The sequence below is a fragment of the Camelus dromedarius genome, chromosome 33, assembly GCF_036321535.1.
Source record: "Camelus dromedarius isolate mCamDro1 chromosome 33, mCamDro1.pat, whole genome shotgun sequence".
Lineage (NCBI taxonomy): Eukaryota > Metazoa > Chordata > Mammalia > Artiodactyla > Camelidae > Camelus > Camelus dromedarius.
The window spans coordinates 2,358,646-2,430,734 of NC_087468.1; positions in this window are offsets into that span (position 1 = coordinate 2,358,646).

A 72,089-nucleotide genomic window follows, 5' to 3' on the forward strand; every position below is an offset into this window, starting at 1 on the left:
CGGCACTAGGAAACAGACTGAGAAAGCAGAGAAAAAGTGTCTCCTGCAACCCGTTCCTTTGGTGCTAGATGAACGAACGTCTCTCCACTTGCTCAGTTCTGAGAGATAAGTGTGTGTGAAAGCCGTCCTTCACCTAGCTTGTTGGGAACACAAAGTTTCTTTTCAGTTGCAAACTCCATTCCATACATATATATGGGGAGGTACTAGCTCCAACTAGGTTTTACAGTGAAAACTGCAGGAACTTCAAACCGGCACTAGGAAACAGACTGAGAAAGCAGAGAAAAAGTGTCTCCTGCAACCCGTTCCCTTGGTGCTAGATGAACGAACGTCTCTCCACTTGCTCAGTTCTGAGAGATAAGTGTGTGTGAAAGGAGTCCTTCACCTAGCTTGTTGGGAACACAAAGTTCCTTTTCAGTTTCAAACTCCATTCCATACATATATATGGGGAGGTACTAACTCCAATTCGGTTGTACATTGAAAACTGCAGGAACTTCAAAACGGCACTAGTAAACAGACTGAGAAAGCAGAGAAAAAGTGTCTCCTGCATCCCGTTTCCTTGTTGCTAGATGAACGAACGTCTCTCCACTTGCTCAGTTTTGAGAGATAACTGTGTGTGAAAGCCATCCTTCAATTAGCTTGTTGGGAACACAAAGTTTCTTTTCAGTAGCAAACTCCACTCCACGCATATATATGGGGATGTACTAGCTCCAACTCGGCTTTACAGTGAAAACTGCAGGAACTTCAAACCGGCAATAGGAAACAGACTGAGAAAGCAGAGAAAAAGTGTCTCCTGCATCCCGTTCCCTTGTTGCTAGATGAACGAACGTCTCTCCACTTGCTCAGTTCTGACAGATAAGTTTGTGTGAAAGCCGTCCTTCAATTAGCTTGTTGGGAACACAAAGTTTCTTCTCAGTTGCAAACTCCATTCCATACATATATATGGGGAGGTACTAGCTCCAACTCGGTTTTACAGTGAAAACTGCAGGAACATCAAACCGGCACTAGGATAATGTCTGAGAAAGCAGAGAAAAAGTGTCTCCTGCAACCTGTTCCCTTGGTGCTAGATGAACGAACGTCTCTCCACTTGCTCAGTTCTGAGAGATAAGTGTGTGTGAAAGCCGTCCTTCACCTAGCTTCTTGGGAACACAAATTTCCTTTTCAGTTGCAATCTCCATTCTATACATATATATGGGGTGGTACTAACTGCAATTATGTTGTACATTGAAAACTGCAGGAACTTCAAACCGGCACTAGGAAACAGAATGAGAAAGCAGAGAAAAAGTGTTTCCTGCAACCCGTTCCCTTGGTTCTAGATGAACGAACGTCTCTCCACTTGCTCAGTTTTGAGAGATAAGTGTGTGTGAAAGCCGTTCTTCAATTAGCTTGTTGGGAACACAAAGTTTCTTTTCAGTAGCAAACTTCACTCCATGCATATATATGGGGATGTACTAGCTCCAACTCGGCTTTACAGTGAAAACTGCAGGAACTTCCAACCGGCACTAGGAAACAGACTGAGAAAGCAGAGAAAAAGAGTCCCCTGCAACCCGTTCCCTTGGTGCTAGGTGAATGAACGTCTCTCCACTTGCTCAGTTCTGAGAGATAAGTGTGTGTGAAAGCCGTCCTTCACCTAGCTTGTTGGGAACACAAAGTTTCTTTTCAGTTGCAAACTCCATTCCATACTTATATATGGGGAGGTACAAGCTCCAACTCGGTTTTAGAGTGAAAACTGCAGGAACTTCAAACCGGCACTAGAAAACACACTGAGAAAGCAGAGAAAAAGTGTCTCCTGCATCCCGTTCCCTTGGTGCTAGATGAACGAACGTCTCCCCACTTGCTCAGTTCTGAGAGATAAATGTGTGTGAAAGCCGTCCTTCACCTAGCTTGTTGGGAACACAAAGTTTCTTTTCAGTTGCAAACTCCATTCCATACATATATATGGGTATGTACAAGCTCCAACTCGGTTGTACAGTGAAAACTGCAGGAACTTCAAACCGGCACTAGGAAACAGACTGAGAAAGCAGAGAAAAAGTGTCTCCTGCAACCCGTTCCCTTGGGGCTAGATGAACGAACTTCTCTCCACTTGCTCAGTTCTGAGAGATAAGTGTGTGTGAAAGCCGTCCTTCACCTAGCTTGTTGGGAACACAAAGTTCCTTTTCAGTTGCAATCTCCATTCTATACATATATATGGGGTGGTACTAACTGCAATTATGTTGTACATTGAAAACTGCAGGAACTTCAAACCGGCACTAGGAAACAGAATGAGAAAGCAGAGAAAAAGTGTTTCCTGCAACCCGTTCCCTTGGTTCTAGATGAACGAACGTCTCTCCACTTGCTCAGTTTTGAGAGATAAGTGTGTGTGAAAGCCGTTCTTCAATTAGCTTGTTGGGAACACAAAGTTTCTTTTCAGTAGCAAACTTCACTCCATGCATATATATGGGGATGTACTAGCTCCAACTCGGCTTTACAGTGAAAACTGCAGGAACTTCCAACCGGCACTAGGAAACAGACTGAGAAAGCAGAGAAAAAGAGTCCCCTGCAACCCGTTCCCTTGGTGCTAGGTGAATGAACGTCTCTCCACTTGCTCAGTTCTGAGAGATAAGTGTGTGTGAAAGCCGTCCTTCACCTAGCTTGTTGGGAACACAAAGTTTCTTTTCAGTTGCAAACTCCATTCCATACTTATATATGGGGAGGTACAAGCTCCAACTCGGTTTTAGAGTGAAAACTGCAGGAACTTCAAACCGGCACTAGAAAACACACTGAGAAAGCAGAGAAAAAGTGTCTCCTGCATCCCGTTCCCTTGGTGCTAGATGAACGAACGTCTCCCCACTTGCTCAGTTCTGAGAGATAAATGTGTGTGAAAGCCGTCCTTCACCTAGCTTGTTGGGAACACAAAGTTTCTTTTCAGTTGCAAACTCCATTCCATACATATATATGGGTATGTACAAGCTCCAACTCGGTTGTACAGTGAAAACTGCAGGAACTTCAAACCGGCACTAGGAAACAGACTGAGAAAGCAGAGAAAAAGTGTCTCCTGCAACCCGTTCCCTTGGGGCTAGATGAACGAACTTCTCTCCACTTGCTCAGTTCTGAGAGATAAGTGTGTGTGAAAGCCGTCCTTAACTTAGCTTGTTGGGAACCCAAATTTTCTTTTCAGTTGAAAACTCCATTCCATACATATATATGGGTAGGTACTAGCCCCAAATCGGTTTTACAGTGAAAACTGCAGTAACTTCAAACCGGCACTAGGAAACAGACTGAGAAAGCAGAGAAAAAGTGTCTCCTGCAACCCGTTCCCTTGGTGCTAGATGAACGAACGTCTCTGCACTTGCTCAGTTCTGAGAGATAAGTGTGTGTGAAAGCCGTCCTTCACCTAGCTTGTTGGGAACACAAAGTTTCTTTTCAGTTGCAAACTCCATTCCATACATATATATGGGTAGGTACTAACACCAATTCGTTTGTACATTGAAAACTGCTGGAACATCAAACCGGCACTAGGAAACAGACTGAGAAAGCAGAGAAAAAGTGTCTCCTGCAACCCGTTCCCTTGGTGCTAGATGAACGAAAGTCTCTCCACTTGCTCATTTCTGAGAGATAAGTGTGTGTGAAAGCCGACCTTCAATTAGATTGTTGGGAACACAAAGTTTCTTTTCAGTAGCAAACTCCACTCCATGCATATATATGGGAATGTACTAGCTCCAACTCGGCTTTACAGTGAAAACTGCAGGAACTTCCAACCGGCACTAGGAAAAAGACTGAGAAAGCAGAGAAAAAGTGTCTCCTGCAACCTGTTCCCTTGGTGCTAGATGAACGAACGTCTCTCCACTTGCTCAGTTCTGAGAGATAAGTGTGTGTGAAAGCCGTCCTTCACCTAGCTTGTTGGGAACACAAAGTTTCTTTTCAGTTGCAAACTCCATTCCATACATATATATGGGGAGGTACAAGCTCCAACTCGGTTTTACAGTGAAAACTGCAGGAACTTCAAACCGGCACTAGGAAACAGACTGAGAAAGCAGAGAATAGGTGTCTCCTGCAACCCGTTCCCTTGGTGCTAGATGAACGAACGTCTCTCCACTTGCTCTGTTCTGAGAGATATGTGTGTGTGAAAGCCGTCCTTCACCTAGCTTCTTGGGAACACAAAGTTCCTTTTCAGTTGCAATCTCCATTCTATACATATATATGGGGTGGTACTAACTGAAATTATGTTGTACATTGAAAACTGCAGGAACTTCAAACAGGCACTAGGAAACAGAATGAGAAAGCAGAGAAAAAGTGTTTCCTGCAACCCGTTCCCTTGGTTCTAGATGAACGAACGTCTCTCCACTTGCTCAGTTTTGAGAGATAAGTGTGTGTGAAAGCCGTTCTTCAATTAGCTTGTTGGGAACACAAAGTTTCTTTTCAGTAGCAAACTTCACTCCATGCATATATATGGGGATGTACTAGCTCCAACTCGGCTTTACAGTGAAAACTGCAGGAACTTCCAACCGGCACTAGGAAACAGACTGAGAAAGCAGAGAAAAAGAGTCCCCTGCAACCCGTTCCCTTGGTGCTAGGTGAATGAACGTCTCTCCACTTGCTCAGTTCTGAGAGATAAGTTTGTGTGAAAGCCGTCCTTCAATTAGCTTGTTGGGAACACAAAGTTTCTTAACAGTAGCAAACTCCACTCCTTGCATATATAAGTGGTGGTACTAGCTCCAACTCGGTTTTACAGTGAAAACTGCAGGAACTTCAAACCGGCTCTAGGAAACAGACTGAGAAAGCAGAGAAAAAGTGTCTACTGCAACCCGTTCCCTTGGTGCTAGATGAACGAACGTCTCTCCACTTGCTCAGTTCTGAGAGATAAGAGTGTGTGAAAGCCGTCCTTCACCTAGCTTGTTGGGAACACAAAGTTTATTTTCAGTTGCAATCTCCATTCTATACATATATATGGGGAGGTACTAACTGCAATTCGGTTGTACATTGAAAACTGCAGGAACTTCAAACCGGCACTAGGAAACAGACTGAGAAAGCAGAGGAAAAGTGTCTCCTGCAACCCGTTCCCTTGGTGCTAGATGAACGAACGTCTCTCCACTTGCTCAGTTCTGAGAGATAAGTGTGTGTGAAAGCCGTCCTTCACCTAGCTTGTTGGGAACACAAAGTTTCTTTTCAGTAGCAAACTCCATTCCATACTTATATATGGGGAGGTACAAGCTCCAACTCGGTTTTAGAGTGAAAACTGCAGGAACTTCAAACCGGCACTAGAAAACACACTGAGAAAGCAGAGAAAAATTGTCTCCTGCATCCCGTTCCCTTGGTGCTAGATGAACGAACGTCTCCCCACTTGCTCAGTTCTGAGAGATAAATGTGTGTGAAAGCCGTCCTTCACCTAGCTTGTTGGGAACACAAAGTTTCTTGTCAGTTGCAAACTCCATTCCATACATATATATGGGTATGTACAAGCTCCAACTCGGTTGTACAGTGAAAACTGCAGGAACTTCAAACCGGCACTAGGAAACAGACTGAGAAAGCAGAGAAAAAGTGTCTCCTGCAACCCGTTCCCTTGGTGCTAGATGAACGAACTTCTCTCCACTTGCTCAGTTCTGAGAGATAAGTGTGTGTGAAAGCCGTCCTTAACTTAGCTTGTTGGGAACCCAAATTTTCTTTTCAGTTGAAAACTCCATTCCATACATATATATGGGTAGGTACTAGCCCCAAATCGGTTTTACAGTGAAAACTGCAGTAACTTCAAACCGGCACTAGGAAACAGACTGAGAAAGCAGAGAAAAAGTGTCTCCTGCAACCCGTTCCCTTGGTGCTAGATGAACGAACTTCTCTCCACTTGCTCAGTTCTGAGAGATAAGTGTGTGTGAAAGCCGTCCTTAACTTAGCTTGTTGGGAACCCAAATTTTCTTTTCAGTTGAAAACTCCATTCCATACATATATATGGGTAGGTACTAGCCCCAAATCGGTTTTACAGTGAAAACTGCAGTAACTTCAAACCGGCACTAGGAAACAGACTGAGAAAGCAGAGAAAAAGTGTCTCCTGCAACCCGTTCCTTTGGTGCTAGATGAACGAACGTCTCTCCACTTGCTCAGTTCTGAGAGATAAGTGTGTGTGAAAGCCGTCCTTCACCTAGCTTGTTGGGAACACAAAGTTTCTTTTCAGTTGCAAACTCCATTCCATACATATATATGGGGAGGTACTAGCTCCAACTAGGTTTTACAGTGAAAACTGCAGGAACTTCAAACCGGCACTAGGAAACAGACTGAGAAAGCAGAGAAAAAGTGTCTCCTGCAACCCGTTCCCTTGGTGCTAGATGAACGAACGTCTCTCCACTTGCTCTGTTCTGAGAGATAAGTGTGTGTGAAAGCCGTCCTTCACCTAGCTTGTTGGGAACACAAAGTTCCTTTTCAGTTTCAAACTCCATTCCATACATATATATGGGGAGGTACTAACTCCAATTCGGTTGTACATTGAAAACTGCAGGAACTTCAAAACGGCACTAGTAAACAGACTGAGAAAGCTGAGAAAAAGTGTCTCCTGCATCCCGTTTCCTTGTTGCTAGATGAACGAACGTCTCTCCACTTGCTCAGTTTTGAGAGATAACTGTGTGTGAAAGCCATCCTTCAATTAGCTTGTTGGGAACACAAAGTTTCTTTTCAGTAGCAAACTCCACTCCACGCATATATATGGGGATGTACTAGCTCCAACTCGGCTTTACAGTGAAAACTGCAGGAACTTCAAACCGGCAATAGGAAACAGACTGAGAAAGCAGAGAAAAAGTGTCTCCTGCATCCCGTTCCCTTGTTGCTAGATGAACGAACGTCTCTCCACTTGCTCAGTTCTGACAGATAAGTTTGTGTGAAAGCCGTCCTTCAATTAGCTTGTTGGGAACACAAAGTTTCTTCTCAGTTGCAAACTCCATTCCATACATATATATGGGGAGGTACTAGCTCCAATTCGGTTTTACAGTGAAAACTGCAGGAACATCAAACCGGCACTAGGAAAATGTCTGAGAAAGCAGAGAAAAAGTGTCTCCTGCAACCTGTTCCCTTGGTGCTAGATGAACGAACGTCTCTCCACTTGCTCAGTTCTGAGAGATAAGTGTGTGTGAAAGCCGTCCTTCACCTAGCTTCTTGGGAACACAAAGTTCCTTTTCAGTTGCAATCTCCATTCTATACATATATATGGGGTGGTACTAACTGCAATTATGTTGTACATTGAAAACTGCAGGAACTTCAAACCGGCACTAGGAAACAGAATGAGAAAGCAGAGAAAAAGTGTTTCCTGCAACCCGTTCCCTTGGTTCTAGATGAACGAACGTCTCTCCACTTGCTCAGTTTTGAGAGATAAGTGTGTGTGAAAGCCGTTCTTCAATTAGCTTGTTGGGAACACAAAGTTTCTTTTCAGTAGCAAACTTCACTCCATGCATATATATGGGGATGTACTAGCTCCAACTCGGCTTTACAGTGAAAACTGCAGGAACTTCCAACCGGCACTAGGAAACAGACTGAGAAAGCAGAGAAAAAGAGTCCCCTGCAACCCGTTCCCTTGGTGCTAGGTGAATGAACGTCTCTCCACTTGCTCAGTTCTGAGAGATAAGTGTGTGTGAAAGCCGTCCTTCACCTAGCTTGTTGGGAACACAAAGTTTCTTTTCAGTTGCAAACTCCATTCCATACTTATATATGGGGAGGTACAAGCTCCAACTCGGTTTTAGAGTGAAAACTGCAGGAACTTCAAACCGGCACTAGAAAACACACTGAGAAAGCAGAGAAAAAGTGTCTCCTGCATCCCGTTCCCTTGGTGCTAGATGAACGAACGTCTCCCCACTTGCTCAGTTCTGAGAGATAAATGTGTGTGAAAGCCGTCCTTCACCTAGCTTGTTGGGAACACAAAGTTTCTTTTCAGTTGCAAACTCCATTCCATACATATATATGGGTATGTACAAGCTCCAACTCGGTTGTACAGTGAAAACTGCAGGAACTTCAAACCGGCACTAGGAAACAGACTGAGAAAGCAGAGAAAAAGTGTCTCCTGCAACCCGTTCCCTTGGGGCTAGATGAACGAACTTCTCTCCACTTGCTCAGTTCTGAGAGATAAGTGTGTGTGAAAGCCGTCCTTAACTTAGCTTGTTGGGAACCCAAATTTTCTTTTCAGTTGAAAACTCCATTCCATACATATATATGGGTAGGTACTAGCCCCAAATCGGTTTTACAGTGAAAACTGCAGTAACTTCAAACCGGCACTAGGAAACAGACTGAGAAAGCAGAGAAAAAGTGTCTCCTGCAACCCGTTCCTTTGGTGCTAGATGAACGAACGTCTCTCCACTTGCTCAGTTCTGAGAGATAAGTGTGTGTGAAAGCCGTCCTTCACCTAGCTTGTTGGGAACACAAAGTTTCTTTTCAGTTGCAAACTCCATTCCATACATATATATGGGGAGGTACTAGCTCCAACTAGGTTTTACAGTGAAAACTGCAGGAACTTCAAACCGGCACTAGGAAACAGACTGAGAAAGCAGAGAAAAAGTGTCTCCTGCAATCCGTTCCCTTGGTGCTAGATGAACGAACGTCTCTCCACTTGCTCTGTTCTGAGAGATAAGTGTGTGTGAAAGGAGTCCTTCACCTAGCTTGTTGGGAACACAAAGTTCCTTTTCAGTTTCAAACTCCATTCCATACATATATATGGGGAGGTACTAACTCCAATTCGGTTGTACATTGAAAACTGCAGGAACTTCAAAACGGCACTAGTAAACAGACTGAGAAAGCAGAGAAAAAGTGTCTCCTGCATCCCGTTTCCTTGTTGCTAGATGAACGAACGTCTCTCCACTTGCTCAGTTTTGAGAGATAACTGTGTGTGAAAGCCATCCTTCAATTAGCTTGTTGGGAACACAAAGTTTCTTTTCAGTAGCAAACTCCACTCCACGCATATATATGGGGATGTACTAGCTCCAACTCGGCTTTACAGTGAAAACTGAAGGAACTTCAAACCGGCAATAGGAAACAGACTGAGAAAGCAGAGAAAAAGTGTCTCCTGCATCCCGTTCCCTTGTTGCTAGATGAACGAACGTCTCTCCACTTGCTCAGTTCTGACAGATAAGTTTGTGTGAAAGCCGTCCTTCAATTAGCTTGTTGGGAACACAAAGTTTCTTCTCAGTTGCAAACTCCATTCCATACATATATATGGGGAGGTACTAGCTCCAACTCGGTTTTACAGTGAAAACTGCAGGAACATCAAACCGGCACTAGGAAAATGTCTGAGAAAGCAGAGAAAAAGTGTCTCCTGCAACCTGTTCCCTTGGTGCTAGATGAACGAACGTCTCTCCACTTGCTCAGTTCTGAGAGATAAGTGTGTGTGAAAGCCGTCCTTCACCTAGCTTCTTGGGAACACAAAGTTCCTTTTCAGTTGCAATCTCCATTCTATACATATATATGGGGTGGTACTAACTGCAATTATGTTGTACATTGAAAACTGCAGGAACTTCAAACCGGCACTAGGAAACAGAATGAGAAAGCAGAGGAAAAGTGTTTCCTGCAACCCGTTCCCTTGGTTCTAGATGAACGAACGTCTCTCCACTTGCTCAGTTTTGAGAGATAAGTGTGTGTGAAAGCCGTTCTTCAATTAGCTTGTTGGGAACACAAAGTTTCTTTTCAGTAGCAAACTTCACTCCATGCATATATATGGGGATGTACTAGCTCCAACTCGGCTTTACAGTGAAAACTGCAGGAACTTCCAACCGGCACTAGGAAACAGACTGAGAAAGCAGAGAAAAAGTGTCCCCTGCAACCCGTTCCCTTGGTGCTAGGTGAATGAACGTCTCTCCACTTGCTCAGTTCTGAGAGATAAGTGTGTGTGAAAGCCGTCCTTCACCTAGCTTGTTGGGAACACAAAGTTTCTTTTCAGTTGCAAACTCCATTCCATACTTATATATGGGGAGGTACAAGCTCCAACTCGGTTTTAGAGTGAAAACTGCAGGAACTTCAAACCGGCACTAGAAAACACACTGAGAAAGCAGAGAAAAAGTGTCTCCTGCATCCCGTTCCCTTGGTGCTAGATGAACGAACGTCTCCCCACTTGCTCAGTTCTGAGAGATAAATGTGTGTGAAAGCCGTCCTTCACCTAGCTTGTTGGGAACACAAAGTTTCTTTTCAGTTGCAAACTCCATTCCATACATATATATGGGTATGTACAAGCTCCAACTCGGTTGTACAGTGAAAACTGCAGGAACTTCAAACCGGCACTAGGAAACAGACTGAGAAAGCAGAGAAAAAGTGTCTCCTGCAACCCGTTCCCTTGGGGCTAGATGAACGAACTTCTCTCCACTTGCTCAGTTCTGAGAGATAAGTGTGTGTGAAAGCCGTCCTTAACTTAGCTTGTTGGGAACCCAAATTTTCTTTTCAGTTGAAAACTCCATTCCATACATATATATGGGTAGGTACTAGCCCCAAATCGGTTTTACAGTGAAAACTGCAGTAACTTCAAACCGGCACTAGGAAACAGACTGAGAAAGCAGAGAAAAAGTGTCTCCTGCAACCCGTTCCTTTGGTGCTAGATGAACGAACGTCTCTGCACTTGCTCAGTTCTGAGAGATAAGTGTGTGTGAAAGCCGTCCTTCACCTAGCTTGTTGGGAACACAAAGTTTCTTTTCAGTTGCAAACTCCATTCCATACATATATATGGGGAGGTACTAGCTCCAACTAGGTTTTACAGTGAAAACTGCAGGAACTTCAAACCGGCACTAGGAAACAGACTGAGAAAGCAGAGAAAAAGTGTCTCCTGCAACCCGTTCCCTTGGTGCTAGATGAACGAACGTCTCTCCACTTGCTCTGTTCTGAGAGATAAGTGTGTGTGAAAGGAGTCCTTCACCTAGCTTGTTGGGAACACAAAGTTCCTTTTCAGTTTCAAACTCCATTCCATACATATATATGGGGAGGTACTAACTCCAATTCGGTTGTACATTGAAAACTGCAGGAACTTCAAAACGGCACTAGTAAACAGACTGAGAAAGCAGAGAAAAAGTGTCTCCTGCATCCCGTTTCCTTGTTGCTAGATGAACGAACGTCTCTCCACTTGCTCAGTTTTGAGAGATAACTGTGTGTGAAAGCCATCCTTCAATTAGCTTGTTGGGAACACAAAGTTTCTTTTCAGTAGCAAACTCCACTCCACGCATATATATGGGGATGTACTAGCTCCAACACGGCTTTACAGTGAAAACTGCAGGAACTTCAAACCGGCAATAGGAAACAGACTGAGAAAGCAGAGAAAAAGTGTCTCCTGCATCCCGTTCCCTTGTTGCTAGATGAACGAACGTCTCTCCACTTGCTCAGTTCTGACAGATAAGTTTGTGTGAAAGCCGTCCTTCAATTAGCTTGTTGGGAACACAAAGTTTCTTTTCAGTTGCAAACTCCATTCCATACATATATATGGGTATGTACAAGCTCCAACTCGGTTGTACAGTGAAAACTGCAGGAACTTCAAACCGGCACTAGGAAACAGACTGAGAAAGCAGAGAAAAAGTGTCTCCTGCAACCCGTTCCCTTGGGGCTAGATGAACGAACTTCTCTCCACTTGCTCAGTTCTGAGAGATAAGTGTGTGTGAAAGCCGTCCTTAACTTAGCTTGTTGGGAACCCAAATTTTCTTTTCAGTTGAAAACTCCATTCCATACATATATATGGGTAGGTACTAGCCCCAAATCGGTTTTACAGTGAAAACTGCAGTAACTTCAAACCGGCACTAGGAAACAGACTGAGAAAGCAGAGAAAAAGTGTCTCCTGCAACCCGTTCCTTTGGTGCTAGATGAACGAACGTCTCTGCACTTGCTCAGTTCTGAGAGATAAGTGTGTGTGAAAGCCGTCCTTCACCTAGCTTGTTGGGAACACAAAGTTTCTTTTCAGTTGCAAACTCCATTCCATACATATATATGGGGAGGTACTAGCTCCAACTAGGTTTTACAGTGAAAACTGCAGGAACTTCAAACCGGCACTAGGAAACAGACTGAGAAAGCAGAGAAAAAGTGTCTCCTGCAACCCGTTCCCTTGGTGCTAGATGAACGAACGTCTCTCCACTTGCTCTGTTCTGAGAGATAAGTGTGTGTGAAAGGAGTCCTTCACCTAGCTTGTTGGGAACACAAAGTTCCTTTTCAGTTTCAAACTCCATTCCATACATATATATGGGGAGGTACTAACTCCAATTCGGTTGTACATTGAAAACTGCAGGAACTTCAAAACGGCACTAGTAAACAGACTGAGAAAGCAGAGAAAAAGTGTCTCCTGCATCCCGTTTCCTTGTTGCTAGATGAACGAACGTCTCTCCACTTGCTCAGTTTTGAGAGATAACTGTGTGTGAAAGCCATCCTTCAATTAGCTTGTTGGGAACACAAAGTTTCTTTTCAGTAGCAAACTCCACTCCACGCATATATATGGGGATGTACTAGCTCCAACACGGCTTTACAGTGAAAACTGCAGGAACTTCAAACCGGCAATAGGAAACAGACTGAGAAAGCAGAGAAAAAGTGTCTCCTGCATCCCGTTCCCTTGTTGCTAGATGAACGAACGTCTCTCCACTTGCTCAGTTCTGACAGATAAGTTTGTGTGAAAGCCGTCCTTCAATTAGCTTGTTGGGAACACAAAGTTTCTTTTCAGTTGCAAACTCCATTCCATACATATATATGGGTATGTACAAGCTCCAACTCGGTTGTACAGTGAAAACTGCAGGAACTTCAAACCGGCACTAGGAAACAGACTGAGAAAGCAGAGAAAAAGTGTCTCCTGCAACCCGTTCCCTTGGGGCTGGATGAACGAACTTCTCTCCACTTGCTCAGTTCTGAGAGATAAGTGTGTGTGAAAGCCGTCCTTAACTTAGCTTGTTGGGAACCCAAATTTTCTTTTCAGTTGAAAACTCCATTCCATACATATATATGGGTAGGTACTAGCCCCAAATCGGTTTTACAGTGAAAACTGCAGTAACTTCAAACCGGCACTAGGAAACAGACTGAGAAAGCAGAGAAAAAGTGTCTCCTGCAACCCGTTCCTTTGGTGCTAGATGAACGAACGTCTCTGCACTTGCTCAGTTCTGAGAGATAAGTGTGTGTGAAAGCCGTCCTTCACCTAGCTTGTTGGGAACACAAAGTTTCTTTTCAGTTGCAAACTCCATTCCATACATATATATGGGGAGGTACTAGCTCCAACTAGGTTTTACAGTGAAAACTGCAGGAACTTCAAACCGGCACTAGGAAACAGACTGAGAAAGCAGAGAAAAAGTGTCTCCTGCAACCCGTTCCCTTGGTGCTAGATGAACGAACGTCTCTCCACTTGCTCTGTTCTGAGAGATAAGTGTGTGTGAAAGGAGTCCTTCACCTAGCTTGTTGGGAACACAAAGTTCCTTTTCAGTTTCAAACTCCATTCCATACATATATATGGGGAGGTACTAACTCCAATTCGGTTGTACATTGAAAACTGCAGGAACTTCAAAACGGCACTAGTAAACAGACTGAGAAAGCAGAGAAAAAGTGTCTCCTGCATCCCGTTTCCTTGTTGCTAGATGAACGAACGTCTCTCCACTTGCTCAGTTTTGAGAGATAACTGTGTGTGAAAGCCATCCTTCAATTAGCTTGTTGGGAACACAAAGTTTCTTTTCAGTAGCAAACTCCACTCCACGCATATATATGGGGATGTACTAGCTCCAACACGGCTTTACAGTGAAAACTGCAGGAACTTCAAACCGGCAATAGGAAACAGACTGAGAAAGCAGAGAAAAAGTGTCTCCTGCATCCCGTTCCCTTGTTGCTAGATGAACGAACGTCTCTCCACTTGCTCAGTTCTGACAGATAAGTTTGTGTGAAAGCCGTCCTTCAATTAGCTTGTTGGGAACACAAAGTTTCTTCTCAGTTGCAAACTCCATTCCATACATATATATGGGGAGGTACTAGCTCCAACTCGGTTTTACAGTGAAAACTGCAGGAACATCAAACCGGCACTAGGAAAATGTCTGAGAAAGCAGAGAAAAAGTGTCTCCTGCAACCTGTTCCCTTGGTGCTAGATGAACGAACGTCTCTCCACTTGCTCAGTTCTGAGAGATAAGTGTGTGTGAAAGCCGTCCTTCACCTAGCTTCTTGGGAACACAAAGTTCCTTTTCAGTTGCAATCTCCATTCTATACATATATATGGGGTGATACTAACTGCAATTATGTTGTACATTGAAAACTGCAGGAAATTCAAACCGGCACTAGGAAACAGAATGAGAAAGCAGAGAAAAAGTGTTTCCTGCAACCCGTTCCCTTGGTTCTAGATGAACGAACGTCTCTCCACTTGCTCAGTTTTGAGAGATAAGTGTGTGTGAAAGCCGTTCTTCAATTAGCTTGTTGGGAACACAAAGTTTCTTTTCAGTAGCAAACTTCACTCCATGCATATATATGGGGATGTACTAGCTCCAACTCGGCTTTACAGTGAAAACTGCAGGAACTTCCAACCGGCACTAGGAAACAGACTGAGAAAGCAGAGAAAAAGAGTCCCCTGCAACCCGTTCCCTTGGTGCTAGGTGAATGAACGTCTCTCCACTTGCTCAGTTCTGAGAGATAAGTGTGTGTGAAAGCCGTCCTTCACCTAGCTTGTTGGGAACACAAAGTTTCTTTTCAGTTGCAAACTCCATTCCATACTTATATATGGGGAGGTACAAGCTCCAACTCGGTTTTAGAGTGAAAACTGCAGGAACTTCAAACCGGCACTAGAAAACACACTGAGAAAGCAGAGAAAAAGTGTCTCCTGCATCCCGTTCCCTTGGTGCTAGATGAACGAACGTCTCCCCACTTGCTCAGTTCTGAGAGATAAATGTGTGTGAAAGCCGTCCTTCACCTAGCTTGTTGGGAACACAAAGTTTCTTTTCAGTTGCAAACTCCATTCCATACATATATATGGGTATGTACAAGCTCCAACTCGGTTGTACAGTGAAAACTGCAGGAACTTCAAACCGGCACTAGGAAACAGACTGAGAAAGCAGAGAAAAAGTGTCTCCTGCAACCCGTTCCCTTGGGGCTAGATGAACGAACTTCTCTCCACTTGCTCAGTTCTGAGAGATAAGTGTGTGTGAAAGCCGTCCTTAACTTAGCTTGTTGGGAACCCAAATTTTCTTTTCAGTTGAAAACTCCATTCCATACATATATATGGGTAGGTACTAGCCCCAAATCGGTTTTACAGTGAAAACTGCAGTAACTTCAAACCGGCACTAGGAAACAGACTGAGAAAGCAGAGAAAAAGTGTCTCCTGCAACCCGTTCCCTTGGTGCTAGATGAACGAACGTCTCTCCACTTGCTCAGTTCTGAGAGATAAGTGTGTGTGAAAGCCGTCCTTCACCTAGCTTGTTGGGAACACAAAGTTTCTTTTCAGTTGCAAACTCCATTCCATACATATATATGGGGAGGTACTAACACCAATTCGTTTGTACATTGAAAACTGCTGGAACATCAAACCGGCACTAGGAAACAGACTGAGAAAGCAGAGAAAAAGTGTCTCCTGCAACCCGTTCCCTTGGTGCTAGATGAACGAAAGTCTCTCCACTTGCTCATTTCTGAGAGATAAGTGTGTGTGAAAGCCGACCTTCAATTAGATTGTTGGGAACACAAAGTTTCTTTTCAGTAGCAAACTCCACTCCATGCATATATATGGGGAGGTACAAGCTCCAACTCGGTTTTACAGTGAAAACTGCAGGAACTTCAAACCGGCACTAGGAAACAGACAGAGAAAGCAGAGAATAAGTGTCTCCTGCAACCCGTTCCCTTGGTGCTAGATGAACGAACGTCTCTCCACTTGCTCAGTTCTGAGAGATAAGTGTGTGTGAAAGCCGTCCTTCACCTAGCTTCTTGGGAACACAAAGTTCCTTTTCAGTTGCAATCTCCATTCTATACATATATATGGGGTGGTACTAACTGAAATTATGTTGTACATTGAAAACTGCAGGAACTTCAAACCGGCACTAGGAAACAGAATGAGAAAGCAGAGAAAAAGTGTTTCCTGCAACCCGTTCCCTTGGTTCTAGATGAACGAACGTCTCTCCACTTGCTCAGTTTTGAGAGATAAGTGTGTGTGAAAGCCGTTCTTCAATTAGCTTGTTGGGAACACAAAGTTTCTTTTCAGTAGCAAACTTCACTCCATGCATATATATGGGGATGTACTAGCTCCAACTCGGCTTTACAGTGAAAACTGCAGGAACTTCCAACCGGCACTAGGAAACAGACTGAGAAAGCAGAGAAAAAGAGTCCCCTGCAACCCGTTCCCTTGGTGCTAGGTGAATGAACGTCTCTCCACTTGCTCAGTTCTGAGAGATAAGTTTGTGTGAAAGCCGTCCTTCAATTAGCTTGTTGGGAACACAAAGTTTCTTAACAGTAGCAAACTCCACTCCTTGCATATATATGTGGTGGTACTAGCTCCAACTCGGTTTTACAGTGAAAACTGCAGGAACTTCAAACCGGCTCTAGGAAACAGACTGAGAAAGCAGAGAAAAAGTGTCTACTGCAACCCGTTCCCTTGGTGCAAGATGAACGAACGTCTCTCCACTTGCTCAGTTCTGAGAGATAAGAGTGTGTGAAAGCCGTCCTTCACCTAGCTTGTTGGGAACACAAAGTTTATTTTCAGTTGCAATCTCCATTCTATACATATATATGGGGAGGTACTAACTGCAATTCGGTTGTACATTGAAAACTGCAGGAACTTCAAACCGGCACTAGGAAACAGACTGAGAAAGCAGAGGAAAAGTGTCTCCTGCAACCCGTTCCCTTGGTGCTAGATGAACGAACGTCTCTCCACTTGCTCAGTTCTGAGAGATAAGTGTGTGTGAAAGCCGTCCTTCACCTAGCTTGTTGGGAACACAAAGTTTCTTTTCAGTTGCAAACTCCATTCCATACTTATATATGGGGAGGTACAAGCTCCAACTCGGTTTTAGAGTGAAAACTGCAGGAACTTCAAACCGGCACTAGAAAACACACTGAGAAAGCAGAGAAAAAGTGTCTCCTGCATCCCGTTCCCTTGGTGCTAGATGAACGAACGTCTCCCCACTTGCTCAGTTCTGAGAGATAAATGTGTGTGAAAGCCGTCCTTCACTTAGCTTGTTGGGAACACAAAGTTTCTTTTCAGTTGCAAACTCCATTCCATACATATATATGGGTATGTACAAGCACCAACTCGGTTGTACAGTGAAAACTGCAGGAACTTCAAACCGGCACTAGGAAACAGACTGAGAAAGCAGAGAAAAAGTGTCTCCTGCAACCCGTTCCCTTGGGGCTAGATGAACGAACTTCTCTCCACTTGCTCAGTTCTGAGAGATAAGTGTGTGTGAAAGCCGTCCTTAACTTAGCTTGTTGGGAACCCAAATTTTCTTTTCAGTTGAAAACTCCATTCCATACATATATATGGGTAGGTACTAGCCCCAAATCGGTTTTACAGTGAAAACTGCAGTAACTTCAAACCGGCACTAGGAAACAGACTGAGAAAGCAGAGAAAAAGTGTCTCCTGCAACCCGTTCCCTTGGTGCTAGATGAACGAACGTCTCTCCACTTGCTCAGTTCTGAGAGATAAGTGTGTGTGAAAGCCGTACTTCACCTAGCTTGTTGGGAACACAAAGTTTCTTTTCAGTTGCAAACTCCATTCCATACATATATATGGGGAGGTACTAACACCAATTCGTTTGTACATTGAAAACTGCTGGAACATCAAACCGGCACTAGGAAACAGACTGAGAAAGCAGAGAAAAAGTGTCTCCTGCAACCCGTTCCCTTGGTGCTAGATGAACGAAAGTCTCTCCACTTGCTCATTTCTGAGAGATAAGTGTGTGTGAAAGCCGACCTTCAATTAGCTTGTTGGGAACACAAAGTTTCTTTTCAGTAGCAAACTCCACTCCATGCATATATATGGGAATGTACTAGCTCCAACTCGGCTTTACAGTGAAAACTGCAGGAACTTCCAACCGGCACTAGGAAAAAGACTGAGAAAGCAGAGAAAAAGTGTCTCCTGCAACCTGTTCCCTTGGTGCTAGATGAACGAACGTCTCTCCACTTGCTCAGTTCTGAGAGATAAGTGTGTGTGAAAGCCGTCCTTCACCTAGCTTGTTGGGAACACAAAGTTTCTTTTCAGTTGCAAACTCCATTCCATACATATATATGGGGAGGTACAAGCTCCAACTCGGTTTTACAGTGAAAACTGCAGGAACTTCAAACCGGCACTAGGAAACAGACTGAGAAAGCAGAGAATAAGTGTCTCCTGCAACCCGTTCCCTTGGTGCTAGATGAACGAACGTCTCTCCACTTGCTCAGTTCTGAGAGACAAGTGTGTGTGAAAGCCGTCCTTCAATTAGCTTGTTGGGAACACAAAGTTTCTTTTCAGTTGCAAACTCCATTCCATACTTATATATGGGGAGGTACAAGCTCCAACTCGGTTTTAGAGTGAAAACTGCAGGAACTTCAAACCGGCACTAGAAAACAAACTGAGAAAGCAGAGAAAAAATGTCTCCTGCATCGTGTTCCCTTGGTGCTAGATGAACGAACGTCTCCCCACTTGCTCAGTTCTGAGAGATAAATGTGTGTGAAAGCCGTCCTTCACCTAGCTTGTTGGGAATACAAAGTTTCTTTTCAGTTGCAAACCCCATTCCATACATATATATGGGTATGTACAAGCTCCAACTCTGTTTTAGAGTGAAAACTGCAGGAACTTCAAACCGGCACTAGGAAACAGACTGAGAAAGCAGAGAATAAGTGTCTACTGCAACCCGTTCCCTTGGTGCTAGATGAACGAACGTCTCTCCACTTGCTCAGTTCTGAGTGATAAGAGTGTGTGAAAGCCGCCCTTCACCTAGCTTGTTGGGAAAACAAAGTTTCTTTTCAGTTGCAAACTCCATTCCATACTTATATATGGGGAGGTACAAGCTCCAACTCTGTTTTAGAGTGAAAACTGCAGGAACTTCAAACCGGCACTAGAAAACAAACTGAGAAAGCAGAGAAAAAATGTCTCCTGCATCGTGTTCCCTTGGTGCTAGATGAACGAACGTCTCCCCACTTCCTCAGTTCTGAGAGATAAATGTGTGTGAAAGCCGTCCTTCACCTAGCTTGTTGGGAATACAAAGTTTCTTTTCAGTTGCAAACCCCATTCCATACATATATATGGGTATGTACAAGCTCCAACTCGGTTGTACAGTGAAAACTGCAGGAACTTCAAACCGGCACTAGGAAACAGACTGAGAAAGCAGAGAAACAGTGTCTCCTGCAACCCGTTCCCTTGAGGCTAGATGAACGAACGTCTCTCCACTTGCTCAGTTCTGAGAGATAAGTGTGTGTGAAAGCCGTCCTTCACCTAGCTTGTTGGGTACACAATGTTTCTTTTCAGTTGCAAACTCCATTCCATACATATATATGGGGAGGTACTAACTCCAATTCTGTTGTACATTGAAAACTGCAGGAACTTCAAACCGGCACTAGGAAACAGACAGAGAAAGCAGAGAAAAAGTGTCTCCTGCAACCCGTTCCCTTGGTGCTAGATGAACGAACGTCTCTCCACTTGCTCAGTTCTGAGAGATAAGTGTGTGTGAAAGGAGTCCTTCACCTAGCTTTTTGGGAACACAAAGTTCCTTTTCAGTTTCAAACTCCATTCCATACATATATATGGGGAGGTACTAACTCCAATTCGGTTGTACATTGAAAACTGCAGGAACTTCAAACCGGCACTAGTAAACAGTCTGAGAAAGCAGAGAAAAAGTGTCTCCTGCAACCCGTTTCCTTGGTGCTAGATGAACGAACGTCTCTCCACTTGCTCAGTAGTGAGAGATAACTGTGTGTGAAAGCCATCCTTCAATTAGCTTGTTGGGAACACAAAGTTTCTTTTCAGTAGCAAACTCCACTCCACGCATATATATGGGGATGTACTAGCTCCAACTCGGCTTTACAGTGAAAACTGCAGGAACTTTAAACCGGCAATAGGAAACAGACTGAGAAAGCAGAGAAAAAGTGTTTCCTGCATCCCGTTCCCTTGGTGCTAGATGAACGAACGTCTCTCCACTTGCTCAGTTCTGAGAGATAAGTTTGTGTGAAAGCCGTCCTTCAATTAGCTTGTTGGGAACACAAAGTTTCTTTTCAGTTGCAAACTCCATTCCATACATATATATGGGGAGGTACTAGCTCCAACTCGGTTTTACAGTGAAAACTGCAGGATCATCAAACCGGCACTAGGAAAATGTCTGAGAAAGCAGAGAAAAAGTGTCTCCTGCTACCTGTTCCCTTGGTGCTAGATGAACGAACGTCTCTCCACTTGCTCAGTTCTGAGAGATAAGTGTGTGTGAAAGCCGTCCTTCACCTAGCTTCTTGGGAACACAAAGTTCCTTTTCAGTTGCAATCTCCATTCTATACATATATATGGGGTGGTACTAACTGCAATTATGTTGTATATTGAAAACTGCAGGAAGTTCAAACCGGCACTAGGAAACAGAATGAGAAAGCAGAGAAAAAGTGTCTCCTGCAACCCGTTCCCTTGGTGCAGGATGAACGAACGTCTCTCCACTTGCTCAGTTCTGAGAGATAAGTGTGTGTGAAAGCCGTCCTTCAATTAGCTTGTTGGGAACACAAAGTTTCTTTTCAGTAGCAAACTCCACTCCATGCATATATATGGGGAGGTACTAGCTCCAACTCGGTTTTACAGTGAAAACTGCAGGAACTTCCAACCGGCACTAGGAAAAAGACTGAGAAAGCAGAGAAAAAGTGTCTCCTGCAACCTGTTCCCTTGGTGCTAGATGAACGAACGTCTCTCCCCTTGCTCAGTTCTGAGAGATAAGTGTGTGTTAAAGCCGTCCTTCACCTAGCTTGTTGGGAACACAAAGTTTCTTTTCAGTTGCAAACTCCATTCCATAAATATATATGGGGAGGTACTAGCTCCAACTCGGTTTTACAGTGAAAACTGCATTAACTTAAAACAGGCACTAGGAAACAAACTGAGAAAGCAGAGAAAATGTGTCCCTGCAACCCGTTCCCTTGGTTCTAGGTGAACGAACGTCTCTCCACTTGCTCAGTTCTGAGAGATAATTGTGTGTGAAAGCCGTACTTAACTTAGCTTGTTGGGAACACAAATTTTCTTTTCAGTTGCAAACTCCATTCCATACATATATATGTGTAGGTACTAGCCCCAAATCCGTTTTACAGTGAAAACTGCAGTAACTTCAAACCGGCACTAGGAAACAGACTGAGAAAGCAGAGAAAAAGTGTCTCCTGCAACCCGTTCCCTTGGTGCTAGATGAACGAACGTCTCTCCACTTGCTCAGTTCTGAGAGATAAGTGTGTGTGAAAGCCGTCCTTCAATTAGCTTGTTGGGAACACACAGTTTCTTTTCAGAAGCAAACTCCACTCCATGCATATATATGGGGAGGTACTAGTTCCAACTCGGTTTTACAGTGAAAACTGCAGGAACTTCTAACCGGCACTAGGAAACAGACTGTGAAAGCAGAGAAAAAGTGTCTCCTGCAACCCGTTCCCTTGGTGCTAGATGAACGAACGTCTCTCCACTTGCTCAGTTCTGAGAGAAAAGTGTGTGTGAAAGCCGTCCTTCACCTAGCTTGTTGGGAACACAAAGTTTCTTTTCAGTTGCAAACTCCATTCCATACATATATATGGGGAGGTACTAGCTCCAACTCGGTGTTACGGTGAAAACTGCAGGAACATCTAAACGGCACTAGGAAACAGACTGAGAAAGCAGAGAAAAAGTGTCTCCTGCAACCCGTTCCCTTGGTGCTAGATGAACGAACGTCTCTCCACTTGCTCAGTTCTGAGAGATAAGTGTGTGTGAAAGCCGTCCTTCACCTAGCTTGTTGGGAACACAAAGTTTCTTTTCAGTTGCAAACTACAATCCATAAATATATATGGGGAGGTACTAGTTCCAACTCGGTTTTACAGTGAAAACTGCAAGAACTTAAAACAGGCACTAGGAAACAGACTGAGAAAGCAGAGAAAAAGTGTCCCTGCAACCCGTTCCCTTGGTGCTAGATGAACGAACGTCTCTCCACTTGCTCAGTTCTGAGATATATGTGTGTGTGAAAGCCGTCCTTCACCTAGCTTGTTGGGAACACAAAGTTTCTTTTCAGTTGCAAACTCCATTCCATACATATATATGGGGAGGTATTAGCTCCAACTCTATTTGACAGTGAAAATTGCAGGAACTTCAAACCGGCTCTGAGAAACAGACTAAGAAAGCAGAGAAAAAGTGTCTCCTGCAACCCGTTCCCTTGGTGCTAGATGAACGAACGTCTCTCCACTTGCTCAGTTCTGAGAGATAAGTGTGTGTGAAAGCCGTCCTTCAGCGAGATTGTTGGGAACACAAAGCTTCTTTTCAGTTGCAAACTCCGTTCCATACATATATATGGGGAGGTACTAACTCCAATTCGGTTGTACATTGAAAACTGAAGGAACTTCAAACCGGCACTAGGAAACAGACTGAGAAAGCAGAGAAAAAGTGTCTCCTGCAACCCGTTCCCTTGGTGCTAGATGAACGAACGTCTCTCCACTTGCTCATTTCTGAGAGATAAGTGTGTGTGAAAGCCGTCCTTCAATTAGCTTGTTGGGAACACAAAGTTTCTTTTCAGTAGTAAACTCCACTCCATGCATATATATGGGAATGTACTAGCTCCAACTCTGCTTTACAGTGAAAACGGCAGGAACTTCCAACCGGCACTAGGAAAAAGACTGAGAAAGCAGAGAAAAAGTGTCTCCTGCAACCTGTTCCCTTGGTGCTAGATGAACGAACGTCTCTCCCCTTGCTCAGTTCTGAGAGATAAGTGTGTGTTAAAGCCGTCCTTCACCTAGCTTGTTGGGAACACAAAGTTTCTTTTCAGTTGCAAACTCCATTCCATAAATATATATGGGGAGGTACTAGCTCCAACTCGGTTTTACAGTGAAAACTGCAGGAACTTAAAACAGGCACTAGGAAACACACTGAGAAAGCAGAGAAAATGTGTCCCTGCAACCCGTTCCCTTGGTTCTAGGTGAACGAACGTCTCTCCACTTGCTCAGTTCTGAGAGATAATTGTGTGTGAAAGCCGTCCTTAACTTAGCTTGTTGGGAACACATATTTTCTTTTCAGTTGCAAACTCCATTCCATACATATATATGTGTAGGTACTAGCCCCAAATCCGTTTTACAGTGAAAACTGCAGTAACTTCAAACCGGCACTAGGAAACAGACTGAGAAAGCAGAGAAAAAGTGTCTCCTGCAACCCGTTCCCTTGGTGCTAGATGAACGAACGTCTCTGCACTTGCTCAGTTCTGAGAGATAAGTGTGTGTGAAAGCCGTCCTTCAATTAGCTTGTTGGGAACACACAGTTTCTTTTCAGAAGCAAACTCCACTCCATGCATATATATGGGGAGGTATTAGCTCCAACTCTATTTGACAGTGAAAATTGCGGGAACTTCAAACCGGCTCTGAGAAACAGACTAAGAAAGCAGAGAAAAAGTGTCTCCTGCAACCCGTTCCTTTGGTGCTAGATGAACGAACGTCTCTCCACTTGCTCAGTTCTGAGAGAAAAGTGTGGGTGGAAGCCGTCCTTCACCTAGCTTGTTGGGAACACAAAGTTTCTTTTCAGTTGCAAACAACATTCCATACATATATATGGGGAGGTACTAGCTCCAACTCGGTGTTATGGTGAAAACTGCAGGAACATCTAAACGGCACTAGGAAACAGACTGAGAAAGCAGAGAAAAAGTGTCTCCTGCAACCCGTTCCCTTGGTGCTAGATGAACGAACGTCTCTCCACTTGCTCAGTTCTGAGAGATAAGTGTGTGTGAAAGCCGTCCTTCACCTAGCTTGTTGGGAACACAAAGTTTCTTTTCAGTTGAAAACTACAATCCATAAATATATATGGGGAGGTACTAGCTCCAACTCGGTTTGACAGTGAAAACTGCAAGAACTTAAAACAGGCACTAGGAAACAGACTGAGAAAGCAGAGAAAAAGTGTCCCTGCAAACCGTTCCCTTGGTTCTAGGTGAACGAACGTCTCTCCACTTGCTCAGTTCTGAGATATATGTGTGTGTGAAAGCCGTCCTTCACCTAGCTTGTTGGGAACACAAAGTTTCTTTTCAGTTGCAAACTCCATTCCATACATATATATGGGGAGGAATTAGCTCCAAATCTATTTGACAGTGAAAATTGCAGGAACTTCAACCGGCTCTGAGAAACAGACTAAGAAAGCAGAGAAAAAGTGTCTCCTGCAACCCGTTCCCTTGGTGCTAGATGAACGAACGTCTCTCCACTTGCTCAGCTCTGAGAGATAAGTGTGTGTGAAAGCCGTCCTTCACCGAGTTTGTTGGGAACACAAAGATTCTTTTCAGTTGCAAACTCCATTCCATAAATATATATGGGGAGGTACTAGCTCCAACTCGGTGTTACGTTGAAAACTGCAGGAACATCAAACCGGCACTAGGGAACAGACTGAGAAAGCAGAGAAAAAGAGTCTCCTGCAACCCGTTCCCTTGGTGCTAGATGAACGACGTCTCTCCACTTGCTCAATTCTGAGAGATAATTGTGTGTGAAAGCCGTCATTCACCTGGCTTGTTGGGAACACAAAGTTTCTTTTCAGTTGCAAACTCCATTCCATACATATATATGGGGAGGTACTAGCTCCAACTCGGTTTTACAGTGAAAACTGCAGGAAATTCAAACCGGCACTAGGAAACAGACTGAGAAATCAGAGAAAATGTGTCTCCTGCAACCCGGTCCCTTGGTGCTAGATGAACGAACGTCTCTCCAGTTGTTCAGTTCTGAGAGAAAAGTGTGGGTGGAAGCCGTCCTTCACCTAGCTTGTTGGGAACACAAAGTTTCTTTTCAGTTGCAAACTACATTCCATACATATATATGGGGAGGTACTAGCTCCAATTCGGTTTTACAGTGAAAACTGCAGGAACTTCAAACCGGCACTAAAAAAAATTCTGAGAAAGCAGAGGAAAAGTGTCTCCTGCAACCCGTTCCCTTGTTGCTAGATGAACGAACGTCTCTCCACTTGCTCAGTTCTGAGAGAAAAGTGTGGGTGGAAGCCGTCCTTCACCTAGCTTGTTGGGAACACAAAGTTTCTTTTCAGTTGCAAACACCATTCCATACATATATATAGGGAGGTACTAGCTCCAACTCGGTGTTACGGTGAAAACTGCAGGAACATCTAAACGGCACTAGGAAACAGACTGAGAAAGCAGAGAGAAAGTGTCTCCTGCAACCCGTTCCCTTGGTGCTAGATGAACGAACGTCTCTCCACTTGCTCAGTTCTGAGAGATAAGTGTGTGTGAAAGCCGTCCTTCACCTAGCTTGTTGGGAACACAAAGTTTCTTTTCAGTTGCAAACTCCATTCCATACATATATATGGGGAGGTACTAGCTCCAACTCGGTTTTACAGTGAGAACTGCAGGAACTTAAAACAGGCACTAGGAAACAGACTGAGAAAGCAGAGAAAAAGTTTCCCTGCAACCGTTCCCTTGGTTCTAGGTGAACGAACGTCTCTCCACTTGCTCAGTTCTGAGAGATAAGTGTGTGTGAAAGCCGTCCTTCACCTAGCTTGTTGGGAACACACAGTTTCTTTTCAGAAGCAAACTCCACTCCATGCATATATATGGGGAGGTACTAGTTCCAACTCGGTTTTACAGTGAAAACTTCAGGAACTTCAAACCGGCACTAGGAAACAGACTGTGAAAGCAGAGAAAAAGTGTCTCCTGCAACCCGTTCCCTTGGTGCTAGATTAACGAACGTCTCTCCACTTGCTCAGTTCTGAGAGATAAGTGTGTGTGAAAGCCGTCCTTCACCTAACTTGTTGGGAACACAAAGTTTCTTTTCAGTTGCAAACTCCATTCCATACATATATATGGGGAGGTACTAGCTCCAACTCGGTGTTACGGTTAAAACTGCAGGAACATCTAAACGGCACTAGGAAACAGACTGAGAAAGCAGGGAAAAAGTGTCTCCTGCAACCCGTTTACTTGGTGCTAGATGAACGAACGTCTCTCCACTTGCTCAGTTCTGAGAGATAAGTGTGTGTGAAAGCCGTCCTTCACCTAGCTTTTTGGGAACACAAAGTTTCTTTTCAGTTGCAAACTACAATCCATAAATATATATGGGGAGGTACAAGCTCCAATTCGGTTTTACAATGAAAACTGCAGGAACTTCAAACCGGCACTAAAAAAATTCTGAGAAAGCAGAGGAAAAGTGTCTCCTGCAACCCGTTCCCTTGTTGCTAGATGAACGAACGTCTCTCCACTTGCTCAGTTCTGAGAGAAAAGTGTGGGTGGATGCCGTCCTTCACCTAGCTTGTTGGGAACACAAAGTTTCTTTTCAGTTGCAAACACCATTCCATACATATATATAGGGAGGTACTAGCTCCAACTCGGTGTTACGGTGAAAACTGCAGGAACATCTAAACGGCACTAGGAAACAGACTGAGAAAGCAGACATAAAGTGTCTCCTGCAACCCGTTCCCTTGGTGCTAGATGAACGAACGTCTCTCCACTTGCTCAGTTCTGAGAGATAAGTGTGTGTGAAAGCCGTCCTTCACCTAGCTTGTTGGGAACACAAAGTTTCTTTTCAGTTGCAAACTCCATTCCATACATATATATGGGGAGGTACTAGCTCCAAATCGGTTTTACATTGAGAACTGCAGGAACTTAAAACAGGCACTAGGAAACAGACTGAGAAAGCAGAGAAAAAGTTTCCCTGCAAAAGTTCCCTTGGTTCTAGGTGAACGAACGTCTCTCCACTTGCTCAGTTCTGAGAGATAAGAGTGTGTGAAAGCCGTCCTTCACCTAGCTTGTTGGGAACACAAAGTTTCTTTTCAGTTGCAAACTCCATTCCATACATATATATGGGGAGGTATTAGCTCCAACTCGGTTTGACAGTGAAAATTGCAGGAACTTCAAACCGGCTCTGAGAAACAGACTGAGAAAGCAGAGAAAAAGTGTCTCCTGCAACCCGTTCCCTTGGTGCTAGTTGAACGAACGTCTCTCCACTTGCTCAGTTCTGAGAGATAAGTGTGTGTGAAAGCCGACCTTCAATTAGCTTGTTGGGAACACAAAGTTTCTTTTCAGTAGCAAACTCCACTCCATGCATATATATGGGGAGGTATTAGTTCCAACTCGGTTTTACAGTGAAAACTGCAGGAACTTCAAACCGGCACTAGAAAACAGACTGTGAAAGCAGAGAAAAAGTGTCTCCTGCAACCCGATCCCTTGGTGCTAGATGAACGAACGTCTCTCCACTTGCTCAGTTCTGAGAGATAAGTGTGTGTGAAAGCCGTCCTTCACCTAGCTTGTTGGGAACACATAGTTTCTTTTCAGTAGCAAACTCCACTCCATGCATATATATGGGGATGTACTAGCTCCAACTCGGCTTTACAGTGAAAACTGCAGGAACTTCCAACCGCCACTAGGAAAAAGACTGAGAAAGCAGAGAAAAAGTGTCTCCTGCAACCTGTTCCCTTGGTGCTAGATGAACGAACGTCTCTCCACTTGCTCAGTTCTGAGAGATAAGTGTGTGTGAAAGCCGTCATTCACCTGGCTTGTTGGGAACACAAAGTTTCTTTTCAGTTGCAAACTCCATTCCATACATATATATGGGGAGGTACTAGCTCCAACTCGGTTTTACAGTGAAAACTGCAGGAACTTCAAACCGGCACTAAGAAACAGACTGAGAAATCAGAGAAAAAGTGTCTCCTGCAACCCGATCCCTTGGTGCTAGATGAACGAACGTCTCTCCAGTTGTTCAGTTCTGAGAGAAAATTGTGGGTGGAAGCCGTCCTTCACCTAGCTTGTTGGGAACACAAAGTTTCTTTTCAGATGCAAACTACATTCCATACATATATATGGGGAGGTACAAGCTCCAATTCGATTTTACAATGAAAACTGCAGGAACTTCAAACCGGCACTAAAAAAATTCTGAGAAAGCAGAGGAAAAGTGTCTCCTGCAACCCGTTCCCTTGGTGCTAGATGAACGAACGTCTCTCCACTTGCTCAGTTCTGAGAGATAAGTGTGTGTGAAAGCCGTCCTTCAGCGAGATTGTTGGGAACACAAAGATTCTTTTCAGTTGCAAACTCCATTCCATAAATATATATGGGGAGGTACTAGCTCCAACTCGGTTTTACAGTGAAAACTGCAGGAACTTCAAACCGGCACTAGGAAACAGACTGAAAAAGCAGAGAAAAGGTGTCTCCTGCAACCCGTTCCCTTGGTGCTAGATGAACGAACGTCTCTCCACTTGCTCAGTTCTGAGAGAAAAGTGTGGGTGGAAGCCGTCCTTCACCTAGCTTGTTGGGAACACAAAGTTTCTTTTCAGTTGCAAACTCCATTCCATACATATATATGGGGAGGTACTAGCTCCAACTCGGTGTTACGGTGAAAACTGCAGGAACATCTAAACGGCACTAGGAAACAGACTGAGAAAGCAGAGAAAAAGTGTCTCCTGCAACCCGTACCCTTGGTGCTAGATGAACGAACGTCTCTCCACTTGCTCAGTTCTGAGAGATAAGTGTGTGTGAAAGCCGTCCTTCACCTACCTTGTTGGGAACACAAAGTTTCTTTTCAGTTGCAAACTACAATCCATAAATATATATGGGGAGGTACTAGCTCCAACTCGGTTTGACAGTGAAAACTGCAAGAACTTAAAACAGGCACTAGGAAACAGACTGAGAAAGCAGAGAAAAAGTGTCCCTGCAAACCGTTCCCTTGGTTCTAGGTGAACGAACGTCTCTCCACTTGCTCAGTTCTGAGATATATGTGTGTGTGAAAGCCGTCCTTCACCTAGCTTGTTGGGAACACAAAGTTTCTTTTCAGTTGCAAACTCCATTCCATACATATATATGGGGAGGTATTAGCTCCAAATCTATTTGACAGTGAAAATTGCAGGAACTTCAACCGGCTCTGAGAAACAGACTAAGAAAGCAGAGAAAAAGTGTCTCCTGCAACCCGTTCCCTTGGTGCCAGATGAACGAACGTCTCTCCACTTGCTCAGCTCTGAGAGATAAGTGTGTGTGAAAGCCGTCCTTCACCGAGATTGTTGGGAACACAAAGATTCTTTTCAGTTGCAAACTCCATTCCATAAATATATATGGGGAGGTACTAGCTCCAACTCGGTGTTACGGTGAAAACTGCAGGAACATCAAACCGGCACTAGGGAACAGACTGAGAAAGCAGAGAAAAAGAGTCTCCTGCAACCCGTTCCCTTGGTGCTAGATGAACGACGTCTCTCCACTTGCTCAATTCTGAGAGATAAGTGTGTGTGAAAGCCGTCATTCACCTGGCTTGTTGGGAACACAAAGTTTATTTTCAGTTGCAAACTCCATTCCATACATATATATGGGGAGGTACTAGCTCCAACTCGGTTTTACAGTGAAAACTGCAGGAAATTCAAACCGGCACTAGGAAACAGACTGAGAAATCAGAGAAAATGTGTCTCCTGCAACCCGATCCCTTGGTGCTAGATGAACGAACGTCTCTCCAGTTGTTCAGTTCTGAGAGAAAAGTGTGGGTGGAAGCCGTCCTTCACCTAGCTTGTTGGGAACACAAAGTTTCTTTTCAGTTGCAAACTACATTCCATACATATATATGGGGAGGTACTAGCTCCAATTCGGTTTTACAGTGAAAACTGCAGGAACTTCAAACCGGCACTAAAAAAAATTCTGAGAAAGCAGAGGAAAAGTGTCTCCTGCAACCCGTTCCCTTGTTGCTAGATGAACGAACGTCTCTCCACTTGCTCAGTTCTGAGAGAAAAGTGTGGGTTGAAGCCGTCCTTCACCTAGCTTGTTGGGAACACAAAGTTTCTTTTCAGTTGCAAACACCATTCCATACATATATATAGGGAGGTACTAGCTCCAACTCGGTGTTACGGTGAAAACTGCAGGAACATCTAAACGGCACTAGGAAACAGACTGAGAAAGCAGAGAGAAAGTGTCTCCTGCAACCCGTTCCCTTGGTGCTAGATGAACGAACGTCTCTCCACTTGCTCAGTTCTGAGAGATAAGTGTGTGTGAAAGCCGTCCTTCACCTAGCTTGTTGGGAACACAAAGTTTCTTTTCAGTTGCAAACTCCATTCCATACATATATATGGGGAGGTACTAGCTCCAACTCGGTTTTACAGTGAGAACTGCAGGAACTTAAAACAGGCACTAGGAAACAGACTGAGAAAGCAGAGAAAAAGTTTCCCTGCAACCGTTCCCTTGGTTCTAGGTGAACGAACGTCTCTCCACTTGCTCAGTTCTGAGAGATAAGTGTGTGTGAAAGCCGTCCTTCACCTAGCTTGTTGGGAACACACAGTTTCTTTTCAGAAGCAAACTCCACTCCATGCATATATATGGGGAGGTACTAGTTCCAACTCGGTTTTACAGTGAAAACTGCAGGAACTTCAAAACGGCACTAGGAAACAGACTGTGAAAGCAGAAAAAAGTGTCTCCTGCAACCCGTTCCCTTGGTGCTAGATGAACGAACGTCTCTCCACTTGCTCAGTTCTGAGAGATAAGTGTGTGTGAAAGCCGTCCTTCACCTAACTTGTTGGGAACACAAAGTTTGTTTTCAGTTGCAAACTCCATTCCTTGCATATATATGGGTAGGTACAAGCTCCAACTCGGTTTTACAGTGAAAATTGCAGGAACTTCAAACCGGCACTAGGAAACAGACTGAGAAAGCAGAGAAAAAGTGTCTCCTGCAACCCGTTCCCTTGGTGCTAGATGAACGAACGTCTCTCCACTTGCTCAGTTCTGAGAGAAAAGTGTGGGTGGAAGCCGTCCTTCACCTAGCTTGTTGGGAACACAAAGTTTCTTTTCAGTTGCAAACTCCATTCCATACATATATATGGGGAGGTATTAGCTCCAACTCTATTTGACAGTGAAAATTGCAGGAACTTCAAACCGGCTCTGAGAAACAGAATAAGAAAGCAGAGAAAAAGTGTCTCCTGCAACCCGTTCCCTTGGTGCTGGATGAACGAACGTCTCTCCACTTGCTCAGTTCTGAGAGATAAGTGTGTGTGAAAGCCGTCCTTCACCGAGATTGTTGGGAACACAAAGATTCTTTTCAGTTGCAAACTCCATTCCATAAATATATATGGGGAGGTACTAGCTCCAACTCGGTGTTACGGTGAAAACTGCAGGAACATCAAACCGGCACTAGGGAACAGACTGAGAAAGCAGAGAAAAAGAGTCTCCTGCAACCCGTTCCCTTGGTGCTAGATGAACGACGTCTCTCCACTTGCTCAATTCTGAGAGATAAGTGTGTGTGAAAGCCGTCATTCACCTGGCTTGTTGGGAACACAAAGTTTCTTTTCAGTTGCAAACTCCATTCCATACATATATATGGGGAGGTACTAGCTCCAACTCGGTTTTACAGTGAAAACTGCAGGAACTTCAAACCGGCACTAGGAAACAGACTGAGAAATCAGGGAAAAAGTGTCTCCTGCAACCCGTTCCCTTGTTGCTAGATGAACGAAGGTCTCTCCACTTGCTCAGTTCTGAGAGAAAAGTGTGGGTGGAAGCCGTCCTTCACCTAGCTTGTTGGGAACACAAAGTTTCTTTTCAGTTGCAAACTACATTCCATACATATATATGGGGAGGTACTAGCTCCAATTCGGTTTTACAGTGAAAACTGCAGGAACATCTAAACGGCACTAGGAAACAGACTGAGAAAGCAGAGAGAAAGTGTCTCCTGCAACCCATTCCCTTGGTGCTAGATGAACGAACGTCTCTCCACTTGCTCAGTTCTGAGAGATAAGTGTGTGTGAAAGCCGTCCTTCACCTAACTTGTTGGGAACACAAAGTTTCTTTTCAGTTGCAAACTCCATTCCATACATATATATGGGGAGGTACTAGCTCCAAATCGGTTTTACATTGAGAACTGCAGGAACTTAAAACAGGCACTAGGAAACAGACTGAGAAAGCAGAGAAAAAGTTTCCCTGCAAAAGTTCCCTTGGTTCTAGGTGAACGAACGTCTCTCCACTTGCTCAGTTCTGAGAGATAAGAGTGTGTGAAAGCCGTCCTTCACCTAGCTTGTTGGGAACACAAAGTTTCTTTTCAGTTGCAAACTCCATTCCATACATATATATGGGGAGGTATTAGCTCCAACTCGGTTTGACAATGAAAATTGCAGGAACTTCAAACCGGCTCTGAGAAACAGACTGAGAAAGCAGAGAAAAAGTGTCTCCTGCAACCCGTTCCCTTGGTGCTAGTTGAACGAACGTCTCTCCACTTGCTCAGTTCTGAGAGATAAGTGTGTGTGAAAGCCGTCCTTCAATTAGCTTGTTGGGAACACAAAGTTTCTTTTCAGTAGCAAACTCCACTCCATGCATATATATGGGGAGGTATTAGTTCCAACTCGGTTTTACAGTGAAAACTGCAGGAACTTCAAACCGGCACTAGAAAACAGACTGTGAAAGCAGAGAAAAAGTGTCTCCTGCAACCCGATCCCTTGGTGCTAGATGAACGAACGTCTCTCCACTTGCTCAGTTCTGAGAGATAAGTGTGTGTGAAAGCCGTCCTTCACCTAGCTTGTTGGGAACACATAGTTTCTTTTCAGTAGCAAACTCCACTCCATCCATATATATGGGGAGGAACTAGTTCCAACTCTGTTTTCCAGTGAAAACTGCAGGAACTTCAAACCGGCACTAGGAAACAGACTGAGAAAGCACAGAAAAAGTGTCTCTTGCAACCCGTTCCCTTGGTGCTAGATGAACGAACGTCTCTCCACTTTCTCAGTTCTGAGAGATAAGTGTGTGTGAAAGCCGTCCTTCACTTAGCTTGTTGGGAACATAAGGTTTCTTTTCAGTTGCAAACTCCATTCCATACATATATATGGGGAGGTACAAGCTCCAAATCGGTTTTACAGTGAAATCTGCAGGAACTTCAAACCGGCACTAGGAAACAGACTGAGAAAGCAGAGAAAAAGTGTCTCCTGCAACCCGTTCCCTTGGTGCTAGATGAACGAACGTCTCTCCACTTGCTCAGTTCTGAGAGATAAGTGTGTGTGAAAGCCGTCCTTCACTTAGCTTGTTGGGAACACAAAGTTTCTTTTCAGTTGCAAACTACAATCCATAAATATATATGGGGAGGTACTAGCTCCAACTCGGTTTGACAGTGAAAACTGCAAGAACTTAAAACAGGCACTAGGAAACAGACTGAGAAAGCAGAGAAAAAGTGTCCCTGCAAACCGTTCCCTTGGTTCTAGGTGAACGAACGTCTCTCCACTTGCTCAGTTCTGAGATATATGTGTGTGTGAAAGCCGTCCTTCACCTAGCTTGTTGGGAACACAAAGTTTCTTTTCAGTTGCAAACTCCATTCCATACATATATATGGGGAGGAATTAGCTCCAAATCTATTTGACAGTGAAAATTGCAGGAACTTCAACCGGCTCTGAGAAACAGACTAAGAAAGCAGAGAAAAAGTGTCTCCTGCAACCCGTTCCCTTGGTGCTAGATGAACGAACGTCTCTCCACTTGCTCAGCTCTGAGAGATAAGTGTGTGTGAAAGCCGTCCTTCACCGAGTTTGTTGGGAACACAAAGATTCTTTTCAGTTGCAAACTCCATTCCATAAATATATATGGGGAGGTACTAGCTCCAACTCGGTGTTACGTTGAAAACTGCAGGAACATCAAACCGGCACTAGGGAACAGACTGAGAAAGCAGAGAAAAAGAGTCTCCTGCAACCCGTTCCCTTGGTGCTAGATGAACGACGTCTCTCCACTTGCTCAATTCTGAGAGATAAGTGTGTGTGAAAGCCGTCATTCACCTGGCTTGTTGGGAACACAAAGTTTCTTTTCAGTTGCAAACTCCATTCCATACATATATATGGGGAGGTACTAGCTCCAACTCGGTTTTACAGTGAAAACTGCAGGAAATTCAAACCGGCACTAGGAAACAGACTGAGAAATCAGAGAAAATGTGTCTCCTGCAACCCGATCCCTTGGTGCTAGATGAACGAACGTCTCTCCAGTTGTTCAGTTCTGAGAGAAAAGTGTGGGTGGAAGCCGTCCTTCACCTAGCTTGTTGGGAACACAAAGTTTCTTTTCAGTTGCAAACTACATTCCATACATATATATGGGGAGGTACTAGCTCCAATTCGGTTTTACAGTGAAAACTGCAGGAACTTCAAACCGGCACTAAAAAAAATTCTGAGAAAGCAGAGGAAAAGTGTCTCCTGCAACCCGTTCCCTTGTTGCTAGATGAACGAACGTCTCTCCACTTGCTCAGTTCTGAGAGAAAAGTGTGGGTGGAAGCCGTCCTTCACCTAGCTTGTTGGGAACACAAAGTTTCTTTTCAGTTGCAAACACCATTCCATACATATATATAGGGAGGTACTAGCTCCAACTCGGTGTTACGGTGAAAACTGCAGGAACATCTAAACGGCACTAGGAAACAGACTGAGAAAGCAGAGAGAAAGTGTCTCCTGCAACCCGTTCCCTTGGTGCTAGATGAACGAACGTCTCTCCACTTGCTCAGTTCTGAGAGATAAGTGTGTGTGAAAGCCGTCCTTCACCTAGCTTGTTGGGAACACAAAGTTTCTTTTCAGTTGCAAACTCCATTCCATACATATATATGGGGAGGTACTAGCTCCAACTCGGTTTTACAGTGAGAACTGCAGGAACTTAAAACAGGCACTAGGAAACAGACTGAGAAAGCAGAGAAAAAGTTTCCCTGCAACCGTTCCCTTGGTTCTAGGTGAACGAACGTCTCTCCACTTGCTCAGTTCTGAGAGATAAGTGTGTGTGAAAGCCGTCCTTCACCTAGCTTGTTGGGAACACACAGTTTCTTTTCAGAAGCAAACTCCACTCCATGCATATATATGGGGAGGTACTAGTTCCAACTCGGTTTTACAGTGAAAACTTCAGGAACTTCAAACCGGCACTAGGAAACAGACTGTGAAAGCAGAGAAAAAGTGTCTCCTGCAACCCGTTCCCTTGGTGCTAGATTAACGAACGTCTCTCCACTTGCTCAGTTCTGAGAGATAAGTGTGTGTGAAAGCCGTCCTTCACCTAACTTGTTGGGAACACAAAGTTTCTTTTCAGTTGCAAACTCCATTCCATACATATATATGGGGAGGTACTAGCTCCAACTCGGTGTTACGGTTAAAACTGCAGGAACATCTAAACGGCACTAGGAAACAGACTGAGAAAGCAGGGAAAAAGTGTCTCCTGCAACCCGTTTACTTGGTGCTAGATGAACGAACGTCTCTCCACTTGCTCACTTCTGAGAGATAAGTGTGTGTGAAAGCCGTCCTTCACCTAGCTTTTTGGGAACACAAAGTTTCTTTTCAGTTGCAAACTCCATTCCATACATATATATGGGGAGGTACTAGCTCCAACTCGGTTTTACAGTGAAAACTGCAGGAACTTCAAACCGGCACTAGGAAACAGACTGAGAAATCAGAGAAAAAGTGTCTCCTGCAACCCGATCCCTTGGTGCTAGATGAACGAACGTCTCTCCAGTTGTTCAGTTCTGAGAGAAAATTGTGGGTGGAAGCCGTCCTTCACCTAGCTTGTTGGGAACACAAAGTTTCTTTTCAGATGCAAACTACATTCCATACATATATATGGGGAGGTACAAGCTCCAATTCGATTTTACAATGAAAACTGCAGGAACTTCAAACCGGCACTAAAAAAATTCTGAGAAAGCAGAGGAAAAGTGTCTCCTGCAACCCGTTCCCTTGTTGCTAGATGAACGAACGTCTCTCCACTTGCTCAGTTCTGAGAGAAAAGTGTGGGTGGAAGCTGTCCTTCACCTAGCTTGTTGGGAACACAAAGTTTCTTTTCAGTTGCAAACACCATTCCATACATATATATAGGGAGGTACTAGCTCCAACTCGGTGTTACGGTGAAAACTGCAGGAACATCTAAACGGCACTAGGAAACAGACTGAGAAAGCAGAGAGAAAGTGTCCCTGCAACCCGTTCCCTTGGTGCTAGATGAACGAACGTCTCTCCACTTGCTCAGTTCTGAGAGATAAGTGTGTGTGAAAGCCGTCCTTCACCTAGCTTGTTGGGAACACAAAGTTTCTTTTCAGTTGCAAACTCCATTCCATACATATATATGGGGAGGTACTAGCTCCAAATCGGTTTTACATTGAGAACTGCAGGAACTTAAAACAGGCACTAGGAAACAGACTGAGAAAGCAGAGAAAAAGTTCCCTGCAAAAGTTCCCTTGGTTCTAGGTGAACGAACGTCTCTCCACTTGCTCAGTTCTGAGAGATAAGAGTGTGTGAAAGCCGTCTTTCACCTAGCTTGTTAGGAACACAAAGTTTCTTTTCAGTTGCAAACTCCATTCCATACATATATATGGGGAGGTATTAGCTCCAACTCGGTTTGACAGTGAAAATTGCAGGAACTTCAAACCGGCTCTGAGAAACAGACTGAGAAAGCAGAGAAAAAGTGTCTCCTGCAACCCGTTCCCTTGGTGCTAGTTGAACGAACGTCTCTCCACTTGCTCAGTTCTGAGAGATAAGTGTGTGTGAAAGCCGTCCTTCAATTAGCTTGTTGGGAACACAAAGTTTCTTTTCAGTAGCAAACTCCACTCCATGCATATATAAGGGGAGGTATTAGTTCCAACTCGGTTTTACAGTGAAAACTGCAGGAACTTCAAACCGGCACTAGAAAACAGACTGTGAAAGCAGAGAAAAAGTGTCTCCTGCAACCCGATCCCTTGGTGCTAGATGAACGAACGTCTCTCCACTTGCTCAGTTCTGAGAGATAAGTGTGTGTGAAAGCCGTCCTTCACCTAGCTTGTTGGGAACACATAGATTCTTTTCAGTAGCAAACTCCACTCCATGCATATATATGGGGATGTACTAGCTCCAACTCGGCTTTACAGTGAAAACTGCAGGAACTTCCAACCGGCACTAGGAAAAAGACTGAGAAAGCAGAGAAAAAGTGTCTCCTGCAACCTGTTCCCTTGGTGCTAGATGAACGAACGTCTCTCCACTTGCTCAGTTCTGAGAGATAAGTGTGTGTGAAAGCCGTCCTTCACCTAGCTTGTTGGGAACACAAAGTTTCTTTTCAGTTGCAAACTCCATTCCATACATATATAAGGGGAGGTACAAGCTCCAACTCAGTTTTACAGTGAAAACTGCAGGAACTTCAAACCGGCACTAGGAAACAGACTGAGAAAGCAGAGAAAAAGTGTCTCCTGCAACCCGTTCCCTTGGTGCAGGATGAACGAACGTCTCTCCACTTGCTCAGTTCTGAGAGATAAGTGTGTGTGAAAGCCGTCCTTCACCTAGCTTGTTGGGAACACAAAGTTTCTTTTCAGTTGCAAACTCCATTCCATACATATATATGGGGAGGTATTAGCTCCAACTCTATTTGACAGTGAAAATTGCAGGAACTTCAAACCGGCTCTGAGAAACAGACTAAGAAAGCAGAGAAAAAGTGTCTCCTGCAACCCGTTTACTTGGTGCTAGATGAACGAACGTCTCTCCACTTGCTCAGTTCTGAGAGATAAGTGTGTGTGAAAGCCGTACTTCACCTAGCTTTTTGGGAACACAAAGTTTCTTTTCAGTTGCAAACTACAATCCATAAATATATATGGGGAGGTACTAGCTCCAACTCGGTGTTACGGTGAAAACTGCAGGAACATCAAACCGGCACTAGGGAACAGACTGAGAAAGCAGAGAAAAAGAGTCTCCTGCAACCCGTTCCCTTGGTGCTAGATGAACGACGTCTCTCCACTTGCTCAATTCTGAGAGATAAGTGTGTGTGAAAGCCGTCATTCACCTGGCTTGTTGGGAACACAAAGTTTCTTTTCAGTTGCAAACTCCATTCCATACATATATATGGGGAGGTACTAGCTCCAACTCGGTTTTACAGTGAAAACTGCAGGAACTTCAAACCGGCAAAAGGAAACAGACTGAGAAATCAGAGAAAAAGTGTCTCCTGCAAACCGATCCCTTGGTGCTAGATGAACGAACGTCTCTCCAGTTGTTCAGTTCTGAGAGAAAAGTGTGGGTGGAAGCCGTCCTTCACCTAGCTTGTTGGGAACACAAAGTTTCTTTTCAGATGCAAACTACATTCCATACATATATATGGGGAGGTACAAGTTCCAATTCGTTTTTACAATGAAAACTGCAGGAACTTCAAACCGGCACTAAAAAAATTCTGAGAAAGCAGAGGAAAAGTGTCTCCTGCAACCCGTTCCTTTGGTTCTAGATGAACGAACGTCTCTCCACTTGCTCAGTTCTGAGAGATAAGTGTGTGTGAAAGCCGTCCTTCACCTAGCTTGTTGGGAACACAAAGTTTCTTTTCAGTTGCAAACTCCATTCCATACATATATATGGGGAGGTATTAGCTCCAACTCGGTTTGACAGTGAAAATTGCAGGAACTTCAAACCGGCTCTGAGAAACAGATTGAGAAAGCAGAGAAAAAGTGTCTCCTGCAACCCGTTCCCTTGGTGCTAGTTGAACGAACGTCTCTCCACTTGCTCAGTTCTGAGAGATAAGTGTGTGTGAAAGCCGTCCTTCAATTAGCTTGTTGGGAACACAAAGTTTCTTTTCAGTAGCAAACTCCACTCCATGCATATATATGGGGAGGTATTAGTTCCAACTCGGTTTTACAGTGAAAACTGCAGGAACTTCAAACCGGCACTAGAAAACAGACTGTGAAAGCAGAGAAAAAGTGTCTCCTGCAACCCGATCCCTTGGTGCTAGATGAACGAACGTCTCTCCACTTGCTCAGTTCTGAGAGATAAGTGTGTGTGAAAGCCGTCCTTCACCTAGCTTGTTGGGAACACATAGTTTCTTTTCAGTAGCAAACTCCACTCCATGCATATATATGGGGATGTACTAGCTCCAACTCGGCTTTACAGTGAAAACTGCAGGAACTTCCAACCGGCACTAGGAAAAAGACTGAGAAAGCAGAGAAAAAGTGTCTCCTGCAACCTGTTCCCTTGGTGCTAGATGAACGAACGTCTCTCCACTTGCTCAGTTCTGAGAGATAAGTGTGTGTGAAAGCCGTCATTCACCTGGCTTGTTGGGAACACAAAGTTTCTTTTCAGTTGCAAACTCCATTCCATACATATATACGGGGAGGTACTAGCTCCAACTCGGTTTTACAGTGAAAACTGCAGGAACTTCAAACCGGCACTAGGAAACAGACTGAGAAATCAGAGAAAAAGTGTCTCCTGCAACCCGATCCCTTGGTGCTAGATGAACGAACGTCTCTCCAGTTGTTCAGTTCTGAGAGAAAATTGTGGGTGGAAGCCGTCCTTCACCTAGCTTGTTGGGAACACAAAGTTTCTTTTCAGATGCAAACTACATTCCATACATATATATGGGGAGGTACAAGCTCCAATTCGATTTTACAATGAAAACTGCAGGAACTTCAAACCGGCACTAAAAAAATTCTGAGAAAGCAGAGGAAAAGTGTCTCCTGCAACCCGTTCCCTTGTTGCTAGATGAACGAACGTCTCTCCACTTGCTCAGTTCTGAGAGAAAAGTGTGGGTGGAAGCCGTCCTTCACCTAGCTTGTTGGGAACACAAAGTTTCTTTTCAGTTACAAACACCATTCCATACATATATATAGGGAGGTACTAGCTCCAACTCGGTGTTACGGTGAAAACTGCAGGAACATCTAAACGGCACTAGGAAACAGACTGAGAAAGCAGAGAGAAAGTGTCCCTGCAACCCGTTCCCTTGGTGCTAGATGAACGAACGTCTCTCCACTTGCTCAGTTCTGAGAGATAAGTGTGTGTGAAAGCCGTCCTTCACCTAGCTTGTTGGGAACACAAAGTTTCTTTTCAGTTGCAAACTCCATTCCATACATATATATGGGGAGGTACTAGCTCCAAATCGGTTTTACATTGAGAACTGCAGGAACTTAAAACAGGCACTAGGAAACAGACTGAGAAAGCAGAGAAAAAGTTTCCCTGCAAAAGTTCCCTTGGTTCTAGGTGAACGAACGTCTCTCCACTTGCTCAGTTCTGAGAGATAAGAGTGTGTGAAAGCCGTCCTTCACCTAGCTTGTTAGGAACACAAAGTTTCTTTTCAGTTGCAAACTCCATTCCATACATATATATGGGGAGGTATTAGCTCCAACTCGGTTTGACAGTGAAAATTGCAGGAACTTCAAACCGGCTCTGAGAAACAGACTGAAAAAGCAGAGAAAAGGTGTCTCCTGCAACCCGTTCCCTTGGTGCTAGATGAACGAACGTCTCTCCACTTGCTCAGTTCTGAGAGAAAAGTGTGGGTGGAAGCCGTCCTTCACCTAGCTTGTTGGGAACACAAAGTTTCTTTTCAGTTGCAAACTCCATTCCATACATATATATGGGGAGGTACTAGCTCCAACTCGGTGTTACGGTGAAAACTGCAGGAACATCTAAACGGCACTAGGAAACAGACTGAGAAAGCAGAGAAAAAGTGTCTCCTGCAACCCGTACCCTTGGTGCTAGATGAACGAACGTCTCTCCACTTGCTCAGTTCTGAGAGATAAGTGTGTGTGAAAGCCGTCCTTCACCTACCTTGTTGGGAACACAAAGTTTCTTTTCAGTTGCAAACTACAATCCATAAATATATATGGGGAGGTACTAGCTCCAACTCGGTTTGACAGTGAAAACTGCAAGAACTTAAAACAGGCACTAGGAAACAGACTGAGAATGCAGAGAAAAAGTGTCCCTGCAAACCGTTCCCTTGGTTCTAGGTGAACGAACGTCTCTCCACTTGCTCAGTTCTGAGATATATGTGTGTGTGAAAGCCGTCCTTCACCTAGCTTGTTGGGAACACAAAGTTTCTTTTCAGTTGCAAACTCCATTCCATACATATATATGGGGAGGTATTAGCTCCAAATCTATTTGACAGTGAAAATTGCAGGAACTTCAACCGGCTCTGAGAAACAGACTAAGAAAGCAGAGAAAAAGTGTCTCCTGCAACCCGTTCCCTTGGTGCCAGATGAACGAACGTCTCTCCACTTGCTCAGCTCTGAGAGATAAGTGTGTGTGAAAGCCGTCCTTCACCGAGATTGTTGGGAACACAAAGATTCTTTTCAGTTGCAAACTCCATTCCATAAATATATATGGGGAGGTACTAGCTCCAACTCGGTGTTACGGTGAAAACTGCAGGAACATCAAACCGGCACTAGGGAACAGACTGAGAAAGCAGAGAAAAAGAGTCTCCTGCAACCCGTTCCCTTGGTGCTAGATGAACGACGTCTCTCCACTTGCTCAATTCTGAGAGATAAGTGTGTGTGAAAGCCGTCATTCACCTGGCTTGTTGGGAACACAAAGTTTCTTTTCAGTTGCAAACTCCATTCCATACATATATATGGGGAGGTACTAGCTCCAACTCGGTTTTACAGTGAAAACTGCAGGAAATTCAAACCGGCACTAGGAAACAGACTGAGAAATCAGAGAAAATGTGTCTCCTGCAACCCGATCCCTTGGTGCTAGATGAACGAACGTCTCTCCAGTTGTTCAGTTCTGAGAGAAAAGTGTGGGTGGAAGCCGTCCTTCACCTAGCTTGTTGGGAACACAAAGTTTCTTTTCAGTTGCAAACTACATTCCATACATATATATGGGGAGGTACTAGCTCCAATTCGGTTTTACAGTGAAAACTGCAGGAACTTCAAACCGGCACTAAAAAAAATTCTGAGAAAGCAGAGGAAAAGTGTCTCCTGCAACCCGTTCCCTTGTTGCTAGATGAACGAACGTCTCTCCACTTGCTCAGTTCTGAGAGAAAAGTGTGGGTGGAAGCCGTCCTTCACCTAGCTTGTTGGGAACACAAAGTTTCTTTTCAGTTGCAAACACCATTCCATACATATATATAGGGAGGTACTAGCTCCAACTCGGTGTTACGGTGAAAACTGCAGGAACATCTAAACGGCACTAGGAAACAGACTGAGAAAGCAGAGAGAAAGTGTCTCCTGCAACCCGTTCCCTTGGTGCTAGATGAACGAACGTCTCTCCACTTGCTCAGTTCTGAGAGATAAGTGTGTGTGAAAGCCGTCCTTCACCTAGCTTGTTGGGAACACAAAGTTTCTTTTCAGTTGCAAACTCCATTCCATACATATATATGGGGAGGTACTAGCTCCAACTCGGTTTTACAGTGAGAACTGCAGGAACTTAAAACAGGCACTAGGAAACAGACTGAGAAAGCAGAGAAAAAGTTTCCCTGCAACCGTTCCCTTGGTTCTAGGTGAACGAACGTCTCTCCACTTGCTCAGTTCTGAGAGATAAGTGTGTGTGAAAGCCGTCCTTCACCTAGCTTGTTGGGAACACACAGTTTCTTTTCAGAAGCAAACTCCACTCCATGCATATATATGGGGAGGTACTAGTTCCAACTCGGTTTTACAGTGAAAACTGCAGGAACTTCAAACCGGCACTAGGAAACAGACTGTGAAAGCAGAAAAAAGTGTCTCCTGCAACCCGTTCCCTTGGTGCTAGATGAACGAACGTCTCTCCACTTGCTCAGTTCTGAGAGATAAGTGTGTGTGAAAGCCGTCCTTCACCTAACTTGTTGGGAACACAAAGTTTGTTTTCAGTTGCAAACTCCATTCCTTGCATATATATGGGTAGGTACAAGCTCCAACTCGGTTTTACAGTGAAAATTGCAGGAACTTCAAACCGGCACTAGGAAACAGACTGAGAAAGCAGAGAAAAAGTGTCTCCTGCAACCCGTTCCCTTGGTGCTAGATGAACGAACGTCTCTCCACTTGCTCAGTTCTGAGAGAAAAGTGTGGGTGGAAGCCGTCCTTCACCTAGCTTGTTGGGAACACAAAGTTTCTTTTCAGTTGCAAACTCCATTCCATACATATATATGGGGAGGTATTAGCTCCAACTCTATTTGACAGTGAAAATTGCAGGAACTTCAAACCGGCTCTGAGAAACAGAATAAGAAAGCAGAGAAAAAGTGTCTCCTGCAACCCGTTCCCTTGGTGCTGGATGAACGAACGTCTCTCCACTTGCTCAGTTCTGAGAGATAAGTGTGTGTGAAAGCCGTCCTTCACCGAGATTGTTGGGAACACAAAGATTCTTTTCAGTTGCAAACTCCATTCCATAAATATATATGGGGAGGTACTAGCTCCAACTCGGTGTTACGGTGAAAACTGCAGGAACATCAAACCGGCACTAGGGAACAGACTGAGAAAGCAGAGAAAAAGAGTCTCCTGCAACCCGTTCCCTTGGTGCTAGATGAACGACGTCTCTCCACTTGCTCAATTCTGAGAGATAAGTGTGTGTGAAAGCCGTCCTTCAATTAGCTTGTTGGGAACACAAAGTTTCTTTTCAGTAGCAAACTCCACTCCATGCATATATATGGGGAGGTATTAGTTCCAACTCGGTTTTACAGTGAAAACTGCAGGAACTTCAAACCGGCACTAGAAAACAGACTTTGAAAGCAGAGAAAAAGTGTCTCCTGCAACCCGATCCCTTGGTGCTAGATGAACGAACGTCTCTCCACTTGCTCAGTTCTGAGAGATAAGTGTGTGTGAAAGCCGTCCTTCACCTAGCTTGTTGGGAACACATAGTTTCTTTTCAGTAGCAAACTCCACTCCATCCATATATATGGGGAGGAACTAGTTCCAACTCTGTTTTCCAGTGAAAACTGCAGGAACTTCAAACCGGCACTAGGAAACAGACTGAGAAAGCACAGAAAAAGTGTCTCTTGCAACCCGTTCCCTTGGTGCTAGATGAACGAACGTCTCTCCACTTTCTCAGTTCTGAGAGATAAGTGTGTGTGAAAGCCGTCCTTCACCTAGCTTGTTGGGAACATAAGGTTTCTTTTCAGTTGCAAACTCCATTCCATACATATATATGGGGAGGTACAAGCTCCAAATCGGTTTTACAGTGAAATCTGCAGGAACTTCAAACCGGCACTAGGAAACAGACTGAGAAAGCAGAGAAAAAGTGTCTCCTGCAACCCGTTCCCTTGGTGCTAGATGAACGAACGTCTCTCCACTTGCTCAGTTCTGAGAGATAAGTGTGTGTGAAAGCCGTCCTTCACCTAGCTTGTTGGGAACACAAAGTTTCTTTTCAGTTGCAAACTACAATCCATAAATATATATGGGGAGGTACTAGCTCCAACTCGGTTTGACAGTGAAAACTGCAAGAACTTAAAACAGGCACTAGGAAACAGACTGAGAAAGCAGAGAAAAAGTGTCCCAGCAAACCGTTCCCTTGGTTCTAGGTGAACGAACGTCTCTCCACTTGCTCAGTTCTGAGATATATGTGTGTGTGAAAGCCGTCCTTCACCTAGCTTGTTGGGAACACAAAGTTTCTTTTCAGTTGCAAACTCCATTCCATACATATATATGGGGAGGAATTAGCTCCAAATCTATTTGACAGTGAAAATTGCAGGAACTTCAACCGGCTCTGAGAAACAGACTAAGAAAGCAGAGAAAAAGTGTCTCCTGCAACCCGTTCCCTTGGTGCTAGATGAACGAACGTCTCTCCACTTGCTCAGCTCTGAGAGATAAGTGTGTGTGAAAGCCGTCCTTCACCGAGTTTGTTGGGAACACAAAGATTCTTTTCAGTTGCAAACTCCATTCCATAAATATATATGGGGAGGTACTAGCTCCAACTCGGTGTTACGTTGAAAACTGCAGGAACATCAAACCGGCACTAGGGAACAGACTGAGAAAGCAGAGAAAAAGAGTCTCCTGCAACCCGTTCCCTTGGTGCTAGATGAACGACGTCTCTCCACTTGCTCAATTCTGAGAGATAAGTGTGTGTGAAAGCCGTCATTCACCTGGCTTGTTGGGAACACAAAGTTTCTTTTCAGTTGCAAACTCCATTCCATACATATATATGGGGAGGTACTAGCTCCAACTCGGTTTTACAGTGAGAACTGCAGGAACTTAAAACAGGCACTAGGAAACAGACTGAGAAAGCAGAGAAAAAGTTTCCCTGCAACCGTTCCCTTGGTTCTAGGTGAACGAACGTCTCTCCACTTGCTCAGTTCTGAGAGATAAGTGTGTGTGAAAGCCGTCCTTCACCTAGCTTGTTGGGAACACACAGTTTCTTTTCAGAAGCAAACTCCACTCCATGCATATATATGGGGAGGTACTAGTTCCAACTCGGTTTTACAGTGAAAACTGCAGGAACTTCAAACCGGCACTAGGAAACAGACTGTGAAAGCAGAAAAAAGTGTCTCCTGCAACCCGTTCCCTTGGTGCTAGATGAACGAACGTCTCTCCACTTGCTCAGTTCTGAGAGATAAGTGTGTGTGAAAGCCGTCCTTCACCTAACTTGTTGGGAACACAAAGTTTGTTTTCAGTTGCAAACTCCATTCCTTGCATATATATGGGTAGGTACAAGCTCCAACTCGGTTTTACAGTGAAAATTGCAGGAACTTCAAACCGGCACTAGGAAACAGACTGAGAAAGCAGAGAAAAAGTGTCTCCTGCAACCCGTTCCCTTGGTGCTAGATGAACGAACGTCTCTCCACTTGCTCAGTTCTGAGAGAAAAGTGTGGGTGGAAGCCGTCCTTCACCTAGCTTGTTGGGAACACAAAGTTTCTTTTCAGTTGCAAACTCCATTCCATACATATATATGGGGAGGTATTAGCTCCAACTCTATTTGACAGTGAAAATTGCAGGAACTTCAAACCGGCTCTGAAAACAGAATAAGAAAGCAGAGAAAAAGTGTCTCCTGCAACCCGTTCCCTTGGTGCTGGATGAACGAACGTCTCTCCACTTGCTCAGTTCTGAGAGATAAGTGTGTGTGAAAGCCGTCCTTCACCGAGATTGTTGGGAACACAAAGATTCTTTTCAGTTGCAAACTCCATTCCATAAATATATATGGGGAGGTACTAGCTCCAACTCGGTGTTACGGTGAAAACTGCAGGAACATCAAACCGGCACTAGGGAACAGACTGAGAAAGCAGAGAAAAAGAGTCTCCTGCAACCCGTTCCCTTGGTGCTAGATGAACGACGTCTCTCCACTTGCTCAATTCTGAGAGATAAGTGTGTGTGAAAGCCGTCCTTCAATTAGCTTGTTGGGAACACAAAGTTTCTTTTCAGTAGCAAACTCCACTCCATGCATATATATGGGGAGGTATTAGTTCCAACTCGGTTTTACAGTGAAAACTGCAGGAACTTCAAACCGGCACTAGAAAACAGACTTTGAAAGCAGAGAAAAAGTGTCTCCTGCAACCCGATCCCTTGGTGCTAGATGAACGAACGTCTCTCCACTTGCTCAGTTCTGAGAGATAAGTGTGTGTGAAAGCCGTCCTTCACCTAGCTTGTTGGGAACACATAGTTTCTTTTCAGTAGCAAACTCCACTCCATCCATATATATGGGGAGGAACTAGTTCCAACTCTGTTTTCCAGTGAAAACTGCAGGAACTTCAAACCGGCACTAGGAAACAGACTGAGAAAGCACAGAAAAAGTGTCTCTTGCAACCCGTTCCCTTGGTGCTAGATGAACGAACGTCTCTCCACTTTCTCAGTTCTGAGAGATAAGTGTGTGTGAAAGCCGTCCTTCACCTAGCTTGTTGGGAACATAAGGTTTCTTTTCAGTTGCAAACTCCATTCCATACATATATATGGGGAGGTACAAGCTCCAAATCGGTTTTACAGTGAAATCTGCAGGAACTTCAAACCGGCACTAGGAAACAGACTGAGAAAGCAGAGAAAAAGTGTCTCCTGCAACCCGTTCCCTTGGTGCTAGATGAACGAACGTCTCTCCACTTGCTCAGTTCTGAGAGATAAGTGTGTGTGAAAGCCGTCCTTCACCTAGCTTGTTGGGAACACAAAGTTTCTTTTCAGTTGCAAACTACAATCCATAAATATATATGGGGAGGTACTAGCTCCAACTCGGTTTGACAGTGAAAACTGCAAGAACTTAAAACAGGCACTAGGAAACAGACTGAGAAAGCAGAGAAAAAGTGTCCCTGCAAACCGTTCCCTTGGTTCTAGGTGAACGAACGTCTCTCCACTTGCTCAGTTCTGAGATATATGTGTGTGTGAAAGCCGTCCTTCACCTAGCTTGTTGGGAACACAAAGTTTCTTTTCAGTTGCAAACTCCATTCCATACATATATATGGGGAGGAATTAGCTCCAAATCTATTTGACAGTGAAAATTGCAGGAACTTCAACCGGCTCTGAGAAACAGACTAAGAAAGCAGAGAAAAAGTGTCTCCTGCAACCCGTTCCCTTGGTGCTAGATGAACGAACGTCTCTCCACTTGCTCAGCTCTGAGAGATAAGTGTGTGTGAAAGCCGTCCTTCACCGAGTTTGTTGGGAACACAAAGATTCTTTTCAGTTGCAAACTCCATTCCATAAATATATATGGGGAGGTACTAGCTCCAACTCGGTGTTACGTTGAAAACTGCAGGAACATCAAACCGGCACTAGGGAACAGACTGAGAAAGCAGAGAAAAAGAGTCTCCTGCAACCCGTTCCCTTGGTGCTAGATGAACGACGTCTCTCCACTTGCTCAATTCTGAGAGATAAGTGTGTGTGAAAGCCGTCATTCACCTGGCTTGTTGGGAACACAAAGTTTCTTTTCAGTTGCAAACTCCATTCCATACATATATATGGGGAGGTACTAGCTCCAACTCGGTTTTACAGTGAAAACTGCAGGAAATTCAAACCGGCACTAGGAAACAGACTGAGAAATCAGAGAAAATGTGTCTCCTGCAACCCGATCCCTTGGTGCTAGATGAACGAACGTCTCTCCAGTTGTTCAGTTCTGAGAGAAAAGTGTGGGTGGAAGCCGTCCTTCACCTAGCTTGTTGGGAACACAAAGTTTCTTTTCAGTTGCAAACTACATTCCATACATATATATGGGGAGGTACTAGCTCCAATTCGGTTTTACAGTGAAAACTGCAGGAACTTCAAACCGGCACTAAAAAAAATTCTGAGAAAGCAGAGGAAAAGTGTCTCCTGCAACCCGTTCCCTTGTTGCTAGATGAACGAACGTCTCTCCACTTGCTCAGTTCTGAGAGAAAAGTGTGGGTGGAAGCCGTCCTTCACCTAGCTTGTTGGGAACACAAAGTTTCTTTTCAGTTGCAAACACCATTCCATACATATATATAGGGAGGTACTAGCTCCAACTCGGTGTTACGGTGAAAACTGCAGGAACATCTAAACGGCACTAGGAAACAGACTGAGAAAGCAGAGAGAAAGTGTCTCCTGCAACCCGTTCCCTTGGTGCTAGATGAACGAACGTCTCTCCACTTGCTCAGTTCTGAGAGATAAGTGTGTGTGAAAGCCGTCCTTCACCTAGCTTGTTGGGAACACAAAGTTTCTTTTCAGTTGCAAACTCCATTCCATACATATATATGGGGAGGTACTAGCTCCAACTCGGTTTTACAGTGAGAACTGCAGGAACTTAAAACAGGCACTAGGAAACAGACTGAGAAAGCAGAGAAAAAGTTTCCCTGCAACCGTTCCCTTGGTTCTAGGTGAACGAACGTCTCTCCACTTGCTCAGTTCTGAGAGATAAGTGTGTGTGAAAGCCGTCCTTCACCTAGCTTGTTGGGAACACACAGTTTCTTTTCAGAAGCAAACTCCACTCCATGCATATATATGGGGAGGTACTAGTTCCAACTCGGTTTTACAGTGAAAACTTCAGGAACTTCAAACCGGCACTAGGAAACAGACTGTGAAAGCAGAGAAAAAGTGTCTCCTGCAACCCGTTCCCTTGGTGCTAGATTAACGAACGTCTCTCCACTTGCTCAGTTCTGAGAGATAAGTGTGTGTGAAAGCCGTCCTTCACCTAACTTGTTGGGAACACAAAGTTTCTTTTCAGTTGCAAACTCCATTCCATACATATATATGGGGAGGTACTAGCTCCAAATCGGTGTTACGGTTAAAACTGCAGGAACATCTAAACGGCACTAGGAAACAGACTGAGAAAGCAGGGAAAAAGTGTCTCCTGCAACCCGTTTACTTGGAGCTAGATGAACGAACGTCTCTCCACTTGCTCAGTTCTGAGAGATAAGTGTGTGTGAAAGCCGTCCTTCACCTAGCTTTTTGGGAACACAAAGTTTCTTTTCAGTTGCAAACTACAATCCATAAATATATATGGGGAGGTACTAGCTCCAACTCGGTGTTACGGTGAAAACTGCAGGAACATCAAACCGGCACTAGGGAACAGACTGAGAAAGCAGAGAAAAAGAGTCTCCTGCAACCCGTTCCCTTGGTGCTAGATGAACGACGTCTCTCCACTTGCTCAATTCTGAGAGATAAGTGTGTGTGAAAGCCGTCATTCACCTGGCTTGTTGGGAACACAAAGTTTCTTTTCAGTTGCAAACTCCATTCCATACATATATATGGGGAGGTACTAGCTCCAACTCGGTTTTACAGTGAAAACTGCAGGAACTTCAAACCGGCAAAAGGAAACAGAATGAGAAATCAGAGAAAAAGTGTCTCCTGCAACCCGATCCCTTGGTGCTAGATGAACGAACGTCTCTCCAGTTGTTCAGTTCTGAGAGAAAAGTGTGGGTGGAAGCCGTCCTTCACCTAGCTTGTTGGGAACACAAAGTTTCTTTTCAGATGCAAACTACATTCCATACATATATATGGGGAGGTACAAGCTCCAATTCGGTTTTACAATGAAAACTGCAGGAACTTCAAACCGGCACTAAAAAAATTCTGAGAAAGCAGAGGAAAAGTGTCTCCTGCAACCCGTTCCCTTGTTGCTAGATGAACGAACGTCTCTCCACTTGCTCAGTTCTGAGAGAAAAGTGTGGGTGGAAGCCGTCCTTCACCTAGCTTGTTGGGAACACAAAGTTTCTTTTCAGTTGCAAACACCATTCCATACATATATATAGGGAGGTACTAGCTCCAACTCGGTGTTACGGTGAAAACTGCAGGAACATCTAAACGGCACTAGGAAACAGACTGAGAAAGCAGACAGAAAGTGTCTCCTGCAACCCGTTCCCTTGGTGCTAGATGAACGAACGTCTCTCCACTTGCTCAGTTCTGAGAGATAAGTGTGTGTGAAAGCCGTCCTTCACCTAGCTTGTTGGGAACACAAAGATTCTTTTCAGTTGCAAACTCCATTCCATACATATATATGGGGAGGTACTAGCTCCAAATCGGTTTTACATTGAGAACTGCAGGAACTTAAAACAGGCACTAGGAAACAGACTGAGAAAGCAGAGAAAAAGTTTCCCTGCAAAAGTTCCCTTGGTTCTAGGTGAACGAACGTCTCTCCACTTGCTCAGTTCTGAGAGATAAGAGTGTGTGAAAGCCGTCCTTCACCTAGCTTGTTGGGAACACAAAGTTTCTTTTCAGTTGCAAACTCCATTCCATACATATATATGGGGAGGTATTAGCTCCAACTCGGTTTGACAGTGAAAATTGCAGGAACTTCAAACCGGCTCTGAGAAACAGACTGAGAAAGCAGAGAAAAAGTGTCTCCTGCAACCCGTTCCCTTGGTGCTAGTTGAACGAACGTCTCTCCACTTGCTCAGTTCTGAGAGATAAGTGTGTGTGAAAGCCGTCCTTCAATTAGCTTGTTGGGAACAGAAAGTTTCTTTTCAGTAGCAAACTCCACTCCATGCATATATATGGGGAGGTATTAGTTCCAACTCGGTTTTACAGTGAAAACTGCAGGAACTTCAAACCGGCACTAGAAAACAGACTGTGAAAGCAGAGAAAAAGTGTCTCCTGCAACCCGATCCCTTGGTGCTAGATGAACGAACGTCTCTCCACTTGCTCAGTTCTGAGAGATAAGTGTGTGTGAAAGCCGTCCTTCACCTAGCTTGTTGGGAACACATAGTTTCTTTTCAGTAGCAAACCCCACTCCATGCATATATATGGGGATGTACTAGCTCCAACTCGGCTTTACAGTGAAAACTGCAGGAACTTCCAACCGGCACTAGGAAAAAGACTGAGAAAGCAGAGAAAAAGTGTCTCCTGCAACCTGTTCCCTTGGTGCTAGATGAACGAACGTCTCTCCACTTGCTCAGTTCTGAGAGATAAGTGTGTGTGAAAGCCGTCATTCACCTGGCTTGTTGGGAACACAAAGTTTCTTTTCAGTTGCAAACTCCATTCCATACATATATATGGGGAGGTACTAGCTCCAACTCGGTTTTACAGTGAAAACTGCAGGAACTTCAAACCGGCACTAGGAAACAGACTGAGAAATCAGAGAAAAAGTGTCTCCTGCAACCCGATCCCTTGGTGCTAGATGAACGAACGTCTCTCCAGTTGTTCAGTTCTGAGAGAAAATTGTGGGTGGAAGCCGTCCTTCACCTAGCTTGTTGGGAACACAAAGTTTCTTTTCAGATGCAAACTACATTCCATACATATATATGGGGAGGTACAAGCTCCAATTCGATTTTACAATGAAAACTGCAGGAACTTCAAACCGGCACTAAAAAAATTCTGAGAAAGCAGAGGAAAAGTGTCTCCTGCAACCCGTTCCCTTGTTGCTAGATGAACGAACGTCTCTCCACTTGCTCAGTTCTGAGAGAAAAGTGTGGGTGGAAGCCGTCCTTCACCTAGCTTGTTGGGAACACAAAGTTTCTTTTCAGTTGCAAACACCATTCCATACATATATAGAGGGAGGTACTAGCTCCAACTCGGTGTTACGGTGAAAACTGCAGGAACATCTAAACGGCACTAGGAAACAGACTGAGAAAGCAGAGAGAAAGTGTCCCTGCAACCCGTTCCCTTGGTGCTAGATGAACGAACGTCTCTCCACTTGCTCAGTTCTGAGAGATAAGTGTGTGTGAAAGCCGTCCTTCACCTAGCTTGTTGGGAACACAAAGTTTCTTTTCAGTTGCAAACTCCATTCCATACATATATATGGGGAGGTACTAGCTCCAAATCAGTTTTACATTGAGAACTGCAGGAACTTAAAACAGGCACTAGGAAACAGACTGAGAAAGCAGAGAAAAAGTTTCCCTGCAAAAGTTCCCTTGGTTCTAGGTGAACGAACGTCTCTCCGCTTGCTCAGTTCTGAGAGATAAGAGTGTGTGAAAGCCGTCCTTCACCTAGCTTGTTGGGAACACAAAGTTTCTTTTCAGTTGCAAACTCCATTCCATACATATATATGGGGAGGTATTAGCTCCAACTCGGTTTGACAGTGAAAATTGCAGGAACTTCAAACCGGCTCTGAGAAACAGACTGAGAAAGCAGAGAAACAGTGTCTCCTGCAACCCGTTCCCTTGGTGCTAGTTGAACGAACGTCTCTCCACTTGCTCAGTTCTGAGAGATAAGTGTGTGTGAAAGCCGTCCTTCAATTAGCTTGTTGGGAACACAAAGTTTCTTTTCAGTAGCAAACTCCAATCCATGCATATATAAGGGGAGGTATTAGTTCCAACTCGGTTTTACAGTGAAAACTGCAGGAACTTCAAACCGGCACTAGAAAACAGACTGTGAAAGCAGAGAAAAAGTGTCTCCTGCAACCCGATCCCTTGGTGCTAGATGAACGAACGTCTCTCCACTTGCTCAGTTCTGAGAGATAAGTGTGTGTGAAAGCCGTACTTCACCTAGCTTGTTGGGAACACATAGTTTCTTTTCAGTAGCAAACTCCACTCCATGCATATATATGGGGATGTACTAGCTCCAACTCGGCTTTACAGTGAAAACGGCAGGAACTTCCAACCGGCACTAGGAAAAAGACTGAGAAAGCAGAGAAAAAGTGTCTCCTGCAACCTGTTCCCTTGGTGCTAGATGAACGAACGTCTCTCCACTTGCTCAGTTCTGAGAGATAAGTGTGTGTGAAAGCCGTCCTTCACCTAGCTTGTTGGGAACACAAAGTTTCTTTTAAGTTGCAAACTCCATTCCATACATATATAAGGGGAGGTACAAGCTCCAACTCGGTTTTACAGTGAAAACTGCAGGAACTTCAAACCGGCACTAGGAAACAGACTGAGAAAGCAGAGAAAAAGTGTCTCCTGCAACCCGTTCCCTTGGTGCAGGATGAACGAACGTCTCTCCACTTGCTCAGTTCTGAGAGATAAGTGTGTGTGAAAGCCGTCCTTCACCTAGCTTGTTGGGAACACAAAGTTTCTTTTCAGTTGCAAACTCCATTCCATACATATATATGGGGAGGTATTAGCTCCAACTCTATTTGACAGTGAAAATTGCAGGAACTTCAAACCGGCTCTGAGAAACAGACTAAGAAAGCAGAGAAAAAGTGTCTCCTGCAACCCGTTCCCTTGGTGCTAGATGAACGAACGTCTCTCCACTTGCTCAGTTCTGAGAGATAAGTGTGTGTGAAAGCCGTCCTTCAGCGAGATTGTTGGGAACACAAAGATTCTTTTCAGTTGCAAACACCATTCCATAAATATATATGGGGAGGTACTAGCTCCAACTCGGTTTTACAGTGAAAACTGCAGGAACTTCAAACCGGCACTAGGAAACAGACTGAAAAAGCAGAGAAAAGGTGTCTCCTGCAACCCGTTCCCTTGGTGCTAGATGAACGAACGTCTCTCCACTTGCTCAGTTCTGAGAGAAAAGTGTGGGTGGAAGCCGTCCTTCACCTAGCTTGTTGGGAACACAAAGTTTCTTTTCAGTTGCAAACTCCATTCCATACATATATATGGGGAGGTACTAGCTCCAACTCGGTGTTACGGTGAAAACTGCAGGAACATCTAAACGGCACTAGGAAACAGACTGAGAAAGCAGAGAAAAAGTGTCTCCTGCAACCCGTACCCTTGGTGCTAGATGAACGAACGTCTCTCCACTTGCTCAGTTCTGAGAGATAAGTGTGTGTGAAAGCCGTCCTTCACCTAGCTTGTTGGGAACACAAAGTTTCTTTTCAGTTGCAAACTACAATCCATAAATATATATGGGGAGGTACTAGCTCCAACTCGGTTTGACAGTGAAAACTGCAAGAACTTAAAACAGGCACTAGGAAACAGACTGAGAAAGCAGAGAAAAAGTGTCCCTGCAAACCGTTCCCTTGGTTCTAGGTGAACGAACGTCTCTCCACTTGCTCAGTTCTGAGATATATGTGTGTGTGAAAGCCGTCCTTCACCTAGCTTGTTGGGAACACAAAGTTTCTTTTCAGTTGCAAACTCCATTCCATACATATATATGGGGAGGTATTAGCTCCAAATCTATTTGACAGTGAAAATTGCAGGAACTTCAACCGGCTCTGAGAAACAGACTAAGAAAGCAGAGAAAAAGTGTCTCCTGCAACCCGTTCCCTTGGTGCCAGATGAACGAACGTCTCTCCACTTGCTCAGCTCTGAGAGATAAGTGTGTGTGAAAGCCGTCCTTCACCGAGATTGTTGGGAACACAAAGATTCTTTTCAGTTGCAAACTCCATTCCATAAATATATATGGGGAGGTACTAGCTCCAACTCGGTGTTACGGTGAAAACTGCAGGAACATCAAACCGGCACTAGGGAACAGACTGAGAAAGCAGAGAAAAAGAGTCTCCTGCAACCCGTTCCCTTGGTGCTAGATGAACGACGTCTCTCCACTTGCTCAATTCTGAGAGATAAGTGTGTGTGAAAGCCGTCATTCACCTGGCTTGTTGGGAACACAAAGTTTCTTTTCAGTTGCAAACTCCATTCCATACATATATATGGGGAGGTACTAGCTCCAACTCGGTTTTACAGTGAAAACTGCAGGAAATTCAAACCGGCACTAGGAAACAGACTGAGAAATCAGAGAAAATGTGTCTCCTGCAACCCGATCCCTTGGTGCTAGATGAACGAACGTCTCTCCAGTTGTTCAGTTCTGAGAGAAAAGTGTGGGTGGAAGCCGTCCTTCACCTAGCTTGTTGGGAACACAAAGTTTCTTTTCAGTTGCAAACTACATTCCATACATATATATGGGGAGGTACTAGCTCCAATTCGGTTTTACAGTGAAAACTGCAGGAACTTCAAACCGGCACTAAAAAAAATTCTGAGAAAGCAGAGGAAAAGTGTCTCCTGCAACCCGTTCCCTTGTTGCTAGATGAACGAACGTCTCTCCACTTGCTCAGTTCTGAGAGAAAAGTGTGGGTGGAAGCCGTCCTTCACCTAGCTTGTTGGGAACACAAAGTTTCTTTTCAGTTGCAAACACCATTCCATACATATATATAGGGAGGTACTAGCTCCAACTCGGTGTTACGGTGAAAACTGCAGGAACATCTAAACGGCACTAGGAAACAGACTGAGAAAGCAGAGAGAAAGTGTCTCCTGCAACCCGTTCCCTTGGTGCTAGATGAACGAACGTCTCTCCACTTGCTCAGTTCTGAGAGATAAGTGTGTGTGAAAGCCGTCCTTCACCTAGCTTGTCGGGAACACAAAGTTTCTTTTCAATTGCAAACTCCATTCCATACATATATATGGGGAGGTACTAGCTCCAACTCGGTTTTACAGGGAGAACTGCAGGAACTTAAAACAGGCACTAGGAAACAGACTGAGAAAGCAGAGAAAAAGTTTCCCTGCAACCGTTCCCTTGGTTCTAGGTGAACGAACGTCTCTCCACTTGCTCAGTTCTGAGAGATAAGTGTGTGTGAAAGCCGTCCTTCACCTAGCTTGTTGGGAACACACAGTTTCTTTTCAGAAGCAAACTCCACTCCATGCACATATATGGGGAGGTACTAGTTCCAACTCGGTTTTACAGTGAAAACTGCAGGAACTTCAAACCGGCACTAGGAAACAGACTGTGAAAGCAGAGAAAAAGTGTCTCCTGCAACCCGTTCCCTTGGTGCTAGATGAACGAACGTCTCTCCACTTGCTCAGTTCTGAGAGATAAGTGTGTGTGAAAGCCGTCCTTCACCTAACTTGTTGGGAACACAAAGTTTGTTTTCAGTTGCAAACTCCATTCCTTGCATATATATGGGTAGGTACAAGCTCCAACTCGGTTTTACAGTGAAAATTGCAGGAACTTCAAACCGGCACTAGGAAACAGACTGAGAAAGCAGAGAAAAAGTGTCTCCTGCAACCTGTTCCCTTGGTGCTAGATGAACGAACGTCTCTCCACTTGCTCAGTTCTGAGAGAAAAGTGTGGGTGGAAGCCGTCCTTCACCTTGCTTGTTGGGAACACAAAGTTTCTTTTCAGTTGCAAACTCCATTCCATACATATATATGGGGAGGTATTAGCTCCAACACTATTTGACAGTGAAAATTGCAGGAACTTCAAACCGGCTCTGAGAAACAGAATAAGAAAGCAGAGAAAAAGTGTCTCCTGCAACCCGTTCCCTTGGTGCTGGATGAACGAACGTCTCTCCACTTGCTCAGTTCTGAGAGATAAGTGTGTGTGAAAGCCGTCCTTCACCGAGATTGTTGGGAACACAAAGATTCTTTTCAGTTGCAAACTCCATTCCATAAATATATATGGGGAGGTACTAGCTCCAACTCGGTGTTACGGTGAAAACTGCAGGAACATCAAACCGGCACTAGGGAACAGACTGAGAAAGCAGAGAAAAAGAGTCTCCTGCAACCCGTTCCCTTGGTGCTAGATGAACGACGTCTCTCCACTTGCTCAATTCTGAGAGATAAGTGTGTGTGAAAGCCGTCATTCACCTGGCTTGTTGGGAACACAAAGTTTCTTTTCAGTTGCAAACTCCATTCCATACATATATATGGGGAGGTACTAGCTCCAACTCGGTTTTACAGTGAAAACTGCAGGAACTTCAAACCGGCACTAGGAAACAGACTGAGAAATCAGGGAAAAAGTGTCTCCTGCAACCCGTTCCCTTGTTGCTAGATGAACGAACGTCTCTCCACTTGCTCAGTTCTGAGAGAAAAGTGTGGGTGGAAGCCGTCCTTCACCTAGCTTGTTGGGAACACAAAGTTTGTTTTCAGTTGCAAACTACATTCCATACATATATATGGGGAGGTACTAGCTCCAATTCGGTTTTACAGTGAAAACTGCAGGAACTTCAAACCGGCACTAAAAAAAATTCTGAGAAAGCAGAGGAAAAGTGTCTCCTGCAACCCGTTCCCTTGTTGCTAGATGAACGAACGTCTCTCCACTTGCTCAGTTCTGAGAGAAAAGTATGGGTGGAAGCCGTCCTTCACCTAGCTTGTTGGGAACACAAAGTTTCTTTTCAGTTGCAAACACCATTCCATACATATATATAGGGAGGTACTAGCTCCAACTCGGTGTTACGGTGAAAACTGCAGGAACATCTAAACGGCACTAGGAAACAGACTGAGAAAGCAGAGAGAAAGTGTCTCCTGCAACCCGTTCCCTTGGTGCTAGATGAACGAACGTCTCTCCACTTGCTCAGTTCTGAGAGATAAGTGTGTGTGAAAGCCGTCCTTCACCTAGCTTGTTGGGAACACACAGTTTCTTTTCAGAAGCAAACTCCACTCCATGCATATATATGGGGAGGTACTAGTTCCAACTCGGTTTTACAGTGAAAACTGCAGGAACTTCAAACCGGCACTAGGAAACAGACTGTGAAAGCAGAGAAAAAGTGTCTCCTGCAACCTGTTCCCTTGGTGCTAGATGAACGAACGTCTCTCCACTTGCTCAGTTCTGAGAGATAAGTGTGTGTGAAAGCCGTCCTTCACCTAAGTTGTTGGGAACACAAAGATTGTTTTCAGTTGCAAACTCCATTCCTTGCATATATATGGGTAGGTACAAGCTCCAACTCGGTTTTACAGTGAAAATTGCAGGAACTTCAAACCGGCACTAGGAAACAGACTGAGAAAGCAGAGAAAAAGTGTCTCCTGCAACCCGTTCCCTTGGTGCTAGATGAACGAACGTCTCTCCACTTGCTCAGTTCTGAGAGAAAAGTGTGGGTGGAAGCCGTCCTTCACCTAGCTTGTTGGGAACACAAAGTTTCTTTTCAGTTGCAAACTCCATTCCATACATATATATGGGGAGGTATTAGCTCCAACTCTATTTGACAGTGAAAATTGCAGGAACTTCAAACCGGCTCTGAGAAACAGAATAAGAAAGCAGAGAAAAAGTGTCTCCTGCCACCCGTTCCCTTGGTGCTGGATGAACGAACGTCTCTCCACTTGCTCAGTTCTGAGAGATAAGTGTGTGTGAAAGCCGTCCTTCACCGAGATTGTTGGGAACACAAAGATTCTTTTCAGTTGCAAACTCCATTCCATAAATATATATGGGGAGGTACTAGCTCCAACTCGGTGTTACGGTGAAAACTGCAGGAACATCAAACCGGCACTAGGGAACAGACTGAGAAAGCAGAGAAAAAGAGTCTCCTGCAACCCGTTCCCTTGGTGCTAGATGAACGACGTCTCTCCACTTGCTCAATTCTGAGAGATAAGTGTGTGTGAAAGCCGTCATTCACCTGGCTTGTTGGGAACACAAAGTTTCTTTTCAGTTGCAAACTCCATTCCATACATATATATGGGGAGGTACTAGCTCCAACTCGGTTTTACAGTGAAAACAGCAGGAACTTCAAACCGGCACTAGGAAACAGACTGAGAAATCAGGGAAAAAGTGTCTCCTGCAACCCGTTCCCTTGTTGCTAGATGAACGAACGTCTCTCCACTTGCTCAGTTCTGAGAGAAAAGTGTGGGTGGAAGCCGTCCTTCACCTAGCTTGTTGGGAACACAAAGTTTCTTTTCAGTTGCAAACACCATTCCATACATATATATAGGGAGGTACTAGCTCCAACTCGGTGTTACGGTGAAAACTGCAGGAACATCTAAACGGCACTAGGAAACAGACTGAGAAAGCAGAGAGAAAGTGTCTCCTGCAACCCATTCCCTTGGTGCTAGATGAACGAACGTCTCTCCACTTGCTCAGTTCTGAGAGATAAGTGTGTGTGAAAGCCGTCCTTCACCTAGCTTGTTGGGAACACAAAGTTTCTTTTCAGTTGCAAACTCCATTCCATACATATATATGGGGAGGTACTAGCTCCAAATCGGTTTTACATTGAGAACTGCAGGAACTTAAAACAGGCACTAGGAAACAGACTGAGAAAGCAGAGAAAAAGTTTCCCTGCAAAAGTTCCCTTGGTTCTAGGTGAACGAACGTCTCTCCACTTGCTCAGTTCTGAGAGATAAGAGTGTGTGAAAGCCGTCCTTCACCTAGCTTGTTGGGAACACAAAGTTTCTTTTCAGTTGCAAACTCCATTCCATACATATATATGGGGAGGTATTAGCTCCAACTCGGTTTGACAGTGAAAATTGCAGGAACTTCAAACCGGCTCTGAGAAACAGACTGAGAAAGCAGAGAAAAAGTGTCTCCTGCAACCCGTTCCCTTGGTGCTAGTTGAACGAACGTCTCTCCACTTGCTCAGTTCTGAGAGATAAGTGTGTGTGAAAGCCGTCCTTCAATTAGCTTGTTGGGAACACAAAGTTTCTTTTCAGTAGCAAACTCCACTCCATGCATATATATGGGGAGGTATTAGTTCCAACTCGGTTTTACAGTGAAAACTGCAGGAACTTCAAACCGGCACTAGAAAACAGACTGAGAAAGCAGAGAAAAAGTGTCTCCTGCAACCCGTTCCCTTGTTGCTAGATGAACGAACGTCTCTCCACTTGCTCAGTTCTGAGAGAAAAGTGTGGGTGGAAGCCGTCCTTCACCTAGCTTGTTGGGAACACATAGTTTCTTTTCAGTAGCAAACTCCACTCCATCCATATATATGGGGAGGAACTAGTTCCAACTCTGTTTTCCAGTGAAAACTGCAGGAACTTCAAACCGTCACTAGGAAACAGACTGAGAAAGCACAGAAAAAGTGTCTCTTGCAACACGTTCCCTTGGTGCTAGATGAACAAACGTCTCTCCACTTGCTCAGTTCTGAGAGAAAAGTGTTGGTGGAAGCCGTCCTTCACCTAGCTTGTTGGGAACACAAAGTTTCTTTTCAGTTGCAAACTCCATTCCATACATATATATGGGGAGGTAATAGCTCCAACTCGGTTTTACAGTGAGAACTGCAGGAACTTAAAACAGGCACTAAGAAACAGACTGAGAAAGCAGAGAAAAAGTGTCCCTGCAACCGTTCCCTTGGTTCTAGGTGAACGAACGTCTCTCCACTTGCTCAGTTCTGAGAGATAAGAGTGTGTGAAAGCCGTCCTTCACCTAGCTTGTTGGGAACACAAAGTTTCTTTTCAGTTGCAAACTCCATTCCATACATATATATGGGGAGGTATTAGCTCCAACTCGGTTTGACAGTGAAAATTGCAGGAACTTCAAACCGGCTCTGAGAAACAGACTGAGAAAGCAGAGAAAAAGTGTCTCCTGCAACCCGTTCCCTTGGTGCTAGATGAACGAACGTCTCTCCACTTGCTCAGTTCTGAGAGAAAAGTGTGGGTGGAAGCCGTCCTTCACCTAGCTTGTTGGGAACACAAAGTTTCTTTTCAGTTGCAAACTCCATTCAATACATATATATGGGGAGGTACTAGCTCCAACTCGGTGTTACGGTGAAAACTGCAGGAACATCTAAACGGCACTAGGAAACAGACTGAGAAAGCAGAGTAAAAGTGTCTCCTGCAAGACGTTCCCTTGGTGCTAGATGAACGAACGTCTCTCCACTTGCTCAGTTCTGAGAGATAAGTGTGTGTGAAAGCCGTCCTTCACCTAGCTTGTTGGGAACACAAAGTTTCTTTTCAGTTGCAAACTCCATTCCATACATATATATGGGGAGGTACTAGCTCCAACTCGGTTTTACAGTGAGAACTGCAGGAACTTAAAACAGGCACTAGGAAACAGACTGAGAAAGCAGAGAAAAAGTGTCCCTGCAACCGTTCCCTTGGTTCTAAGTGAACGAACGTCTCTCCACTTGCTCAGTTCTGAGAGATAAGAGTGTGTGAAAGCCGTCCTTCACCTAGCTTGTTGGGAACACAAAGTTTCTTTTCAGTTGCAAACTCCATTCCATACATATATATGGGGAGGTATTAGCTCCAACTCGGTTTGACAGTGAAAATTGCAGGAACTTCAAACCGGCTCTGAGAAAAAGACTGAGAAAGCAGAGAAAAAGTGTCTCCTGCAACCCGTTCCCTTGGCGCTAGATGAACGAACGTCTCTCCACTTGCTCATTTCTGAGAGATAAGTGTGTGTGAAAGCCGTCCTTCAATTAGCTTGTTGGGAACACAAAGTTTCTTTTCAGTAGCAAACTCCACTCCATGCATATATATGGGGAGTTATTAGTTCCAACTCGGTTTTACAGTGAAAACTGCAGGAACTTCAAACCGGCACTAGAAAACAGACTGTGAAAGCAGAGAAAAAGTGTCTCCTGCAACCCGATCCCTTGGTGCTAGATGAGCGAACGTCTCTCCACTTGCTCAGTTCTGAGAGATAAGTGTGTGTGAAAGCCGTCCTTCACCTAGCTTGTTGGGAACACATAGTTTCTTTTCAGTAGCAAACTCCACTCCATCCATATATATGGGGAGGTACTAGTTCCAACTCTGTTTTCCAGTGAAAACTGCAGAAACTTCAAACCGGCACTACGAAACAGACTGAGAAAGCAGAGAAAAAGTGTCTCCTGCAACCCGTTCCCTTGGTGCTAGATGAACGAACTTCTCTCTAAGTGCTCATTTCTTAGAGATAAGTGTGTGTGAAAGCCGTCCTTCACCTAGTTATTGGGAACACAAAGTTTCTTTTCAGTTGCAAACTCCATTCCATACATATATATGGGGAGGTACTAGCTCCAACTCGGTTTGACAGTGAAAACTGCAGGAACTTCCAACCGGCACTAGGAAACAGACTGAGAAACCAGAGGAAAAGTGTCTCCTGCAACCCGTTCCCTTGGTGCTAGATGAACGAACGTGTCTCCACTTGCTCAGTTCTGAGAGATAAGTGTGTGTGAAAGCCGTCCTTCACTGAGATTGTTGGGAACACAAAGTTTCTTTTCACTTGCAAACTCCATTCCATAAATATATATGGGGAGGTACTAGCTCCAACTCGGTGTTACGGTGAAAACTGCAGGAACTTCAAACCGGCACTAGAAAACAGACTGTGAAAGCAGAGAAATAGTGTCTCCTGCAACCCGTTCCCTTGGTGCTAGATGAACGAACGTCTCTTCACTAGCTGAGTTCTGAGAGATAAGTGTGTGTGAAAGCCGTCCTTCACCTAGCTTGTTGGGAACACATAGTTTCTTTTCAGTAGCAAACTCCACTCCATCCATATATATGGGGAGGTACTAGTTCCAACTCTGTTTTCCAGTGAAATCTGCAGGAACTTCAAACCGGCACTAGGAAACAGACAGAGAAAGCAGAGAAAAAGTGTCTCCTGCAACCCGTTCCCTTGGTGCTAGATGAACGAACGTCTCTCCACTTGCTCAGTTCTGAGAGATAAGTGTGTGTGAAAGCTGTCCTTCACCTAGTTGTTGGGAACACAAAGATTCTTTTCAGTTGCAAACTCCATTCCATACATATATATGGGGAGGTACTAGCTCCAACTCGGTTTGACAGTGAAAACTGCAGGAACTTCCAACCGGCACTACGAAACAGACTGAGAAACCAGAGGAAAATTGTCTCCTGCAACCCGTTCCCTTGGTGCTAAATGAACGAACGTCTCTCCACTTGCTCAGTTCTGAGAGATAAGTGTGTGTGAAAGCCGTCCTTCACCTAGTTGTTGGGAACACAAAGTTTCTTTTCAGTTGCAAACTCCATTCCATACATATATATGGGGAGGTACTAGCTCCAACTCGGTTTGACAGTGAAAACTGCAGGAACTTCCAACCGGCACTAGGAAACAGACTGAGAAACCAGAGGAAAAGTGTCTCCTGCAACCCGTTCCCTTGGTGCTAGATGAACGAACGTCTCTCCACTTGCTGAGATCTGAGAGATAATTGTGTGTGAAAGCCGTCCTTCACCTAGCTTGTTGGGAACACAAAGTTTCTTTTCAGTTGCAAACTACATTCCATACATATATATGGTGAGGTACAAGCTCCAACTCGGTTTTACAGTGAAAACTGCAAGAACTTCAAAACGGCACTAGGAAACAGACTGAGAAAGCAGAGAAAAAGTGTCTCTTGCAACCCGTTCCCTTGGTGCTAGATGAACGAACGTCTCTCCACTTGCTCATTTCTGAGAGATAAGTGTGTGTGAAAGCCGTCCTTCACCTAGCTTTTTGGGAACACAAAGTTTCTTTTCAGTTGCAAACTACATTCCATACATATATATGGGGAGGTACTAGCTCCAACTCGGTTTTACAGTGAAAACTGCAGGAACATAAAAACGGCACTAGGAAACAGTCTGAGAACCCAGAGGAAAAGTGTCTCCTGCAACCCGTTCCCTTGGTGCTAGATGAACGAACGTCTCTCCACTTGCTCAGTTCTGAGAGATAAGTGTGTGTGAAAGCCGTCCTTCACCTAGCTTGTTGGGAACATAAGGTTTCTTTTCAGTTGCAAACTCCATTCCATACATATATATGGGGAGGTACAAGCTCCAACTAGGTTCTACAGTGAAAACTGCAGGAACTTCCAACCGGCACTAGGAAACAGACTGAGAAACCAGAGGAAAAGTGTCTCCTGCAACCCGTTCCCTTGGTGCTAGATGAACGAACGTCTCTCCACTTGCTCAGTTCTGAGAGATAAGTGTGTGTGAAAGCCGTCCTTCACCGAGATTGTTGGGAACAAAAAGATTCTTTTCAGTTGCAAACTCCATTCCATAAATATATATGGGGAGGTACTAGCTCCAACTCGGTGTTACGGTGAAAACTGCAGGAACATCTAACCGGCACTAGGAAACAGACTGAGAAAGCAGAGAGAAAAGTGTCACCTGCAAACCGTTCCCTTGGTGCTAGATGAACGAACGTCTCTCCACTTGCTCAGTTCTGAGAGATAAGTGTGTGTGAAAGCCGTACTTCACCTAGCTTGTTGGGAACACAAAGTTTCTTTTCAGTTGCAAACTCCATTCCATAAATATATATGGGTAGGTACAAGCTCCAACTCGGTTTTACAGTGAAAACTGCAAGAACTTCAAACCGGCACTAGGAAACAGACTGAGAAACAGGGAAAAAGTGTCTCCTGCAACCCGTTCCCTTGGTGCTAGATGAACGAACTTCTCTGTAAGTGCTCATTTCTGAGAGATAAGTGTGTGGAAGCCTTCCTTCAAGTAGCTTGTTGATAACACAAAGTTTCTTTTCAGTTGCAATCTCCATTCCATACATATATATGGGGAGGTACTAGCTCCAACTCGGTTTTACTGTGAAAACTGCAGGAACATCAAACCGGCACTAGGGAACAGACTGAGAAAGCAGAGAAAAAGAGTATCCTGCAACTCGTTCCCTTGGTGCTAGATGAACGACGTCTCTCCACTTGCTCAATTCTGAGAGATAAGTGTGTGTGAAAGCCGTCCTTCACCTGGCTTGTTGGGAACACAAAGTTTCTTTTCAGTTGCAAACTCCATTCCATACATTTATATGGGGAGGTACTAGCTCCAAATCGGTTTTACAGTGAAAACTGCAGGAACATAAAAACGGCACTAGGAAACAGTCTGAGAAACCAGAGGAAAAGTGTCTCCTGCAACCCGTTCCCTTGGTGCTAGATGAACGAACGTCTCTCCACTTGCTCAGTTCTGAGAGATAAGTGTGTGTGAAAGCCGTCCTTCACCTAGCTTGTTGGGAACATAAGGTTTCTTTTCAGTTGCAAACTCCATTCCATACATATATATGGGGAGGTACAAGCTCCAACTCGGTTTTCCAGTGAAATCTGCAGGAAGTTCAAACCGGCACTAGGAAACAGACTGAGAAAGCAGAGAAAAAGTGTCTCCTGCAACCCGTTTCCTTGGTTCTAGATGAACGAACGTCTCTCCACTTGCTCAGTTCTGAGAGATAAGTGTGTATGAAAGCCGTCCTTCACCTAGCTTGTTGGGAACACAAAGTTTCTTTTCAGTTGCAAACTCCATTCCATACATATATATGGGGAGGTACAAGCTCCAACTCGGTGTTACGGTGAAAACTGCAGGAACATCTAACCGGCACTAGGAAACAGACTGAGAAAACAGAGAGAAAAGTGTCTCCTGCAAACCGTTCCCTTGGTGCTAGATGAACGAACGTCTCTCCACTTGCTCAGATCTGAGAGATAATTGTGTGTGAAAGCCGTCCTTCACCTAGCTTGTTGGGAACACAAAGTTTCTTTTCAGTTGCAAACTCCATTCCACACATATATATGGGGAGATACTAACTCCAACTCGTTTTGATAGTGAAAACTGCAGGAACTTCAAACCGGCACTAGGAAACAGACTGAGAAACCAGAGGAAAAGTGTCCCCTGCAACCCGTTCCCTTGATGCTAGATGAACGAACGTCTCTCCACTTGCTCAGATCTGAGAGATAATTGTATGTGAAAGCCGTCCTTCACCTAGCTTGTTGGGAACACAAAGTTTCTTTTCAGTTGCAAACTCCATTCCACACATATATATGGGGAGGTACCAGCTCCAAATCGGTTTTACAGTGAAAACTGCACGAAGTTCAATCCGGCACTAGGAAACAGACTGAGAAAGCACAGAAAAAGTGTCTCTTGCAACCCGTTCCCTTGGTGCTAGATGAACGAACGTCTCTCCACTTTCTCAGTTCTGAGAGATAAGTGTGTGTGAAAGCCGTCCTTCACCTAGCTTGTTGGGAACACAAAGTTTCTTTTCAGTTGCAAACTACATTCCATACATATATATGGTGAGGTACAAGCTCCAACTCGGTTTTACAGTGAAAACTGCAAGAACTTCAAACCAGCACTAGGAAACAGACTGAGAAAGCAGAGAAAAAGTGTCTCTTGCAAACCGTTCCCTTGGTGCTAGATGAACGAACGTCTCTCCACTTGGTCAGTTCTGAGAGATAAGTGTGTGTGAAAGCCGTCCTTCAACTAGCTTGTTGGGAAAACAAAGTTTCTTTTCAGTTGCAAACTCCATTCCATACATATATATGGGGAGGTACTAGCTCCAACTCGGTTTTACAGTGAAAACTGCAGGAACTTCCAACCGGCACTAGGAAACAGACTGAGAAACCAGAGGAAAAGTGTCTCCTGCAACCCGTTCCCTTGGTGCTAGATGAACGAACGTCTCTCCACTTGCTCAGTTCTGAGAGATATGTGTGTGTGAAAGCCGTCCTTCACCGAGATTGTTGGGAACACAAAGTTTCTTTTCAGTTGCAAACTCCATTCCATAAATATATATGGGGAGGTACTAGCTCCAACTCGGTGTTACGGTGAAAAATGCAGGAACATCTAACCGGCACTAGGAAACAGACTGAGAAAGCAGAGAGAAAAGTGTCTCCTGCAACCCATTCCCTTGGTGCTAGATGAACGAACGTCTCTCCACTTGCTCATATCTGAGAGATAATTGTGTGTGAAAGCCGTCCTTCACCTAGCTTGTTGGGAACACAAAGTTTCTTTTCAGTTGCAAACTCCATTCCACACATATATATGGGGAGGTACCAGCTCCAACTCCATTTTACAGTGAAAACTGCACGAAGTTCAATCCGGCACTAGGAAACAGACTGAGAAAGCACAGAAAAAGTGTCTCTTGCAATCCGTTCCCTTGGTGCTAGATGAACGAACGTCTCTCCACTTGCTCAGTTCTGAGAGATAAGTGTGTGTGAAAGCCGTCCTTCAACTATCTTGTTGGGAACACAAAGTTTCTTTTCAGTTGCAAACTACATTCCATACATATATATGGTGAGGTACAAGCTCCGACTCGGTTTTACAGTGAAAACTGCAAGAACTTCAAACCGGCACTAGGAAACAGACTGAGAAAGCAGAGAAAAAGTGTCTCTTGCAACCCGTTCCCTTGGTGCTAGATGAACGAACGTCTCTCCACTTGCTCAGTTCTGAGAGGTAAGTGTGTGTGAAAGCCGTCCTTCAACTAGCTTGTTGGGAACACAAAGTTTCTTTTCAGTTGCAAACTCCATTCCATACATATATATGGGGAGGTACTAGCTCCAACTCGGTTTGACAGTGAAAACTGCAGGAACTTCCAACCGGCACTAGGAAACAGACTGAGAAACCAGAGGAAAAGTGTCTCCTGCAACCCGTTCCCTTGGTGCTAGATGAACGAACGTCTCTCCACTTGCTCAGTTCTGAGAGATAAGTGTGTGTGAAACCCGTCCTTCACCGAGATTGTTGGGAACACAAAGTTTCTTTTCAGTTGCAAACTCCATTCCATAAATATATATGGGGAGGTACTAGCTCCAACTCGGTGTTACGGTGAAAACTGCAGGAACATCTAACCGGCACTAGGAAACAGACTGAGAAAGCAGAGAGAATAGTGTCTCCTGCAACCCGTTCCCTTGGTGCTAGATGAACGAACGTCTCTCCACTTGCTCAGATCTGAGAGATAATTGTGTGTGAAAGCCTTCCTTCACCTATCTTGTTGGGAACACAAAGTTTCTTTTCAGTTGCAAACTACATTCCATACATATATATGGTGAGGTACAAGCTCCAACTCGGTTTTACAGTGAAAACTGCAAGAACTTCAAACCGGCACTAGGAAACAGACTGAGAAAGCAGAGAAAAAGTGTCTCTTGCAAACCTTTCCCTTGGTGCTAGATGAACGAACGTCTCTCCACTTGCTCAGTTCTGAGAGATAAGTGTGTGTGAAAGCCGTCCTTCACCTAGCTTTTTGAGAACACAAAGTTTCTTTTCAGTTGCAAACTACATTCCATACATATATATGGGGAGGTACTAGCTCCAACTCGGTTTTACAGTGAAAACTGCAGGAACATAAAAACGGCACTAGGAAACAGTCTGAGAAACCAGAGGAAAAGTGTCTCCTGCAACCAGTTCCCTTGGTGCTAGATGAACGAACGTCTCTCCACTTGCTCAGTTCTGTGAGATAAGTGTGTGTGAAAGCCGTCCTTCACCTAGCTTGTTGGGAACACAAGGTTTCTTTTCAGTTGCAAACTCCATTCCATATATATATATGGGGAGGTACAAGCTCCAACTCGGTTTTACAGTGAAAACTGCAGGAACTTCAAACCGGCACTAGGAAACAGACTGAGAAAGCATAGAAAAAGTGTCTCCTGCAACCCGTTCCCTTGGTGCTAGATGAACGAACGTCTCTCCACTTGCTCAGTTCTGAGAGATAAGTGTGTGTGAAAGCCGTCCTTCAACAAGCTTGTTGGGAACACAAAGTTTCTTTTCAGTTGCAAACTCCATTCCATACATATATATGGGGAGGTACTAGCTCCAACTCGGTTTGACAGTGAAAACTGCAGGAACTTCCAACCGGCACTAGGAAACAGACTGAGAAACCAGAGGAAAAGTGTCTCCTGCAACCCGTTCCCTTGGTGCTAGATGAACGAACGTCTCTCCACTTGCTCAGTTCTGAGAGATAAGTGTGTGTGAAAGCCGACCTTCAACGAGATTGTTGGGAACACAAAGTTTCTTTTCAGTTGCAAACTCCATTCCATAAATATATATGGGGTGGTACTAGCTCCAAATCGGTGTTACGGTGAAAACTGCAGGAACATCTAACCGGCACTTGGAAACAGACTGAGAAAGCAGAGAGAAAAGTGTCTCCTGCAACCTGTTCCCTTGGTGCTAGATGAACGAACGTCTCTCCACTTGCTCAGATCTGAGAGATAATTGTGTGTGAAAGCCATCCTTCACCTAGCTTGTTGGGAACACAAAGTTTCTTTTCAGTTGCAAACTCCATTCCACACATATATATGGGGAGGTACCAGCTCCAACTCGGTTTTACAGTGAAAACTGCACGAAGTTCAATCCGACACTAGGAAACAGACTGAGAAAGCACAGAAAAAGTGTCTCTTGCAACCCGTTCCCTTGGTGCTAGATGAACGAACGTCTCTCCACTTGCTCAGTTCTGAGAGATAAGTGTGGGTGAAAGCCGTCCTTCACCTAGCTTGTTGGGAACACAAAGTTTCTTTTCAGTTGCAAACTCCATTCCATAAATATATATGGGGAGGTACTAGCTCCAACTCGGTGTTACGGTGAAAACTGCAGGAACATCTAACCGGCACTAGGAAACAGACTGAGAAAGCAGGGAGAAAAGTGTTTCCTGCAACCCGTTCCCTTGGTTCTAGATGAACGAACGTCTCTCCACTTGCTCAGTTCTGAGAGATAAGTGAGTGTGAAAGCCATCCTTCACCTAGCTTGTTGGGAACACAAAGTTTCTTTTCAGTTGCAAACTCCATTCCACACATATATATGGGGAGGTACCAGCTCCAACTCTGTTTTACAGTGAAAACTGCAGGAACTTAAAACCGGCACTAGGAAACAGACTGAGAAAGCACAGAAAAAGTGTCTCTTGCAACCCGTTCCCTTACTGCTAGATGAACGAACGTCTCTCCACTTGCTCAGTTCTGAGAGATAAGTGTGTGTGAAAGCCGTCCTTCACCTGGCTTGTTGGGAACACAAAGTTTCTTTTCAGTTGCAAACTCCATTCCATACATATATATGGGGAGGTTGTAGCTCCAACTCTGTTTTACAGAGAAAACTGCAGGAACTTCAAACCGGCACTAGGAAACAGACTGAGAAAGCAGAGAAAAAGTGTCCCCTGCAACCCGTTCCCTTGGTGCTAGATGAACGAACGTCTCTCCACTTGCTCAGTTCTGAGAGATAAGTGTGGGTGAAAGCCGTCCTTCACCTAGCTTGTTGGGAACACAAAGTTTCTTTTCAGTTTCAAACTCCATTCCATAAATATATATGGAGAGGTACTAGCTCCAACTCCGTGTTACGGTGAAAACTGCAGGAACATCTAACCGGCACTAGGAAACAGACTGAGAAAGCAGGGAGAAAAGTGTTTCCTGCAACCCGTTCCCTTGGTTCTAGATGAACGAACGTCTCTCCACTTGCTCAGTTCTGAGAGATAAGTGTGTGTGAAAGCCATCCTTCACCTAGCTTGTTGGGAACACAAAGTTTCTTTTCAGTTGCAAACTCCATTCCACACATATATATGGGGAGGTACCAGCTCCAACTCTGTTTTACAGTGAAAACTGCAGGAAGTTCAAACCGGCACTAGGAAACAAACTGAGAAAGCACAGAAAAAGTGTCTCTTGCAACCCGTTCCCTTACTGCTAGATGAACGAACGTCTCTCCACTTGCTCAGTTCTGAGAGATAAGTGTGTGTGAAAGCCGTCCTTCACCTGGCTTGTTGGGAACACAAAGTTTCTTTTCAGTTGCAAACTCCATTCCATACATATATATGGGGAGGTTGTAGCTCCAACTCTGTTTTACAGAGAAAACTTAGGAACTTCAAACCGGCACTAGGAAACAGACTGAGAAAGCAGAGAAAAAGTGTCCCCTGCAACCGGTTCCCTTGGTGCTAGATGAACGAACGTCTCTCCACTTGCTCAGTTCTGAGAGATAAGTGTGGGTGGAAGCCGTCCTTCACCTAGCTTGTTGGGAACACAAAGTTTCTTTTCAGTTTCAAACTCCATTCCATAAATATATATGGAGAGGTACTAGCTCCAACTCTGTGTTACGGTGAAAACTGCAGGAACATCTAACCGGCACTAGGAAACAGACTGAGAAAGCAGAGAGAAAATTGTCTCCTGCAACCCGTTCCCTTGGTGCTAGATGAACGAACGTCTCTCCACTTGCTCAGTTCTGAGAGATAAGTGTGTGTGAAAGCCATCCTTCACCTAGCTTGTTGGGAACACAAAGTTTCTTTTCAGTTGCAAACTCCATTCCACACATATATATGGGGAGGTACCAGCTCCAACTCTGTTTTACAGTGAAAACTGCAGGAATTTCAAACCGGCACTAGGAAACAGACTGAGAAAGCACAGAAAAACTGTCTCTTGCAACCCGTTCCCTTGCTGCTAGATGAACGAATGTCTCTCCACTTGCTCAGTTCTGAGAGATAAGTGTGTGTGAAAGCCGTCCTTCACCTAGCTTGTTGGGAACACAAAGTTTCTTTTCAGTTGCAAACTACATTCCATACATATATATGGGGAGGTACTAGCTCCAACTCGGTGTTACGGTGAAAACTGCAGGAACATCTAACCGGCACTAGGAAACAGACTGAGAAAGCTGGGAGAAAAGTGTTTCCTGCAACCCGTTCCCTTGGTTCTAGATGAACGAACGTCTCTCCACTTGCTCAGTTCTGAGAGATAAGTGTGTGTGAAAGCCATCCTTCACCTAGCTTGTTGGGAACACAAAGTTTCTTTTCAGTTGCAAACTCCATTCCACACATATATATGGGGAGGTACCAGCTCCAACACTGTTTTACAGTGAAAACTGCAGGAAGTTCAAACCGGCACTAGGAAACAGACTGAGAAAGCACAGAAAAAGTGTCTCTTGCAACCCGTTCCCTTACTGCTAGATGAACGAACGTCTCCCCACTTGCTCAGTTCTGAGAGATAAGTGTGTGTGAAAGCCGTCCTTCACCTGGCTTGTTGGGAACACAAAGTTTCTTTTCAGTTGCAAACTCCATTCCATACATATATATGGGGAGGTTGTAGCTCCAACTCTGTTTTACAGAGAAAACTGCAGGAACTTCAAACCGGCACTAGGAAACAGACTGAGAAAGCAGAGAAAAAGTGTCCCCTGCAACCCGTTCCCTTGGTGCTAGATGAACGAACGTCTCTCCACTTGCTCAGTTCTGAGAGATAAGTGTGGGTGAAAGCCGTCCTTCACCTAGCTTGTTGGGAACACAAAGTTTCTTTGCAGTTTCAAACTCCATTCCATAAATATATATGGAGAGGTACTAGCTCCAACTCTGTGTTACGGTGAAAACTGCAGGAACATCTAACCGGCACTAGGAAACAGACTGAGAAAGCAGAGAGAAAATTGTCTCCTGCAACCCGTTCCCTTGGTGCTAGATGAACGAACGTCTCTCCACTTGCTCAGTTCTGAGAGATAAGTGTGTGTGAAAGCCATCCTTCACCTAGCTTGTTGGGAACACAAAGTTTCTTTTCAGTTGCAAACTCCATTCCACACATATATATGGGGAGGTACCAGCTCCAACTCTGTTTTACAGTGAAAACTGCAGGAATTTCAAACCGGCACTAGGAAACAGACTGAGAAAGCACAGAAAAAGTGTCACTTGCAACCCGTTCCCTTGCTGCTAGATGAACGAATGTCTCTCCACTTGCTCAGTTCTGAGAGATAAGTGTGTGTGAAAGCCGTCCTTCACCTAGCTTGTTGGGAACACAAAGTTTCTTTTCAGTTGCAAACTACATTCCATACATATATATGGGGAGGTACTAGCTCCAACTCGGTGTTACGGTGAAAACTGCAGGAACATCTAACCGGCACTAGGAAACAGACTGAGAAAGCAGGGAGAAAAGTGTTTCCTGCAACCCGTTCCCTTGGTTCTAGATGAACGAACGTCTCTCCACTTGCTCAGTTCTGAGAGATAAGTGTGTGTGAAAGCCATCCTTCACCTAGCTTGTTGGGAACACAAAGTTTCTTTTCAGTTGCAAACTCCATTCCACACATATATATGGGGAGGTA